Source organism: Nuphar pumila, chromosome 11 (assembly GCF_984573655.1).
Source record: "Nuphar pumila chromosome 11, dmNupPumi1.hap1.1, whole genome shotgun sequence".
NCBI classification, from domain to species: domain Eukaryota; kingdom Viridiplantae; phylum Streptophyta; class Magnoliopsida; order Nymphaeales; family Nymphaeaceae; genus Nuphar; species Nuphar pumila.
The window spans coordinates 90,834,859-90,906,947 of record NC_143259.1 but is presented as its reverse complement, the minus strand read 5'-3'; the positions used below and the strand labels follow the sequence as shown (position 1 = coordinate 90,906,947).

General features: G+C 38.5%; 1 protein-coding gene across 1 annotated transcript; it reads right to left on the bottom strand.

Moving 5' to 3' along the window:
- Positions 1-35,693: 35,693 nt before the first annotated feature.
- LOC149822485 (BolA-like family protein) lies at positions 35,694-71,858 on the bottom strand. The gene is made up of 3 exons (XM_089981569.1): positions 71,511-71,858; positions 54,596-54,663; positions 35,694-36,036 (listed from the first exon to the last, which is right to left on the bottom strand). The coding sequence occupies exons 1-3, from the start codon at positions 71,769-71,771 to the stop codon at positions 35,883-35,885; spliced, it is 483 nt and encodes a 160-aa protein (XP_089837695.1). The 5' UTR covers positions 71,772-71,858; the 3' UTR covers positions 35,694-35,882.
- Positions 71,859-72,089: the final 231 nt, after the last annotated feature.

Sequence of the window (72,089 nt, the reverse complement as noted above, 5' to 3'; positions counted from 1 at the left end):
CAAACACCTAAGACTCATTATATTGGTTGTAGCCCATCTCAAAATGTGACTCTTGAGCTCTTCTGTCCTTTCTGTAAGCACACACTTCTTTGTGTTCTGACTCTCAGACTCTTCTCACCCTTATATTGGCTTGTAACTTCTCTTGTTATATCCTCTCTTGAATCTCTCTCATTTTTCTTTTATCTTCTTCATGTTTTGTCTTGCTTGCGCTAGCACATCCCTTTCTTTGGACTGAGCATTGAAATGTGATGTACTAGAGGTTTGTCTCCTAATGAACTCACCTATGATAGAGTTGTCTGTCTCGTAACCCGCATGGAGATTTTTATGATACTGGTGAGGGTCCATCTCTTTGGGTCAAGCTTTAAAATGTGAGATCTTTGGGATTCGCTTTTTGGTAAGACTACCAATGTGAGTTGGACTTGGGAAACATTGAGACTTCTCCCTTTTTCTGATCATCCATAGACTCTTCAGGAATGTCGATATGAGTCCTTTCTTCTGGATCCTTATCAAATATGATGTTTGGCATCGCATTTGTGGGATTTTTCAGAGGTGGTTCATCTGGGATGGACTGAATTTATAGTTTTTGAGTTTTGGACCAGGTATTCATTATACCCCAAGCAATTGGCTCATACAGGCACAAACAAGTAATGATAGATTTTTCAAAAATAATGGGTACCCTAGTTCTCCTTGAAAAATGTATCTACAGATCTATGAGGTCTCTTCAAGCTCGAGGGTTCAGGGTTCTCTTTCATATCCACATAGATATACCCAAGCTACCAACTTAAGGGTACTGATGTGGATTATCCAGCTCTAATGGTACCACCGATATACCCAAGCAAACAACTTAAAGGTACTAGTGGTAAAATCTGAAGATCCAAATAATAAAATATAAGCTTTTACAAAATTTCTCAATAAAAGAGAGGCGTTTTTCCTAAGGGAGAAAAAAATCAAGAGCACACAAAAGAGATCCAAATAAGGTGTCAAACAAACCCTAACTTGCCAATGGTTGTATTTTTCTATTTTTTATGTAGCACAGAAATCTCTAGTAAGGGTTTCTAAAATATGATAGGCCTAAACCCAATGTTTATGTATGAGACTAATGTAAAATGACCTATATTCAATACAAAAGGAAACTTAAAAAAAATAACTTTAAAAAAATCTATCAAAAAAGAAAATTTGAAGGTTATATAGAGGCAACAACAATAAAGTTACCGGACCAAAAGGCTACCGCACCGAAAAAGCTACTGAACTACATGGCTATCGGACGACAAAAGCTACCAGATGATAATGGTACTGAACAACAAATCCTGAATTAAGGGTTTTTGATAGATGGCATCGTCTGCAAAGGTGGCAGACGACAAAACCCTACAGGCTGGGGTCCGCAGATAACAAAGCCTGTGACGACAATGTTATCAGACAACAAACCCTAAATTAAGGGTTTTCATCAAACGCCAGGGTCTACAAAGGTGGCAGATGCCAAAAGTCTGCATATCAGGATTTGCAGACGACAAAAGTACCGGGTGGCAAAGCCTAAGATGACAATGCTACTAGACAAAAAATCCTCAGATTTTGGGGCTTGCAGACGATAAAAATATTGTTGGATGACAAAAAGGCCAATGGAAAGATACCGAACGACAACTGGTTGGACGACAATCTTTGTCCAATCAAAGGAACAAATGGCAGAGTCTGCAGACAGAGGTCTGCAGACAACAAAAAAGTAGACTGCAGACAACGATGAACAACAAAAAACTATCGGATGGCAAAGAGGGGTTTTGTCATCCAAACACAAAAAGAAATTAGAAAATGGAGGTTTTGTGCTCATTAAAGCTCAAATTCTCTTGAAAATGCAATTCTAACTACAAAAAAAAATGGTGTCCCATCTTGATTGCCAAAAACTGTTGATAAAAATTTATGGAGGGGAATAATTGACTTACCTGAATTTTGCTAAAATCTTTTTTTTAAGATGTGGGGATGTTGTTTACAAGTATTGATTGTCCTTTGCCAGAAGAAAAGGTAAAGCCTAGATAGGTTCTCGGTTTTCGTAGCTTGAATCACATAATTGCGAGTTCATGTATGTAAATAAAGATTAAACATGTATAAGCATCGATTGGAAAATTATATAAAATCAAGATATATCAGCCAAAGATCTGAAAGTACTTTTTCAAATTTGAGGGTTTGTTTAGTCCTTTTAAGCTTCTTTTGGTCTGACAACAATTTTGCATAAGTATAAGGGTTCTTCAATAACTTCGGGATAGATTGCAGGCAAGGTTTGAGTAGGCTTCTTCAACAGGACCAACACTCAGTTTTGTAATTTTCAGATGACCAGACTCTAGGGGTAGGCCCCTATTTTATAATGATCTTGAATGGGATATGGGTCACTAGATTCTCGGATCAGGATCTAACCCAAATGCGTCCAGGTCTATCCCCAAATGAGGATAAGACCTATCTGAAATAGTTTTCTATTCCTGAGAAATGTGCAGGAGAGGGTGGAATGGTTAGGGATAACACTACAAGAAAAATGTTAATTAGCGACAGACATTTACGATGAAAATAATCTGTTGCAATTTTATGATGGATTAGCGAGAGAAAATTAGTCTTCCCTAAAATTAGAATTAGTTGCAAAATTTGTGACAGAAAAATTTTGTCTCAAAATTCATCGCTAATTAGTGACGACTTAGCAACGGAATGTAATTCGGCTCAAACTCTGTCGTAATTTTGTGATGGATGAGCGACATAATTTTTCTGTCACTACTTCATTCTAATTGGTGACAGATTTTGAGACAGAATTTTCCGTTGCTAAGCTATCGCTAATTTCTTCTGTAAAACCCTAATGTGAGCCTCTTTTTTTCCCTTTTTGTTTTATCCCTCGCATGTCGCCCGCCGCCCGTCGCTCGTCACTTGTTCCTTCTTCCCTCACTCCTCTCCCGTTGTCGTGTGCCATCGTCGCCCGTCGTCCATCACCCATCGCCCGCCCCCCATCGCCTGTCACCTCCTTCTTCCCTCACTCCTCTCTCATCGTCGTGTGACACCGCCGACCACCATTGTGTTCCATCATCGCCCGCCGCCCGATTTCTCTCCATCTCTCTCGCTGTCATGTGCCACCGCCGTGTGTCGACCTCCTTCTCTTCCTCCCCCTCTCTGAGTCCTCTCCTCACCTCCTTCCTCCCCTATCCGCAGGTCGCCGAAGCGGCGCCATCGCCGACCTCCTCTTCTTCCTCCCCCTCCCCGAGTCCCGCCCAATCCGTCGCAGGCCAGCCATTGTCGCCGCCATCGTCGACCTCCCATCCCCTTTTTTCTTCCCCTATTTTATTTTGTCCACCCTGCACCACCGCTGTCATCGGGACGCACTTTGTCTCCCTGACGAGTGCCAACCTAGAGGCCCTCCACTGTCGCGGTTCTCATCGGCCGGTACCGGATTCCCCATTGGCCCTTCTTTGTATTTTTTTTCTTCTTCTTTTTCTTTTCTGCTCTTGTTCATGCAGGAATAACGGTGAGCGATTATGTACCAGTCGAGTTTCATCCATCTCGTTGGGCCTCTGACCTGTATCCGCCAATCGTGAAGGTCTATTCGGGTGACAATAAGTTGGTCATTGTGTGTGTGCAGTTGTAGTGTTCTTTCCTTATGAGAGGGATGAGTAGATCGTTCGATATTGTATTATTTTGTATATTTGTGCTTTGTAGGTATATAGCTGAGCTAATTATGTGATGCTTAGTGTTAAGCATCGTATGCGACTAAAAATGCAATGCAAAAAGAAATAAGAAAAAAAATGCAAAGACAAAAGCAATGCAAATCAGGTAAATACCCGTGGTGAATAAGTGATGCAAGTGCATCACATGTTATTTACTTTCTTGGATGCAACACTTTCTTGTTCACACACTCGCTTAGTTGCGGATATCTGGGATTGCTTTGCTGGAGTTTGGAGATCATGTTGAGCATGATTTGAATGTATAAAAACAAAAGTGCTCTTATTTTTTTAATTCGGAGTCCATGCTAGTCATGGTAGTAGTTAGCAGGATATTGGACTGCATTTGTTGTAGGTATATGTTTAATATTATTGTGATATGAATGATTGAATGTATTGCAATGTTTTACGTGACTGTATTCATGCTTGCATGAAGTTATTTTCGAATTAATTATTACCTCCATGTGAAATTGTATTATGAAAACATGTTGAAATTGAATGTATCGTGTTTAGGAATGTGATTTCACCTTTCTAAATATCTTTGTGATATATATATATATATATATATATATATATATATATATAATGATTTGATATATATATATATATAATCATTATATCCACCAACAATACATGATAAATTTGATCATTTCTTCATTGATGCATTATTATGATTCTCTTTTAACTAGTGAAGATAATATATGTAACATTATAGGATAAAATGACTGCAAACCGTGAATAGATGTATTGTAAGATTATTGATAATGAGGTGTCGCTAGAATATATGGATGGTGTTGACAGTTTTATTGAATTTACAACAACAAGTGTCAGTACAGTGGATCACATCGGTCGGATCAGGTGCCCCTGCACGATGTATAAGAACAATCAATTTATAGAACCTCATGGCGTTAGACATCACCTATACAAGAAGGGTTTTGTGAGTAGTTATCAGAATTGGACGCTTCATGATGAAGAATTTTGGAACAATTTTGACGTACAGGTGGATGTGGTGCACAACAATCCATATGTGAATTTGATATTTGATGTCGCAGGACCAAAACTAGGTTCTGCTATGGATCCTAGTGATGTACTAACTAGAGTAGAGGAAGAAGCAGCAAACGATGCAGCTAGTAGATTTTATGACTTACTTAGAGATGTTGATCAGCCACTGTGGAATGGTTGCGAGAGTCACACTATCTTGTCTGCAGTTCTTCAACTACTGAATTTGAAGTTAGAGTATAATTTGAGTCAATCATGTTTTAATCGTCTGTGTTCTATTATGAAGATTGTTGCCCAAAGATGAGAAATTGCCACAAAATTTCTATCGTGTGAAGGTTATGGTCAACGCTCTAGGTATGGAGTATCAAAAGATAGATGCTTGTCCAAATCACTGCATGTTGTATTTCAAAGATCAAGAAAATAACAGATCATGTCTATTATGTGGGCATCCTCGGTTCAAGCCAACGACAAGAGGCAATGCTAGCACGAGGTCAAAAGAAGTGCCATACAAGTCACTCCGCTACTTTTCGCTCACCCCTAGATTGAAATGATTGTATATGTCTTTAAGGACAACTAAACACATGAGATTGCATGCAAATAAAGTTTGACATGATGAAGACAAGATCATGCATCCTGTTGACGCGAAAGCTTGGAAGCACTTTGATCGTACTCATCAGACCTTCGCAACGGAAGTGAGAAATGTTAGGCTAGGTTTATGTACAGATGAATTTAATCCATTTGGGGGTAGATCTACCCCATACTCGTGTTGGCCAGTATTTGTCACCCCATACAACCTTCCTCCAAGCTTGAGTATGAAGCATCAAAATCTTTTCTTGTCTCTATTGATCCCTGGTCCGACCTCTCCGAGACAAAATCTTGATGTATATTTAAGGTCATTTATTGATAAGCTAAAAATACTGTGAGATGGTGGTGTTTTCACGTAGGATGCCCACAAAAAACAAAACTTTAATATGAAGGCTATTGTTCTATCGACAATTAGTGACTTTCCTGTGTATGGTATGTTATCTGGTTGGAGCACACATGGGAGGTTGGCATGTCTGTACTGCATGGAGAATACAAAATCTTTTAGATTGACACATGGAAGAAAGTTGTGCTGGTTTGATTGTCACCGTCAAATTCTACCCAGTGACCATCCGTTTTGACGACAAAGAAATGTATTCTGAGCATGCACAACTGAAATAGAAGGTCCACCTATACGGTTGTCTGGCATAGAGATTTTAAGACGATTGTGATACTTTCCATATGGACTGACAGACGCCCGTAGTCTGCTGCCCTTCCTTGGATTTGAGAAGGATCACAATTGAACAAAGAAATCTATATTTTGAAAACTACCATATTGGTCGACCTTATTGATACAACATAATTTGGATATGATGCATGTGGAGAAAAATGTATTTGATAATGTGTTCAATACGGTAATGAATGTCAAAGGATAAATGAAGGATAATCTGAAAGATCATATGGATTTAAAAGTAATATGTAAAAGACCAGAATTGAAACTTCAAGAGTATAATGGCAAAGTATTAAAACCAAAGACAAGGTACGTGCTTAGACCAGATCAAGTAAAGCAGGTATGTCAGTGGTTGAGACAGTTGAGATTTCCAGATGGATACATCTCTAACATTGCTCGGGCTGTGAAGATAGACGAGGGACAATTATATGGGTTGAAGAGCTATGATTATCATGTCATTATGCAACGGTTGATTCCCCTAGCATTCCATGATATGTTAGACAAACCTATATGGGGGTATTATCTGAGTTGAGTAGATTTTTTATAACATTGTATGCATCAGAAGTTGTACTAACTGAAGTAAAGAATCTCGAGGATTCTGTTGTCACTATTATTTGTCAGCTAGAGAAGATATTTCCGCCAACATTTTTCGATGTTATGGAATATGTGATTATACATTTGCCATATGAACTTAGGGTTGATGGTCTTGTGCAATATCGATGGATGTATCCATTTGAAAGGTATATTTTTATTTATACTTTTCTCTCTAATGCTATTGGGAATTTATTGTATTATGAGATATATATTGTTGACAGATACATGTTTGACCTCAAAAAAATTATTCAGAATAAAGCAAGGGTGGAGTGTTCAATTTATGAGGCGTACACTTTAGAAGAGATTTCAAATTTTTCATTTATGTACTTTGAACCTCATATTCTAACATGTTATACTTGCCCACCTTGCAATGATGATGGAGAACAATTTATTGTGGCTGACAAATTATCGATATTTCAACCACTTAGGCATGCCTTTGGCAGTTGCCAGTCAAGACCCTTGGAAGATTGAGAGCAAGATGCAGTACATACCTATATCATTTTTAATTGCTCAGCGATCGACCCCTACATCGAGTAAGTATACTTAATATGTAACACTAAGTTCTATATGTGCGTACATGGTTCGATAATATAAATATTTGTTAAGTGCAGACGATTTGATCTGGAGTTACGAAGAGAACTTTCACATCTCACTGATTCAGAAGTACAGAAAGAACGTGAAAATAAGTTTGGGGCATGGTTGAAAGAGTTGGTAAGGATGATGACATGCATTTTTTTCATGTAAACAACAATATTTTACTTAATTGGTCGTGATTACAGTCATTGTTTATGCTTGTAGGTCTGCCATGGTGATGTTAATGATCAAGAAATATGTGATTTACAAAATGATCTGACCAAAGTTATGCAATGTTACAATAGGTACATCGTAAATGGTTATCGATTCTATACAAAAGAATATGGTGTAAACAAGTCAATGATGAATAGTGGCGTGTGTGTCAAGGGTAGCAGTTATAGTGAAAATGAACTTGACTACTAGGGTGTTATTGAAGAAATAATGGAGTTGACTTACTTAGGCATAAATAACACAACAACTTTATTCAAGTGTCATTGGTTTGATTTCACTGCAACAAGAGTCGACAAAGCCTTAGGCATTGTGGAGGTGAATCATAAATCAAGGTTTGAAACATATGAACCATTCATATTAGCCTCGCAAGCTCAACAAGTTTACTATACTTCATCTTGTAATACATACCACACCACTTTCTCATGTACTCTTATTTTTGTAGTTCGGAGTCCATGCTAGTTATGGTTGTAGTTAGCGGGATATTGGAGTGTGTTTGTTGCAGGTACATATTTGACATTGTTGTAATATGAATAATTTGAATGTATTATAATGTTTGACGTGACTTTATCCATGCTTGCATAAAGTTATTTTTTATTTAATTATGTATTCATGTTCATGAAATTGCATATCATGTTATATTCCATGCATACTTAGCATGTACATGTACATGCACAGTTATAAAACTGATTCATGCAGGACCTTTAAATCTTTACATTTCATGCATATGTCATGTCCATGTTAAGTTCAAGAGTTAACTAATTGATCTAAATAACATTTTTATTTGTTAGAATATGGTTCGTGGAGGTCACAGTGGTCGAACACCCAGTGGTTGAGGACCAAGTGGAGGTCGTGGGACATCATTAGGTAGATGTCTTTGTGTTATATTTAAATATATAAATTCATTATGTTTTTTCTTATATGTTGATATAATAAATATTACTTGTTAATTGTCTTTATAGGATCCCAGCCGAGTGATAGTCAGTATCGGCCTTCGTCTTCACGTAATCCTTTAATAGGTATATCATTTAAATAAATATACAGTTGATTAGTTTACATGTGCATTGTGTGAATTTCTAACTCTTTTTTTTGTAGATGATGTTTCGCTTGCACATGACCCACCTACACCATCTACTCACACGCATCACGAGACAATGTTGGATGCAGGGTCTTCTCAGTCTGATACACAATGACTCATTCAAATAGTGTATATTGATAGTCGACCATAAGTATTACATTGTCACTTGTCCAATACTTATCTTATAAATAGTGTATATCTATAGTCGATTGTTAATATGTACCAATTCATGTACAACGTGAGGTTCAAGCCACATGAAGTAATATGAGAAATTAGGAAGTCACTACTTTAGCATCTACCAGGACCGGTCGCTCAATGAAAAGAGTACCCGAAGGAGGTGTTGGAAAGATTATGGTCTTCATTCATGGTATACAATTATTTATCATAGTTAATGTGTTTCATATATAATTTTTTGTTATAGTCATGTGCACTAACTTTTTGAAATTATTTGTAGGCTTTGAATCTCTTCTCGACTGCAAAGGAGGAGCAGGACGCGAGGATAGTGTGGCAGAAGGTGGCTGTCAATCGATTTGCTGACATGCTGCACAATATAAAGACTGCAACAATAAAGCAGTTGATGGGATAGATGATCAACTGCAGTGGAAGGGCCATGACCCTTTTACTATCAGGATAGATTATTGGGATGCAATGTGCGACAAGTGGGCAAGCCATGAATTTTGAAACCGCTCAGTAAAGGATGCACAAAACCGAGCGAAAATGCCTGATGCTCATCTACACACAGGTGGTTCTAGTACTTTTGGGAGCCACCAGAAGAAAATGGTAACTCATATATATATATATATATATATATATATATATATATATATATATATATATATATATATATATATATATATATTGTCAATTTTATAAGTATTTTTGCATAATTTTTAATTGATTTTTTTATCATTTAACCTTGCAGAAAGCCGAAAAAGGAGGCATTGTGCCTTACAAAGATGTGTTTGTTGAAATACATAAACTTAAGAGCACGGAAGAGTTCGTATCAGAGAAGGCAAGAGCGACAACGGTATGTATTTATTATATTAATAAACATTGTAATATACAAGTTACCATGATTTACATTATCATAAATATTATAATTCTTAATTATTAATTCTTATTGTAATCATTACTTTGTAGGAGTCATACGAGCAATAAATGGTAGAGCGATATGGCGATGACTCCACTCAGCATCCATCTTTTGATCCTGCAGCATGGGTGTCTGCAACCGGTGAACCCAAAAAGGGTTGTGTGTTTGGGTTTGGGAGTAACATTAACACCACACCATTCGTTGCCTCCTGTAGTCAGGGCTCTCATAGTCCTCCCGCCAGCATCAACTCTCATTGTTCGATTGACCCTATTGTTTCTTGGGATGGTGTCCGCCAGCTTCTTCAAGACACAATGTGTGACGTTTTATATGAAGTCATTCCCAACCTTATCCATAATGAGTTGTGCAACTTTTTTTGGGACAGGGGAACTTCGTCTGCATTCAACATGAGCTCTGGTGCCTGTCAGGTATAAATGATTGAATCACTATGAATTTTTATTGCTAACATTAGAACACATGTATGCATGATTGAATCACTATAAAATTTTTGACAACCGTATAACACATATATGCATGATTGATTCACTATAAAAGTTTTTGACAACCTTAGAACACATATAAGCATGATTTCATCACTATGAAATTTTTTTGACTGCCTTATAACACATATATGTATGATTGAATTACTATAAAAGTTTTTTTACAACCTTAAAACACATATAAGCATGATTTCATCACTATAAAAGTTTTTTGACTGCCTTACAACACATATATGCATGATTGAATTACTATAAAAGTTTTATGACAACCTTAGAACACATATAAGAATGATTTCATCACTATAAAAGTTTTTTTACTGCCTTAAAACACATATATGCATGATTGAATTACTATGAAAGTTTTTTGACAACCTTAGAATACATATAAGCATGATTTCATCACTATGAAAGTTTTTTGACTGCCTTATAGCACATATATGCATGATTGAATCACAATGAAAGTTTTTTTACAACCTTAGAACACATATAAGCATGATTTCATCACTATGAAAGTTTTTTGACTGCCTTAGAACACATATAAGCATGATTTCATCACTATGAAAGTTTTTGACTGCCTTATAACACATATAAGTATGATTTCATCACTATGAAAGCTTTTTTACTACCTTACAACACACATATGCATGATTGAATTACTATAAAAGTATTTTGACAACTTTAGAACACATATAATAATGATTTCATCACTATGAAAGTTTTTTTACTACCTTATAACGCATATATGCATGATTGAATTACTATAAAAGTTTTTTGACAACTTTAGAACACATATAAGCATGATTTCATCACTATAAAAGTTTTTTGACTGCCTTATAACACATATATGCATGATTGAATCACTATGAAAGTTTTTTGACTGCCTTAGAATACATATATGCATGATTGTGATACATAACATATTTATTTGACAACCTTATAAATCATATATGCATGCTTGAATCACTATGACATTTTTTTGACAACCTTAGAACACATATCTGCATGATTGAATCACTATGAATTTTTTTTGTCAGCCTTAAAACACATATCTGAATTATGTTAATGTTCTTCACTTTATTGCTAGTCTATGTGTCATTCAGCCATGTTACTTTGATTTCCTTAGATTACGTGCATTGCATATAATTTATTTCATTATATTTTGTTTATCAATACTAACATTTTGGTTCTCTTGTACAATGCTAGAGATGATCAACATAGAGGAGCTGATGCAGGCATGGATGAAGGGGCAGATCGAGACAATGAAGAGGATGATGCTTCAAATCTTGGCGATGATTAGATTCATGTGTTGAATTTATTGCACATACTTGTTGTTTCAAACAAAACTCTTTGTATATGTTCACTTGTAACTAATTAGTACTTGACGAGGATTATAGTGGGTTGTTAAATTTGTTTCACTTATAGCTTGTGCTAAATTTGTTTCACCTGCTTTGTATATGTCTTTTTTATATGTACTTTATTTTTTATACACAGGTTATATAAATTGTATAACAAGAATTTTTTTCTTGATATTTATGTTTCAAATAATTTTTTTTATTTTAAATTTTGTGATGGATTAGCGATGGATATTTTCCGTTGCTAATATCCAGCGGAAATGTATAGACGGATTAGGGACATATATTAATCTGTCTCAAAAACTGAATCAACCGATATTTTGCGACGGAATATAATCCGTCGCTAAGTCATCGTTAATTGGGCGACATAATTTAGCAACGAAAAGGTATCCATCATGAAATTTTAGCAATGGCTTAGCGACGGATATGTATCTGTCGCAAAACCAAATCAGTCCTTATTTAGCGATGGATCATGACATTCGCTAATCCACCGTGAATTAGCGACATATCAGTTATGTCGCTAATTAGCGACCAGAAAATTATGACGAACACTATCCATCGCTAAGCCATCGCTAAGCCATCGCCAATCCATTGCTAAACGGATTAGCAACAGATTTGCGACAAATTATCGACGGATAGCATCCATCGCTAATCCGCAGATTTCTTGTAGTGTAAGCCAAATGGCTTGTCCATACATTCAAAGTAGTGGACGTTAAAAGGGTTTTATCGTCTGAAAACCGGACGACAAAGCCTTTTGTTGTTCTCAAAGATGAACAGGTTACATGGGCATGGGACAACATTATGTTGTGTCATCCTCTAAGTTAGATGGGTCCAACAGGGATGGAACGACACTATGTTGTGTCGTCCCCTAAGCTAGACAACATTGTGCGTACCATCCACAAAGTTGGACGGCATTTCTGCAATGTCGTCCCTAGGGACAGAAGGAGACAAAACAGGTTGGACAAGATTGGACGGCAGAGACATTTTGTCGTCTCCAATATCGGAGGGCAAAACCTGCTGAACGGCAAACCTATCTGCAAACCCTAGAAATTGAGGATTTTTGTTGTATTTTGGGTGTTTTTAACATTTTAGTGGGATTTTTCTAAAATTACAAGGGTTATATGCGACTTTTTAAGGTTTTTGGTAAACTAGGATAGAAAATGACTTTTCAAGATGAAAATGGTTTTGCGATATGGTCTGGTGATGTATGGCCAAAGAACAATAGGTCATCGGCATACTGGAGGATGTTGAAGTTCAACCCGCAAACTGTGACAGGTTTGGTGAAGCCAATTATGACAGATTCCTAAACAAGGCAGCAAAGCCCTCAGCTGCGAGATTGAACAACAGGGGCAAAAGAGGGCAACCCTGTCACAAACCCAGCTTTGGTGAGGAGAATGGACCCGACTGACCATTAACGAGTACCGCGATCTAAGTCTTAGAGAGCAGCCAAAACCCATATTCTTCATGTAGTCATCCAGAAAGGGCCATAAAACAGAGTCAAATGCTTTACTGAAATCCACTTTTAGGACGAAGAATAGCCGGTTGGATTTGAAGAGACTGTGTATAATCTCAATGGCCACTCTTGTGCATTCGTGAATCCGTCGGCCCGAGATAAATGCATACTGGGAATCCAAGAGCACTTTATGAATGACAAATTTAAGACAAGAAGCCAGCACCTTCGAGAGGAGCTTGTAAATGGAACCCATATGGTACATGGGTCTGAAATCAATAATATTAGCAGCAGCATTGCACTTGGAAAGAAGGACTAGTAGGGATTTATTAAAGGCTGATATTAGCGGCAGCACTGCACTTGGCAAGAAGGACTATAGTAGGGATTTATTAAAGGCACGTAGCAACCTCTCATTACAGTGAATTTAAAAAACAATTGCATAAGGTCCTGGTTGGTCAATTTTCAGAACCATTTCAAGAAGTTGACAGGAAATCCTTCACCATGGGTGCCTTTAATTTGAACAAGCTCCAAACTGCCTCGCGTATCTCCTCAGTGAGAAAGGGAGGAGCTGACAATGGAGTCCTGAAAGTCAATGGCGGAGGTGGTGAAGGCTGCTAGCTTATTGCTCTCCTCTTGTGAAATAATACAATTGAAGTTGCCAAACACAAACCTCAAAAATGTACGAGTGTAGCTACAAGGTGCAGTTCCTGCCATAACTCAAATTTTCTAGCGGTAGATGAAGATTATAATGATTGGTGAATCCCTGATCGACGCTTGAAACAAAAGGAAGAGTGAGTATTTGATGTTGGCGATCACCTTGTAAATACAATGAGACAGAGAGCGTACCTGGATTCGCCATTGATCGTGTAGGAAGTTCGGCGTTCTCCTCAGTCGGTCGACGCCCACAATGAGCCCAAGCCTAATGTCGACGGTGAGCAGGACCCGTTCTGCTACGCCTAAATGCAGAACAATCAATATGGCAGGGAATTGTTACGAAATCTCATCATTTTCGTAACCCCAAACCTCTTTATATAATGGAGAATTGGGCAGTTACGTGAATGTGGTCTTTCCACATTCACGTAACTCACACCCACTACCTCCATTATTCAGTCACTTACGTGACCCACTAACAGGGTGTCAAACCGGGTCAGACTGTGGGTTGGACCCGAAAACCCAAAATGTCCAACATTCTCCCACTTGACCCATTGACACCAAAAGTGTACTAAATCGAGGTGTATACCGTTATCTCGATTTAATTCTTCATGTGGGTTCACATGCCACCCTTTATCACAAGGATGAATCGTATGAGTCAAGGATATGAACACCCCTTTATGAAATGTCATATTTCCTTGTACTACACTACAATTCACCTTCAGTGCTTAGGCATGTAAAGAAATTACCTTTATGAATAGGTTAGTCTCTCACCTATTCTATTGGTCCTTTAATATTGTTATTCTGCTATTCTCTCTAACCCATATGAGAGATCATTTATGCAAAATCAACAATAACTCAAAACCTTAGAGAATCAAAACATAAACACAAATGTGATTACATAATGTATTGTCATACATCAGAAGGAATCAAAAAGACCCATCCCCTTTACATGTTGGGAATACAATCCCGGTGCTAGCCCTTTAGTAAGGGGATCCGCAGTCATTTCCTTTGTCCCAATTGTATCAATACATACCAGATGATTCTCAGTCCTTTCTTTAACAACAAAATATTTTAACTCCATGTGTCGACACGATGTTGAGCTCTTGTTGTTATTTGAAAAAGACACGGCTGCTTCATTATCATAAAAGATCTTTAGTGGTCTCTCAATAGAGTCCACTATACCAAGACCCATAATGAAGTTCCTTATCCAAATGGCTTGTGACGAAGTCTCGTATAGAGCAATAAATTCCGCCTCCATGGTATGCGCAGCAGTGGTAGACTGCTTTCCGCTTCTCCATGAGACAGTACCACCCGCTAGAAGGAAAATGTATCCAGTAGTGGATTTTCTACTGTCAATACATCCCCCTAAGTCCGCATCAGAGTATCCAACGACCTCTAGGTGGTCAGCTTTCCTGTAGGTCAACATATAGTCTTTCGTTTTTTGTAAATAGCGCATGACCTTCTTTGCTGCCTTCCAGTGCGCAATGCCTGGATTTGACTGATATCTACCAAGCATTCCCACAGCAAATGCTATATCAGGTCGAGTGCAGGTCTGCGCATACTGTAAACTCCCAACTGCTGAAGCATATGGGACAACAACCATCTGAGCCTTCGCAATATCATCCTGAGGACAGTCCTTCAAACTCAATTTATCCCCTTTCACTATAGGTGCCGAACTAGGAGAACAATTCTCCATCCCATATCTTTTAAGAACCTTAAGGATATAGGATTTCTGAGATAGGCCAAGGACACCCTTAGTTCTGTTACGAAGGATCTCGATTCCAAGGACATAAGTGGCCTCACCCATGTCTTTCATATCGAAATGAGAGGAAAGAAAGTCTTTTTTTTCATGTAAAAGACTCAAATCATTAGTTGCAAGAAGAATATCGTCAACATATAAAACCAAAATTATGAACTTACTCCCACTAGTCTTAATGTAAATACACTGATCAACAATGTTTTCAGTGAATCCAAAGTTCATTATTACCTGATTGAACTTCTTATACCACTGGTGGGAGGCCTGTTTAAGTCCATAAATTGACTTATTCAATTTGCAAACTAAGTTATTTGAGTCATCTATACTGAAACCAGGAGGTTGCTGCATGTATACCTCCTCATCCAGATCCCCATTCAGGAAGGCGGTTTTCACATCCATCTGATGCAGCTTTAAATCAAAATGAGCTACGAGGGCCATGATTATCCTTAATGAATCTTTAGTTGAGACAGGAGAAAAAGTCTCATTATAATCAATGCCCTCTATCTGTGTGAAACCTTTTGCAACAAGCCTAGCCTTGTACTTCTCCACATGACCTTTAGAGTCTGTTTTGGTTTTGTAAACCCATTTACAACCAACAGGTCTAACTCCATCAGGTCTAGGTACAAGATCCCACACTTGGTTCTTTGCCATAGAGTCAAGCTCTTCTTTCATGGCATTGATCCAATGTGTTGATCTTTCACTTTCAATGGCTTCTGCAAATATGAAGGGATCTTCATCAATGTCTCTGAAATCATTTGACTCTTGTAAATACACCACATAGTCCGGATGGATAGCAGATTTCCTAATTTTGGTGGACGTCCATACAGGTCCTACAGGTGGTTCAAAATGAGCCTCTGCATCCTGTTGTTGTTGTATATTCTCATCAACAACCGGATCTAGTTGGGATTGATGTTCATTGACTGGACTTTCTCTTACATTACTCGAAGGAACAATGATAGAGAAAATCGGGTCATTATCCTCAGCAGGTGTAGAACCTGAATCCTGCATTTCCTTAAAATCAATATTTTGAGATGCATCTATCCCAACAAAACCATTCTCAAGAAATCTTGCTTTATCTGTTTCCACTATCTGTGGTGTATGAGATGGACAATAAAACCTAAAGCCTTTCGATCTTTCTGGATAACCAATGAAGAAACCACTAGTTGTCCTAAGATCAAAAGCTTTTATATGTGGGTTATACAATTTAGCTTCTGCTGGACATCCCCATATGTGCATATATGACAAAGAAGGTTTTCTACCTATCCATAACTCGTAAGGAGTCTTTTGAACAACCTTCGTAGGAACCTTATTCAAAATATGCACTGCAGTCCTAAGAGCTTCACCCCACAAGGTTAAAGGAAGGTTTGAGTGATTCAACATCGCTCGAACCATTTCTTTAAGCGTACGGTTTCTCCTCTCAGCTACACCATTCTGATAAGCACAACCAGGCATGGTATACTGAGGTACAATGCCTTCCTCTTTTAGAAACCGCGCTAATGGACCTTCCTTTTGTCCCATCTCTGTGAAACGACCATAATATTCGCCACCTCTATCTGACCTGACAACCTTAATAACTTCACATGTTTGTTTCTCTACTTCTTTCTTGAAGTCCTTAAAAACTTGAAAGACTTCAGATTTTTCAGATAATAAGTAGAGATACATATACCGTGAGTAATCGTCTATAAAGGTGACAAAATACTTTTCACCCGTATAACACGGTGAAAAAGGGCCGCAGACATCCGTATGCACTATCTCTAACTTTCCATTGTTGCGTTTGGCATCTTTCTTATATGTGTTAGACTGCTTGGCCTTTATGCAGTCAACACATGGCTCTATACTCGTAAAATCAAGGGATCCAAGGATTCCCTCTTTCACGAGTCTTTGGACTCTCTCTTTCGAGATATGTCCTAATCTTTGATGCCAAAGCAAATAGGATTGATCATCCTTTAGACCACGTTTATTGCCAATCATTGTGTTCTCAAAGGAGTGAGATTCCTGAATTTGGAGTTTGGTTCTTAATCGATACAAACCATCACACATATATGCAGAACCTATATTCATTGAATTTTTTTTATAATAATAAGTTCAGATTTTTCAAATTTAAACACAAAATCAAACTTATCAAGTTTTGAAATTGAAATTAGGCTCCAACTATAAGATGGAACATAAAATGTATCGACCAAATCCAACATGAATCCCGACTCCAACACAATTCTGCAGGTCCCAACGCTCTTGACATGTGAACGCATCTTATTTCCTGAGAAGATGCTTCTTTCATGCTCTGTTGGTTCCCTTTTGTTCAGAAATGCCTGCAAAGAGTTGGCAATGTGCACCGTGGCACCAGAATCAATCCACCAACTATGCAATGGAACATGAATTAGATTGCACTCATGAGAAACAAATGACTTATTACCTTTATTTTTGAGCCATTTCTTGAACTTCAAACAGTCCACCTTCTTATGCCCTTTCTTTTTGCAGAAGAAACACTTTATAGAAGGGCCACCAAACTGAGATTTGGCTTTCGCCTGAGAGTTTGAACTCTCCCCAGTGGCTCTCTTCTGATTCTTCTTTTTGAAGGAGCTTTTCTTTGGCCTCGACCTCTGTTTATCCTTATGAGAGGCCATATGTGCACTTGGCACCCTCTCACCCTTCAACCTCTCCTCTTCCTCAACACACTTACTCAAGAGGTCATTAAAAGACCACTCATCATTATGTGTGTTGTAGGAGATTTTAAAGGGTCCATACTCAGTAGGTAATGAGGTTAAGATCAGATGGACTAAAAATGAGTCAGAGATGGCGAACTTCATGTCATTCAGTTGAGTCGCAATATTCCTCATTTCCAAAATGTGTTGTCGGATGTGACTGTCACCAGCATATTTCATAGACACTAATTTGGACATGAGAGTACTCGCCCTTGCCTTATTAGAAGTGACGAACTGAGCCTCAATGGCTCCCAGAAATTTCTTCACAGTCCTACAGTGAGGAATTGCGCTTCAAATGTTCTTAGCCACCCGAGATTGCAAAAGCAACAGGCTAAGTCTCTTCGAGCGCTCCCACTTCTCAGAGGCAGCCTTCTGATCAGCTGTACTCTGCTCTGTAAGAGTGGGAGGTTCGTCAATTCTAAGGGCCAGATTTAAATCCATATAGCCCAAAGTGAATAACACAATTTCTTTCCAATCAGAAAAATTTGATCCGTCTAAGATAGGGATACTACTAGAACCGTCGATATGGAAGGAACCTGATAAATTAAAAGAACGAAAAAACGGAAAGATGTTACTATTATTGCTCAAACGAGACTCGTGTTGAAAAGGTAAAAGTGAGACCCTTTATTTTTCACCTTTTTTGAGACAAGCATAGTTGAGCCATTATCGTTTCACTTTGGTGAAAACGACAATACTCATAATTGCTCCGTCTCTTCAATTCTCAAGGAATTGACTACAGTTGGTGAAACTAGTAGATCATGAATCCAGAGGCAATTCAGCACTGTACCTTTGGGTACGAACATGCTTCATGGGTTGGAATTCACATCTACTATCACACCCAGTATAAATTTGGAACACAATGACCTACCTTTGGGTAGAATTGATGTTTCATAAATTCACACACAATCATAATTACGAATCTTAATACGGTCCAAAGAATCTTTAATTAACACGACTCAGATCACTTTGGTGATTACATGAATCGGTTAATCAAAATCTTTTACCGAAAAACCTATTCGTATTATGGAGCACACCCATGCACACATTTTAATGCATGTATATTCATGACATAATATCAGTTCATACTACAACACAAATGCATAAACTAATTGTCATAAATTTAGTTATAATTCATGCTTAAAATCAGTATGCATAACTTAACCAATGCTAAATACATGAATTAACATGCATAAGTCATGCATTATTCAAAATAAATACTTTATAAAGCATGAAAAATAACAAAAGCATGCTCATATGGGTAAAACCCAGGGTCCACATGTAGGAACCGGTATAAAAACACTCTGAACCGGTCTGAAACCGCCCCGAACCGGTCATCTAAGGGTCCGAACCGGTTCCGAACCTTATAAACCGGTACTTAATATGAACAAAAGTTTCATATAACCCTATAACCGTATGCCAAAATCCCTGTATTTCTTTATATTTATGAAAACAGGGTCTCAGCATCTCGGAACCGGTGAAAAACTGGAAAGAACCGGTCAAAATGGCTCCAAACCGGTTCCGGAAGGGGTCAGATCAGGTTCCTGATCCGATTCAGTCTCAATAGTGTTTGGATCCTGTTTTTATGGATCCAACCCAGTTTTAAATGGGATCTGGGTCTGACCCGACCCATACTTAATACGGATCAGACCTGGCCCGAACAGAACCCGAGTTAGACCCGGTCTTAAACAGGCCCGGGTCGGACCCGGTCCAAAAACAGACCCGGGTCGGGCCCGGTCCAGAACGGATGCCGGGTATGACCCGGTCCTTCATGGACCCGGGTATGACCCGGTCCTACATGGACCCGGGTATGACCTGGTCCTACATGGACCCGGGTATGACCCGGTCCTGACCCGGGTATGACCCGGTCCTGACCCGGGTATGACCCGGTCCAAACCGGATATCGGGTACGACCCAGATTAAACCAGGTCCGGATCCGACCCGGTCCTTAATGGTCCCGGATCGGACCCGATCCAAAATGGGCCTGGATCGGACCCGGACCTTTCCAGATCAGACCCAGACCCGGTACCTGTATGGGTCCGGGTCAGATCCAAAAAGTAAAAGTGCAGACCCGATCCACCCAAAAGGGTTTGGATCGGATCTGTCCACGGGTCGACTCTCCGGACCCGATCCGGTCCAATTTTTAAAACCTAAACAGAAACTCGATGGTTTCTGTTTCAGTTTTAGGGAAACCGAAAAGGGGGTTTTCGGTTTCCCCCTATTTCGGTTTCAAGGCGACCTGCGTCACCCCACGGTGACGCCAATCCGGCGACAACCCCCTCTCCTCGTCAGACGACGTCGCCCCACGGCGACGATGGAGGTGGAGCCGATAGCTGAGGAGCATGGCAGTGCCTGCCAGTCCGGCGGCAGCCCCGGCGACATCAGCAAGAATGTCGTCGGCCAGTGGCTGCCCCTCCACGGCGAAAACCCACCCCCTCCACGGCGACAGGTAAGGGTTTTATTTTTTTTTATTGTTATCGTCGGTTTTGCAGGTTCCTCCGGCGATGGGGTGGGTGATCCGTGGCACCGGCGAGACCGCCGCTGTCACCTGCAGCTTTCCGGCAAAAAGTTCAGACGCCGGCCAACCCGACGGCTCCGGCGATGATCCCGGCGACAGCAAAACCTCCCTGCAGCCCAACGGCCACAGGTATAAAACACAAAAAAAAAAAATTAAGAGTTTTGCCTGAAACCGGGAATGTAATGTCGCCCTTTTCCGGTGACATTTGCCGGTGAAGACAGACTGTCGTCCCACGGTGACAGTCTGCAGCTTAATCGGTGGTTGTCGCGCTACGACGATTCCACCGACGTCAAAACCGCTGAAACAACCTACACGGCCACGTGCAGCGGAAATGCGTGGCAGTGGGCCCATAACCCAATGTTGGCGATCACCCTGTAAATACAATGAGACAGGGAGCGTACCTGGATTCACCATTGATCGTGTAGGAAGTTCGGCGTTCTCCTCAGCCGGTCGACGCCCACAATGAGCCCAGGCCTAATGTCGACGGTGAGCAGGACCCGTTCTGCTACGCCTAAATGCAGAACAATCAATATGGCAGGGAATTGTTATGAAATCTCATCATTTTCGTAACCCCAAACCTCTTTATATAATGGAGAATTGGGCAGTTACGTGATTGTGGTCTTTCCACATTCACGTAACTCCCACCCACTACCTCCATTATTCAGTCACTTACGTGACCCACTAACAGGGTGTCAAACCGGGTCAGACTGTGGGTTGGACCCGAAAACCCAAAATGTCCAACATTTGCCGCATAAGAGGTTGGTTACCAACCAACTGTTTTTTCAAAGCATGAGAATCCCACTCGATCTGCCAACGGTCAGGAGAAACTCAACAAGCATAATCTCCAAACACCGTTGCAGAAAGATTGGTCCACAGTGGACATCTTGGAATTTTTATATCTTCACAGTTGAAGCCCAGATCGATATTCCATGCAGAGATCTTCATGGCGAGAATCAAGAGGCAACCCTAGGTCGTTTAATTTGGTTGATTACAAGCTTGTGATGTATTCATAAGTGGGCGATTAAGGGAGCGAGCGAAGATCTTAATCTTTCTAAGGTTGGAGGAGTCCTTGGAGGCCATCTCAAAGCGCGGAAGATCTTCGCGGAGGTACACACACCGAGGCGAGGTTAGGGTAACACTCAGATGAAGAGTCACCTCGTCGGCTGACATCCCGAGGAGAACGACCATCTGGGAGGGGAAAGCAGTTGACAAAAAAACGCTGGGGAGAATTGGGCAGTGGGGGCAAGGGAATGGGCTTCCGGGTGAACAGGTGGGGGTACAACGAAGGGGAGGAAAGAATAGCCCGAAGGGGGGCCCTGCGTGTAGGGGTGGCAATCGGGTCGGGTTGGCGGGTTGGCGTGTCAGCATACCTCAACCCGAACCCGACCCGTTTATTAAACGGGTCAGCTGTGGCAAACACGAACCCGACCCGTTTAATAAACGGGTAACCCGACACGACCCGCCAACCCATTTAATAAATGGGTTGGGTCGGGTAAACGGGTTTTCAGGTTCACGGGTCAGGTTGGCGGGTCGGGTTGGTGGGTTGACGGGTCGGGCAGACGGGTTGGCGGGTCGGGTTGGCAGGTTGACCCACCCGCCTAACCCGTTTATTAAACGGGTCAGCCGGGTTGGCGGGTTGGCATACCCCCAACCCGAACCCGACCTGTTTAATAAACGGGTTACGCGGGTCGACCCGTTTATTAAACGGGTTGGCTTAAGCCCAACCCGAACCCGCCTAAGAGGCGGGTTGGCGGGTCGTGTTAGAAATTGCCACCCCTACCTACGTGGTTGGTAGGAGCGGTCAGTGCATGTCTCCCTGTGGCGGGACGTTGCAGGTTCAAAACTCCAGTGCTACGTTGAATAATAACTGGTAGGGGTTTGCCTAACCCCAACTTACCTTCTAAAAAAATGCGAAGAAGCAGGTTATATGTCCCCCCCCCCCCCTCGAACAGAGCAGTTAGCTACATCTCATGTTCAGGGTCCCAAAGAGCACCACGTATGTAAGCATGTGTGTCTCGTATCCTCATGTTTGTCAGCATTAATTAGCATTGGTGTTTGATGCGATTGCAAAGACTTAAGTACCCTCTCCTCTATTGGTGCAAAAAAAAATGACGATTCTTTAAAAGGAGTGGTTGTAAAGACTTAAGTGCCCCGAAGATGATTATTTAAGACCCAGTCTCTGCACTGCAGGATTATCTGAGAAAGAAATCTCTCCTGGAGGAGGCCATGAACATCAACCCTCTCACTCTCTCTCTCTCCCTTCTCTTTCTGCTTCTATGCACATCCAACAGAAGATCTTACATTGCTCCATCAAGCATCGGTTGACCTGCACATTGACTGTTGTGGAGCCTGATTCAGAGTTTTTACCCTTACAGGAGGAGGGTTTGGGGGCTCCTCCCAGCGTGGGTAGCATCATTCAACTAAATGAGTTGTAGATCCTGATTTAGAGTTTTTACCCTTACAAGAGGAGGGTTTGGGGGCTCCTCCCAGCGTGGGTAGCATCATTCAACTTGATTCGTTGTGGAGCCTGATAAAGAGTTTTTGCCCTTACAGGAGAAGGGTCTGGGGGCTCCTCCCAACGTGGGTAGCATCATTCAACTTGAAGAGTTGTGGAGTCTGATTCAGAGTTTTTACCCTTACAGAAAGGGGGGTCTGAGGGCTCCTCCCAGCGTGGGTAGCATCATTCAACTTGATGAGTTGTGGAGTCTGATTCAGAGTTTTTTCCCTTGTAGGAGGAGGGTTTGGGGGCTCCTCCCAGCGTGGATAGCATCGTTCAACTTGATTCATTGTGGAGCTTGATTTAGAGTTTTTGCCCTTATAAGAGGAGGGTTTGGGGGCTCCTCCCAGCGTAGGTAGCATCGTTCAACTTGATTCGTTGTGGAGCCTGATTTAGAGTTTTTGCCCTTACAGGAGGGGGGTCCGGGGGCTCCCTCCGGCATGGGTCCCGGGTGTCGTGGTCAAAAAATGCGCAGGGTATCGTGGTGAGAAAAACATATTTTTATTCCAAGCAAGGTTGGAAGAAATCAATGGAAAATCCAACAAGGAGCATGCCATAATCAAGATGTGGATGTCAAGCGAGAATGGTGTTGTGCAACTCAAATAACACAAAATAATAGGGGTCTGATTTTTAGTTAAAATGAGGAATGAAATGACAATAGAAATCACTGAAAATTTACAGAAATAAACTAGACTCAATAACAAAGACACCACTTTTTACGGATTTGGAATATGACCTCCGATTAGGGAGATATGGCCCTGACAAGTTTGTCCTAATTCGGGTAGCGATTTACAGCGATTTGCTTACTGAATAACATTACAAATCGCTATAGTGATTTGCGGAAGACACTACAAATCGCTATAGCGATTTGCGGAAGAATCTTCAAATCGCTATAGCGATTTGCAGAAGACACTAGAAATCGCTATAGCGATTTGCGATTTGCGATTTGTAGTATCTTCCGCAAATCGCTATAGCGATTTGTAGTGTCTTCCGCAAATCACTATAGTGTTTCGTTGGAGACCCGAAAATACTACAAATTGTTGTAGGAAAGCCCGATAATACTACAAATCGTTGTTGGAAGGCCCAAAAAAAAATTGGTCCGGAGGGCGCTGCCCCCCGAGCCCCCCTCCAGGGGCGCCCCCCCCCCCTGGACCCCCGCCCACTGACCGCGCAACGGGATCCGCGCCGGGGGGGAGCCTTCGGACTCCCCTCCTGTAAGGGCAAAAACTCTAAATTAGGCACAGAAGTAGAGAGAGAAGGGAGAGAGAGTGAGAGGGTTGATGTTCATGGCCTTCTCCAGGGGGAACTCTTTACCTCCCTTGATTTCTTCTCTAGAGAGAGAGGGGGTTTTACAGTGTTTTACGGAGAAGGAAGAAGAAGAAGACGGCGATGGAGCAATGTAGGATCGTCTGTTGGATGTGCACAGAAGTAGAAAGATAAGAGAGAGAGAGTGAGAGGGTTGATGTTCATGGCCTTCTCCAGGGAGAACTCTTTGCCTCCCTTGATTTCTTCTCTAGAGAGAGAGAGAGGGTTTTACAGTGTTTTACGGAGAAGGAAGAAGAAGAAGATGGCGATGAAGCAATGTAGGATCGTCTGTTGGATGTGCACAGAAGTAGAGAGAGAAGGGAGAGAGAGCGAGAGAGTTGATGTTCATGGCCTTCTCCAAGGAGAACTCTTTGCCTCCCTTGATTTCTTCTCTAGAGAGAGAGGGGGGGTTTTACAGTGTTTTACGGAGAAGGAAGAAGAAGAAGATGGCGATGAAGCAATGTAGGATCGTTTGTTGGATGTGCACAGAAGTAGAGAGAGAAGTGAGAGTGAGTGAGAGGGTTGATGTTCATGGCCTTCTCTAGGGAGAATTCTTTGCCTCCCTTGATTTCTTCTCTAGAGAGAGAGAGAGGGTTTTACAGTGTTTTACGGAGAAAGAAGAAGAAGACTTTGAAGAGTCAACATCATCCTCGACTTTTTGGATGGAGGACATGTTTGTCCTTTTTTTTGAACGGAGAAAGAAGAAGAAGACTTTGAAGAGTCAACATCATCCTTGACTTTCTGGATGAAGGACATGTTTGTCCTTTTTTTGAACTGTTTGTTTTTTCTTTTTTGAATAAAGGGCATTTTTATCATTTTCCCAAACCATCACTTTATGAGAAGAATAGCAAGAAAGGGTACTTAAGTCTTTGCAACAACACCAGAGTCCGATGCAAAGTTATGTCAACGTACATGGGAATACGAGCCCCATGTGCTTGTATATGTGGTGCTCATTCAAAGCCCCGAACACAGACGTGGGATTCAGTGAATCATTAGGGGCGAACATACACCACCCTCTCAAAAAAATGTGATACCCCAGCCTAGTCGTGCAACACCTGGCTGATTCAAGCTTAGACCCTATAAACGGTAATTAGTTATTGGCTATGTCCCATAGATACTTGGATACAAGGATGATGTGATGCACGTTTGATTCGCAAGTTTGAAAACGGTAATTAGGACTGTTAGGCAACCTGAAAGAAGCACTGACTCGGGTTGGTTACTTTCCTTGGGTTAAAGAAGCAAGAAGCAGGAGCTCTAATGTAATTGTTGCATCAGCTCAGGAAAGAGTTTTAGGGAATATTCAGGCAACAGGTTTTATCTTTTAATTAGTAGCAGGAAACTATATCAATTCTCCATTTGGTTAGACTTGCCCTTAGAGTGATGGTCAACATTTATAAGGTGGGCAGTAAGAATCTTGCTTAGCGTCTTGTTTGGGTCCATCATGTTTTGCCCTATATCACTTCTTGTGCTCGTAAAAATGTTTGTCATTATGCAAATGGTGTGGTGCATTTGGCTTACCACGAGTTGTCATTCTGACGTTCATTCTTGTGATGGTCAATGAGCTGCTTTGCGGCAATGACGGCATATGTCGCATTTTGTGGGCATGCCTTCTGAATTTTTTGTTTTGCTCATGATTGTAAGTCGTGAATGAAGTGGAATAATTTGTCCTTCTCTGGCAATGTCCAATATAAGGCTAGTGAATGCCTTAACGTAGTCGTATATGGTGCCATCAACTTGGAACGGAACTCAAACTCGGTATTGATGGGTAGGAATATGTGTGTGTGTGAGAGAGAGAGAGAGAGAGAGAGAGAACTGAAATATGAGAACCAAAATATGAGAATTGAAAATATGCCCATTTTCAATGCTTTTTTTGTAAATCCAACTATGTGGATGACCTTGCATGATGAATTTGCTAGGAATCAACTATTGGATAGTGTATTTTTTATAAAAAAAAATATGATTTTTGAATGCTTGAATATTTATGAAGAATATGAGCCACTGATTTTAAAGTCTTAAAAAAATCTCATTTATACATCAAAATTGGATAATTCAAGAGTGTGTTCTTATGAAACTAAGCATGTAGATCACATCAGTAAGGTTAGATTCAAGAGAAAAGAATAAAAATCATAAAAAATGTGGTTCACACATTAGTTCTCATATTCTATCGGCTATATATATATATATATATATATATATATATATATATATATATATATATATATATATATATATATATGTGGAGAATGAAAACCTCTTCAAGGAAAACCCTTCTAAACCTCCTCAATAAAAAAAAATTGATGCTTTTTTCAAGATTCTGACCGTATAGATGTGTTCAGCATGATTGATTTACTATAAATCGGCATTTGGATCATGAATTTTGGATAAAAAAATGATATTTGAAGCCTTAAAAAATTATAAAAATTGTAAGCCGTTGATTTTGAAATTTATAAAAACCTATCCATGCATCCGAATCAAATTCTCCACGAACTGATTCATATACAAACAAGCATATAGATCGCATCTGTATGGTTGAAATTTGAAAAAAAACAGCAAAAATCCAATAAAATGCCGTTGGAGAGGTTTGAGAGGGTTTCCCATTGGAGAGGTTTTTATTTCCATATATATATATATATATATATATATAAATTCAGTCTTATGATGTTTGATGACAACGGGTTGTACACAAACCTCTGTGTTGGTCAACAAGCATGGCCCCTAGTGTGTATCCACTTAAAAACTGCCAGTGCACCTCAGTGATGGCAGGTTCCGTCCTTGCACTTCATGGAAATGTGTTGGTTCTTGTTTCCAACAGAGACTCCAATTTGGCGCTCTCACTTCATTTTGATGAGGTATCTCAATTGCCATGATACAGAAATGAGGTGTAATTTGAACTTTTATCATAGTGATACTACTAGCTTCTAACAGTACCCAAAAGTAATCGCTGTTTCAGTATGTAGTAGCTATTAAAAGCATATATATATATATATATATATATATATATATATATATATATATATATATATATATTATTTTTTTAAAAAAAATGTCTTTATGTCTTATTTTTTTATAAAAATCACTTATTCAATGCTTGAATCCATATTATATCTGTTTCTATATCCATATCCATATCCATGTGACAGAGATCAAAATGTCAATTGCAAGCCAATTAAGATTGCAAGTAATCAGGTGCAATCACATTGCACATTGAAAGTGTGCGGCCCTGTCAGCTGTGGGGCCCAGCAGTGAGATCTTACATGTGAAGTGTAACATGTATATTCTCTATATGAAAACCCCATGTCGGGTAGGACTCGCTACCTTTTATCTAGGTCAATGATATGCACAACTTGGCTTTAGCTGCTTCTGCTAGCAGATAGGGGATAATATTTACTCGAGCACGCGCAAAGGCAAGAAAGAAAAAATCGTCATTTTAACTGTGATTAGTGTGAAAATATTAGATCCAATACAGTTTGCTTATCCCAAAAAAAAATATTGAAAATATTGGTTACCAACAATTGTACCTAACTTTTTAATAGAAAATATTTTTTTGTAGATCAAGCCTTATAGGTATGATCTTCTGCATGGTTTATTTAGTTAAAAGCATCAGTTGATTTTTTAGTAGTTTTTTAAAAAATCAATGGTCTATAATGCATTAAAATTTCCCAATGATAAAATCATGTTTACATTGAAACTACTCTATGAAAAGTACACACTTTTTTTTTTGGAGAATCCAAAGCCCATTCCCTGATAAACAGATCGTGCTGAATGCATCCAGGAGATCAGATTGATCAATTAAAGCTCACATCTATGAATTTCAACTAGAGAGTGGTATTCTTATAGTGAAGCCAACATTTTCTCATGTCTAACAAAAAACATATCAACGATGATCAAATTACATGACTGAGCGATGAGTGCAGAAAAAATATGCATACACGCGTGCACACACACATGGCTCACTCGAGCATGCTCTAATGTCCGAGAGGCAAGGAAACATTAACTTATATAACCACATAAACATACTGTACTTGTTGAGTCTAAGGGGAGCGAGGTTGACCTGTATATTTCTGTCGTGCAGAAAGATTAAAGACAGACACCCAGCATTTATTCAACGTACCACTGGGTTTTGAACCTGCAACATCCCACCACAAAGAGACGTGCACTGACATCTCCTACCAACCACGCCGAGCACCTGTTGGTGATGACTGCCGATTACAAGCCAATGAGCATGTATTGCTGCAACTCATGTTCCATCAACACCCACGGGCACATGTTATGCTTTCATTGGTGGTCAGGTCTCAAAAGTACACCATCCAGTCACCTGATCCATTCTTGTTGTAGCTCTACATTTTACATTTATATAATCAAGGATTATGGCAGGCAGACAGGCCTTCCCCGTCATAGAGATGGGTTTTTTTTTTTTTTTTGGACAATCCAAGGAAAAACCCCGCCCCTCGTCACTGGCCGCATAAGGACCCCTCTTCCCACTGAAAAGTACACCCAGCTTCAACCTTGTGACAAGGGATGCCACCCGTGGGTTTCAAACTTGTGACATCCTGTCAACTTGGTGACATTCATAAGTTGCCCTTACCACATACCAAATCCCAAAGGCACCTAGGGTAGGTCAAACCCAACTTGGCATGTGGAAGCACACCAATCCAAGGGGATTTATTTTGGATACAAATTAATTAACAAACTTTTAGAATTGTGTTATTGAGGTTGGACCTTGGTTTGGATCATCCATTAACGGGTCCTAATTGTTAGTTGCTTTGATCAAATTATGTCTATCTAGACATAATCATGTATATGAATGTGTGAATGCACAGAGTCGTATGCATGAGTAGCTTTATGCATGAATGTATAACTTTTTTTATTATTTATTTATAGGTAAATGGGAGTTATATATGGACTTGAGAATTATGTGCTAACTTGCCATTTAAACAATAAGTTGAATCTAGTTCATAAATATAAAGCAATTAATAAGGTGAATTAGAAAAATGGTCTCACAATATGCTATTACATGTATAAGTTATACACCTGGTTAGGCGGGTCAGCCTAAGGCGTTCAAGCTGAAGGATGTCGTGAGTTTGATTACCAGGGTGGTCATCACTTGCCATAAGATCAAAGAGATTGAGAGACTTTGCAGGTAGGGATGCAAATGGACCAGATCCAGTACAGAAGTCTTATGATTTTTTCTGTTCTAACCCGATCTGGATCCAACTTTCTTATGTATTTAGCTGATCCAGATTCAATTCATTTGCTATATTTTCATAAGTTTCGAACATACAAGTAGAGCACCATTTTGTTTGTAAAGTATATAATGAAATGGCTCTTCTTTATCTCCTTTACAACCTGGAAGATTTATTTATCCAAAAGCATGAACCGAGTCAGTTGCCGTAGAATATGCAATGTTGTCAGAATCGTATCGGATCCTGAATCGGTTTTCAAAACAATTCAAGGGGCTGATTCCAATTCTGAACCAAATAGAGCTGAATCAGCCAATTTTTAACCAGAAGATTACACACATCAGGAAAATATTAAAAATAAAAAATTTGAACATTTTTAAAAATAAGCCAACTCAGCTCATCTCGTATCGTTTTTTTGCTGATACTATATGAACCGGCCATTTCTCAGCAGTACTGAGAACATTGAGAATATGTTTAAGAAGTGAATTGTTTGATTTCAAAAGAGCTCTCAATCTGAGTGGAGAACTATTTTGGTTTCTCTGGATCTTAAAAATGTAAAAGTGGTAGGGTATTAAATTAAATTGGAATTCATTTGTTATAAAATTCCTCAATATTTATCAACTTCAAATTTCTCAAGCCTTTTGTTTTTATATTTAACGGGAAAAAAACCTGAGTCAGGTGATGGGGCCAGAGAGAGAGAGAGAGATTGACACGCTGCCATATGGTCCATCCTCCTCAAGCGTTCAAGTCAGAGGAAAGCTTGCTTCAACATTGGCAATTATGACAATGTGAAGCTTTTGTTATTTGTTGAATTGCTTTAATTTTCTTCCTACACCCACCCGGGTCGCTGAGTGGCAGCAAGATTGGGGAGAAGGTTCTGGCCCATTCGTCTCAGGTTCGACTCCCATAGGGTGTATGAGTGTCTTTGACTGGTGGGCTCTATAAGTGTTTGGGTGCCGGTAACCCCCACCCATGGTTGACTGGGTTCTCACCGAGAGCTCCTCAAAAAAAAATCAAGAAAGAAAAGGATTTACTGTTAGTTTCTGGCTTGCAACAAAATCAAGATTTTTCATTAATGATCTTAGTAATGCACAAATGCCTTAAGGTATTAGTAGTTAAGAAACAAGGGCACATCTTTTTTTACTGTCAAAGAACCCTTGCCGAGAACTGAGTCACTTAATGGGCCTGCCCCTCTGCAAGGTAAACCCTGGGTGGGGGTCACCGACACCCGAACCCTTACGAAGCCCACCAATTAAAGGCACTCACTCGCCCCCGGTGGAAATCGAACCTGGGATGAAGGGGTCAGCATCTTACTTTCCAGGCCGGCAGCCACTCGGGCTGCGGAAATTTTGTTGATAGAATTGCACCAGGCATAAAATGTTTTCACAGTAAAAAATGCTTCATATAAACCAAGAGGAAGTTTTTCTTTTTTATAACAGGAAGAAAGAAACCACCGTTATGGTTTGTATTTCCTGCTTGGGGCTGAAAGTTTGCACATTGATCATGTCTCTATTTAGATGACTGCAGTGTAAAACTCTCCTGCTGCTCCCCTTAGGATACCGACCTTCTGTCTTCAACCTTCCAGCAAAGGATGTTCAAACTCAGGATGCTTCAACTTGAACACCTTAAGTTGACTCACTTAGCCAGGTGTGTGGAGCCCTTGTAAGCCATAAATCGTAGTTAAGGCCAAAAATTAATGCAAAAAGATTCAAGCAAGACCCATCATTCCTGGCCTCACCTCCAACTAGGGGTGGCAATTACCGTTTAATAAACGGGTCAACCCGTGTAACCCGTTTATTAAACAGGTCGGGTTCGGGTTGGGGGTATGCCAACCCGCCAACCCGGCTGACCCATTTAATAAACGGGTTAGGCGGGTGGGTCAACCCGCCAACCCGCCAATCCGTCTGCCCGACCCGTCAACCCGCCAACCCGACCCGCCAACCTGCCTACCTGCCAACCCGATCCGTCAACCCGCCAACCTGACCCGCGAACCTGAAAACCCGTTTACCCGACCCAACCCATTTATTAAATGGGTTGGCGGGTCGTGTCGGGTTACCCGTTTATTAAACGGGTCGGGTTCGTGTTTGCCACAGCCGACCCGTTTAATAAACGGGTCGGGTTCGGGTTGAGGTATGCTGACCCGCCAACCCGCCAACCCGACCCGATTGCCACCCCTACCTCCAACTATCCAAAAAAGAAAAAAAAAGTCCAATATTCCATTTATTTTAATTGATTTTGTCTTTTTTTTCTCTAATAGAAGTGATTGATTGTTTTGAAGTGAAACTCACAAGCAACCACAGAGCCGTGTTTTTATGAACTAGACCTTGCTTTTGAAATAATTGCGTTCCTGAAATAATTTGCCTTCCACGTTATTCTAACCTTACATTGGCGAATAGAAAATGGAAAACTTTAGCTTTTGCACTTTCTAAAGTTTCCTCAAAATACCACTTTATGAGAGGAAGAAATATGTAACGAATGTCCAAACAAGGGTCGTGGCCACTCAGCAGGGTGGTCGTGAGGGTGCTAAGATGATCAAACCTTACTGGCCCCACCGGGGGTTTTCCTGGCTTCAGTGAGGGTTCCTCGTCGTAAAAAAATAAATAAATAAATTACAGTATTCTGAAAAATGCAGCTTAAAAAAAAAGACCCATTTTTCTTTGAAGACATTGATAAATAGGGAGCCAAGTTCCACAACTCAAGTTATTATACTTTAACCATGAGTTAAAATAAATTTACAAAAGTAACTTTTAAACATTTAATGCAAGAATAAAAGCATCTTTCAGAAAAAAACGATAGAATAGACATTTCAATAGCATCTTAAAAGGTGGAACTTGTTTTAACTATTTCTTGAAAAAAATGAGTCCATCGACAATTTGGAAGAAAAAAAAAATCACTTTTTTTGGAATACAAGATGAAAGATGGCCCTCGATATGAAAACATGTTCAAGGAAAATGGAATCATTTTCCCAAGCTACTGAGAAATGGATGCCAATCTCATATCGACACGTCCATATTTAATCCCAAGGCCAAACGTGATAATTGGATGATTAGGTCGTGCTATCATTAATGAGGGTCGTACATTCTAATCTCATGGGAGTTATCCTCCAGCTGGCCTATTAAAAAATTATGTAAGTTTGCCTACTCTACATTAGGCATCACTCTTAATCATCACTCACTATTTAATAAAATTCTAAGAGGGCCCACAAGAACTCCGCTCATCTGGTAGAGGTAACTCGTGAACATAGTTGACAGGACACCACAAGTTTGAAATGCACGTCGTTTGTATTGATGCCAAAGCTGAATGTAATCACTCATTGGCAAGGTAGGACTTGGGTTTTACCAAAGGTGGCTCAGCTTTTCTGGCAGGAGCTGTTAGTGCATGTCACCTTGTGTTGGGAGGGTGCAAGTTCGAATCCCAATGGTATAGTTGTATAACTGGCAGCTTTCTCTGTCGTAAAAAAAAAAAAAGTAGGACTTTGGTTTTATGCCAATGAACTCCGAGATCCAGGAGATTGTTTTCCTATTATTTCAAAAAAAAAAAAAACTGAAAAAAAGAATTTTTTTCCCTTATGCTTAAAATACATTATTCTTAATTGAAGCTTATGTAATTTTTTTTTCCAGCAACTTCACTACCATCCTTTGAAAAGTTTGATGAACACTAAGTCCTGTCCCATCATCATCATCGCCATCAATGGTTATCCCAATTACTTTGCTCCTACCATCTAACCAAAATGAAAAGACCAGCATCACTAAAAGGTAAAAATCAAAAAAAAAAAATGTCTTGACTACATCCTAAAGCTCATGGTTATCAATAAACTGCATCCAACGTTATATTGCTGAGAACTGTCATGAGAGACCCTCCCACTTTTTCACGTTGTACTGCAAAGTGATAGTTAATGATTCAATGCCATGTCACATCAACAAAGGTCTTATGAGCCATGACAAGACAATACAGTATGTAGATCTTCCATCTTTGGAATGATACAAATAGACATACATATATGGCTTGTAAACAGAGGTGAGGTTATCAGCAGAGGTATCAATTAGAAGTTTGGTACGCCCACGAGGGCTCTGCACTTCTGACTAAGGGGCAGCTCCGTACATCTCAAGCTAAAGAGACATCACGAGTTTGATACCCTGAAGTAATACTGTCGGTATGCTTATCCGGAACAACTAAATACATGGAGGAGTCTAATCCCAAACAGCCAAAAAATATAAAACCTCCACCCTGGATCCAACCCATTTGCATACTTATTTTTCACTGTAAGGCAGAAGCTGACTGCTCGATTCAGTAGGCAGGGTGTCAAGGTCGTCTGAACTAATAAGACTTGATAGATGATAGAGCAAGAAAATCTACAGTTTTGTCTCCAATTATCTAAATAACTAGAAGTTGGTGCAAAAGAATGGGAAATGATCATGTTGTATGGGTAATTTGACATGTTTTTTGAATTTTTCTACAATTTTCAATATTCTCTTATGAACAAAATGGCAAATAACCAGCTTTAGAGTGTCTTTTTTACTCATTGCATACTTAGAACTCACAAAGTTCGTGCAAAATATTACTATGTTAGTTGAGTGACGCAAAATCCCATTTAAAATGGTATCCGCACATTTTTTTTGGTTAACTTCGCAAAGTTAGCGTAATAATATTTGCAAATATCCTGTTAAACTCAAACAAAATGTCGGCATATTTTTTTATACAAACTTTCTCAAGTCTGTGTATATTTTATGTGGCCTTCCCTCATCATCACTTATATTGTTCATTGTTCGCATGTTTAAGAGGAACAGTCTGTATTTCAGAAGATGTTTCTTCTCAATCACTCATGAGATCAAGATGATATTGGTGGTAGTGAAAAGTCAATGCCCCGATCTTTCTTTTCTTTTTTTTATTCAAAAAATAGCATATAACAGATGAAAATTGTGCAACCAGTCTTTTCATCTCCTATTTTAGAAACTCTATCAGGGTTATATCTCAGTGCTCTTCAGTGTTTTCTAGCAATTAAAAAGATATTTTTATCTAGTTTTTTTATTATTTTTTTAAATCCTTAATTTTTTGAATTGAAACATCCTCTGAAAGATAAATTCTTCGATTGTTTCAGTCTACAGAACATGTTTTTATTCTGGTTTTGAAACTCAAAAATGAAAACCCTAAAACATAATATAAAAGTTATAGGTCTATACCTTAGCTTTTCAATCACTATAAAAATAAAAAAAAAATGACGTCGAATTAGAAAGATACAGATCTGAAAACCAAGACTGTTTTGCAAAAAGTAGTCCTATATTTGAAAGAAATTTTGATCATATATTTGAAAGAAAGCTCGAATATATAAGAGAAAATTCATATGTGAAGGGTAAAAAAGTTTTTTATCAAAAATTATAGGGCATAGCGAATATTAAAAATTGTATGGCATTTCAAAAAGCGTGTCAAATTATCCATTCAGTACAATCATTTTCTCGCAAGAAAATGCCCTTCTGTCTCTATATTGATGAAACTTTTCAGATAAAATCATGTGAAGCAAAAGGAAACAAAAACTTTCATCTTGAGGAATAACATAGCTATCGTGAGCAGGAAACAAAAATTTTCATCTTGAGGAATAACATAGTTATTGTGACCAGTACTTAGGGCATGTTTGGAAGCAAGAAAAAATCTCACATGATAACAAAATTTTGTCTGTTAAATTTTGATATGATAACTTTTAAAATAAAAAAAATTCAGTGTAGCATGAGAAAAACAGAATGAAAAATGTGAGAGAGAGCAGGCGATGATGGCCGCAACGCCTCCTCCGTCTCCCCCATCTTTGTAGGCCGTCTGATCAACAAACGCTTGTACATTTACATAACCCACATAGAACATACAGAATCATAAGAAAAATGAACACCCACAATCCAAAACACTACACCATGCCACATTCTCAAGCAGGGGCACAACCAAGAGATGAAATTCGGTGTAGAGCAGCGTCAAACCCCGGCATGTCTCTTTTCGTCTTCATCGACCCTTGGTCCTTCCCAGAGAGAGAGAGAGAGAGAGAGAGCTCCAAATGCAAAAAAAATCTTTGGTAGGAAACATTCCTCTACCTCCCAAGTGGAGAAATGTCTCTTATAAAAAAATTATACTTTTTAGAAAAACTCTCAGAAAAAAATTCTCATTTGGAATGGTAAAAAAATAGTACATTCTTCTTTCCTACCTTCACTTTTCCTACATCTTTCTCACTTCCAAATGTACCCTTAATGAAATAAGGGGCCTATCTGAGTGGGGAATAAGTTCAACTTAGATTTGGTAAAAGGAGTTGTCAAGCAACGCCAATGAAGTGCTGACTGAAGCTACTCGAGCGAGTTTCACATGATAATTGATTATTTAATTATGCTCAAGTGTGTGACATATTAGAAGGAATACAATACAAACTTGGATATTTGGAAATAAAATGTGATCAAGAAAGAGAGGAGTCTGTTCAAGTCATCCTCTTCCTCACCATGGCAATTACCCACTGGATGCAGCTTCCTCTGGAGTCCGTGTAGTCATCTGATCCACAGCATGAACAGTGCTTTGTAGTTCCTCCCATATGGCTTTGTATACCATCCTCTGCCTGTTAACTGCAGACTGTCCTTCAAATTCTGACGATACAACATCAATGCTGCACAATTATGCAAACAAGCAAAGGTTACAGTATTGAAAACATAAGCAGAGAATGGTCTAAGTACATTTAGACAGAAAAAGATTCATCATGAGCTACATATCTGAACTATGTTCTAACAAAACATTATATATCTGGTGTGCTAAGCACAGTGCACCCTTTGTTTTCAAACTCTGTTATCTTTTTTAATCCTCAAAATACTACTGCTTTTGTATAGTTGGAGGAACTAAATCCATGACTTTGATCTTTAGATTCTGCCAGCATGTGTGTTTGTGTGTGTGCATTATAAATCCCAGTTGTAGAATGCAGAATCTAGATCGTTGAAGTTCCAAAACTTCCATCTTCTCAATGGTTTAGGCCAATTACATAGGGGATGTTCTACATGTGCTTCATATTACGTTTCAAGTCAAACCAATATCAGAAGCTATTGAAATTTGGCAGCATTTACAAAACCAGAAAACTAGGGGCATGTGTCATTCATATCATAGAGTTGCTAAATCTGACCATACTTCAGTGGGCACTCGATGTTGACTTGAGGCAAACCTTGGTATGAAAGCTCACCCCCAGTGTTATAAAAAACGCACCTTGAGGCGCAAAAGGCATGCCTCAAGGCCCAAGCTTGAGGCGCAAAAAAAAAATATTTACAACAAGATTTCTGAGGCATAATCAACAAGATTTTTGTAGGTTAATCTCATATATTTTCTAGTTATTTCAGTTATGTAATCAGTTTCGTAGTATATTACTGTATTTTAACTTTTGTTGGTTAATCTGGTATATTTTTCAGTTTTTTCAGTTATGTAATTAGTTTCTTGATATATTTTAACTTTTGTTGGTTAATCTCATATATTTTCCAGTTATCTAATCAGTTTTTTAGTTACTTTTATATGTTAATCTCATATTTTTTAGAATAATCTCATATATTTTAACTTTTGTAGGTTAATCTCATATATTTTCCAGTTATTTCAGTTATGTAATCAGTTTCTTAGTATATTTTATCTTTTTTTGGTTAAACTCATATATTTTCCAGTTATGTAATCAGTTTTTAGTTACTTTTATATGTTAATCTCATATTTTTTAGAATAATCTCATATATTTTAACTTTTATAGGTTAATCTCATATATTTTCCAGTTATTTCAGTTATGTAATCAGTTTCTTAGTATATTTTAACTTTTGTTGGTTAATCTCATATATTTTCCGGTTATGTAATCAGTTTTTTAGTTATTTTTATATGTTAATCTCATATATTTTAACTTTTGTTGGTTAATCTCATATATTTTCCAGTTATGTAATCGGTTTCTTAGTATATTTTATCTTTTGTTGGTTAATCTCATATATTTTCCAGTTATGTAATCATTTTTTTAGTTACTTTTATATGTTAATCTCATATTTTTTAGAATAATCTCATATATTTTAACTTTTGTAGGTTAATCTCATATATTTTCCAGTTATTTCAGCTATGTAATCAGTTTCTTAGTATATTTTAACTTTTTTTGGTTAATCTCATATATTTTTCAGTTATGTAATCAATTTTTAGTTACTTTTATATGTTAATCTCATATTTTTTAGTACTTATTTGAGATTTTCTATTTCTTATTGGTTGTTATTTCATCAATAAAGCATTTCTTTATTTATTTGTATTTTTAGATATTTTTTTAAAGTTTTCAAAAAAAAAATTGAGGCTTATGCTTTACGCCTCGCCTCGGTTTTTGGTGGAGCGCGTCGCTACGCCTCAACGCTTTTCACAACACTGCTCACCCCCAACCATAGTCACTGCTCACTAGGAAGCGAAACGGATACAGGAAGCAATGTGTGAAGCAAAAGCAGAGAAGCGAGTATCAAAAAGTAGTATGAAGCAGTAAATGGGATTCGTTTTAGAAGCAAGTGTCAAAAAGTAATATGAAGCCGTAAATGGGATTCGTTTTAGAAGCAAGTGTCAAAAAGTAATATGAAGCCGTAAATGGGATTCGTTTTGGAAGCGATTGTGGAAGTGTGTAAGAAACGAAAAAAGAAACATGAAGGAAACGAGTGGGAAGTGTTAAGATATACATATACGCATATGTATATACATATATGTATATACATATCATATATGTATTTATATTCTATGTAAACCGAAATACCCATCAGGGTATTTCGGTCTTTTCTTGTAATAGGCGTCAGCCCATTAGGGGCTGACTATTCTCCTTTTTTATTTTCTTTGGTTTTTGTATTTATTTTTTTTGCTGTTGTCAGCTTTTTCAGACTGAGGGGACAGCTCCATATAGCTGTTGGAGCTGCCCCCTCTCTTGCTCATGTATAAATAGGCCATTAAGGCCTTGCATTTGTTATCTCTTTTGGAGAGTTCCTCCACACAATAATATATATATATATATATATATATATATATATATATATATATATATATATTTTTGACCCTTGTGAGGGTGGTTTGGATGATTCAATCAATCTTGGATTTAGTCCATCTCATTACATGGTATCAAAGCTTGATAAGCATCAAAAGGAGGAGGATTGTGAGCTTGAAGAAAACAATGAATCGTTGCATCGGGAAGCGCATCACCTCTCAAGCAAACCTTGTATTTCTTTTCCACTCATTCTTTCTCACTTTCCTCTCTCTACCTCTCTTTTTTTTGTTGTAAAAGAATGGAGAATGAAAGGGAAGTAATCGTCTTCATTCCCGTACGCCTAAATGATACAAACTATGTGATGTGGGCATCCATAATAAAGCACAAAATATGGGAAAAAGGCTCATGGGGTTTGGACGGTACCAAAAAAGAACCCAAAATCATTCTAACCAAAATTGAGAATGGAAAAGAAGTGGCTCTTCAAGGAGAGGAAATGTCTTAAGTCGTTTTCGATTATGAGAGAAAATAGAAAGAATGAAGGATGGGTCATTCCAAGATAATTGGATGGCTCATCAATAGCGTGGATATTCATAAATGTTCCAGTTTAGTGAAATTTGATTTCGCTAATGACGCATGGAAATATCTTAAAGACATGTATAGTCTTTAAGGATATTGCCACATATGTAATATTCAAAATAAGGTGAGAACTATGACTCAAGAAGAGATGAGTATTAGAGAATATTACAATGCACTCTCTCTCCTTTAGGATGAATTGACTCTTCTCGAGCAAAAATGACATTGCCCTCAAGATGTAGAACTCCGTGAAAATCAAATCAAAACGGAACATTTTTACCAATTTGTGAATGGGCTTAGGCCAGAATTTGAGGGAACTAAGTCTGCTCTCCTTTATAGAGGAGGTGTGCCATCAATAGTCGAAACTCTTGAAGAATTGACTATGGAAGAAAATAGATTAAAGAAGTCATCCGCCTCAAAGAATGAAGAAACCGTGCTTGTTATGCCAAAGCCCGGTAATCATACTAGGAGTTACAAACCTCCTCATTTTATAAAGAATGAAAATGGAAGAATCCCCAACAACTATGAAAGAAGTGACAAAAGAGGTGATCATGAGTACAAAAAGGGTGGCCAAATCATATGCTATCATTGTTATGAACCGGGACACATCAAGCCTTTTTGTCCCAAAAGTAAGAAAGAGGATCATCGAGATGATAAGAGAGTTGCTTCGGTTGAAAGGAATGATGTAGATGACTCCAAATGCATCGGATCACTATCCTTGGCTCAACTAATGGAGGCGCTACAACCAATGTTCAAAACTCAAGTCTCTTCCTTCTCGAGAGCGGTCGTATCCACAAATGGTGACCTCTTTTCATATGACTTCAAATGAGTTCATATTATCCGAATGTTATTCTAACCCAAATAATTCTTAGCTTTCAACCGCCGATAGAACGTCTTTAAAAATCAAAAGTTTTAGGATTTTTCAAAAACAATCAAAGTTTCACATACCAAATATTAGAGTAGTGCCAAAATTAAATTTAAATCTTTTATCTTTTTTACATATTACGGATCATGGTTGCAAAGTATTATTTTCATTTAATGATTGTTTAATACAGGATCTTCAGTCCGAAAAGCCGATTGGGCAAGGCCATAGAAGAGGAGATCTCTATGTAATGGACAATCTTGAGTTATCAAAACAATATTTTTATAATTTTGTGGAAAAGAAAGATATAGAAAATTTACACAAAAGACTAGGGCATCCTATAAATTTCTACAGTAATGGACTGTTGGAAAGACATCATCAAAGGCATCTTCATAAATTCATAACACTATTAGAATATATGTATCCTATATATATAGAGAGAGAGAGAGTGATTGGTAGCTGCTCACATGTTAGGTGCTAAATGAGCATGCTAAATGGGTTTTTCAATCTTCTTTTATTTTATTTATCAATTCTAACCATACAGATGTGATCTATGTACTTGATTTTATAGGGATCAGCTCTTGAAGCGTTCGATTCCAATACATGGGTGGGTTTTCATAAGGTTCAAAAAATCAATGGTCCAAAATTTTTGTAAATTTTTGAGGCTCCAAATATCATTTTTTTCATCGAAAACACATGATCTAGGTGTGGATTCCTCATAAATCGACCATGCCCAACACATTTAATGGGTCAGAACTGCAAAAAAAACACCAGAAGGGTAGAAAAGCCCATTTAGAACTTATCACTTAGCACCTAACGTGTGAGCAGGTCTCTCTCTCTCTCTCTCTCTCTCTCTCTCTCTCTCTCTCTATATATATATATATATATATATATATATATAGATGAATATATATATTTCTTATTTATATATATATGTATATATGTATTCATATGTACATATATATGTATTTTTCATTATTGTAATAGGAATACCCTCGAGGTATTTTTGTAATTTCATCTTGTAACAGGAATCTATTAATTAGGGACAGAACTGTCCTTTAGTGTTTTATTTCTTTTCATTTTTCCTTTTCTTATTTACTTAGGGGATTTTAGGTTTAGGCCAAGGGCATTATTGTAATTGGACTTGTAGCTGTTGGGAGCTTCCCAACATCTACAAAGCTCTCTCTCTCTCTCTCTCTCTCTCTCTCTCTCTCTCTCTCTCTCTATATATATATATATATATATATATATATATATATATATATATATATATATATATATATATATATGCGTGTGTGTGTGTGTGTGTGTGTGTGTGTGTGTGTACTCTATAAACAGGGACTCCTTATCCCTTGTATTGTTATGCATGTTTTGTGCATTTTGTTCTAATAAAGAATGTTTTTTTACGTGATTGAGTGTTCTTCTCTTGAGCCCTTAGTGGCTCTTGTGCTTAGACCTATTGTCAGTTGTTTTAGCCTCTTGTTTGAGGTATGTGGGAACTTCTTAATCTCATTACAAACACATGCAACAACTGCAACTACTTCTTGGAAAAAAGATCACTGGTTTTAAAAAAGTAAAACATGCTAAATTCATTTTGCTTTTGCATTTTTGTTATAGAAATGCCCCATTATTAGCGTCACCCAAAATAAAGCACTACCAAGTAACACTAAGGGTAATATGAGTTGGTTACTTGTTAACATCCAAAGTCTATCTCACCCTCATACACAGGGCCATACCTAGTCTGTTATCATATCATAAAAGTCCTAGGTGGCATATTGGTATCAGTCCCATAGTTGGCAAACTCAGCAAGTCAACTTGTGACTCGGCCAAGTTGGCTGAGCGTTTTTAGTCTTGGCTGAGTCAGCCAAGTCTCATCTACCTTTTTTGTTTTTCACTAATGAATTAACCTTTTTTAATAAGTTAATGCACCGCCTCTTCACCCAATTAAACATAACTTCTTTAGTGACTTCACTTATTCGGTTGCATGTAACTCACATTTTTTAAGAAAGTTTTATTTTCTATTTAAGGTTAATGAAGTCCATCGCCTTTTAAAATGTTAGGCACTGCACCCAATTAAGTATGCCTTTTAACCTTCTTTAATGGATTTACTTTTATGGTTGCATGTAGTTCACGATTTTTTAGGTAGTTTACGATTTTTTAGGTAGTTTTCATTTTGTTTGCCTCTTTTTGCCAATCACAAGCCTAAATAACGATTTAGGTAGTCCGCTCCACCCAATTGGGCATGACCTTTTTTTTGCTTCTTTAACTATCCACCACTCCATTTGCCAATCACAAGCCTAAATATTACTCTTTTTCTTTTTTCCCAATAATGATTTTTCTCTTTTTTATCATATTTATTACATATAAATATAGGGTGCTCTTTTCTATAATTGATTAACATTGAAAGTTTGAACTTATACATGCTTGTCCTATTTTAATATACTTAGCTTTTGTAGTCATAAAAATATATATTTACATAAATAACATATATATATATATACCATACACATAAATGCATACATAATTTTTTCAAGTTATATGTAATATTATTATATAATAAAAACACATTTATATGTTAATTTTAACAATAATACATATAAGTTCATATTACAAATTGCATATTCATCATTTATTTTAATAAATTAAATAAAAACCATGACTCACTGGAGTCACCAAGTTGACTCCCCCCGAGTCACCGAGTTGCATGTGACCGATCCGATATCGAGTCCCAAGAATGCCAACCATGATAGTGTTAAAATGTATCTCTCTTATGTAAATATTTACACATATATATAAAGAGAGATACATATACATATATACATGATGTATATATGTATATGTATCTATCTTTATATATATGTAAATATATATGTTTCCTTTTTTCTTGTAAAACCCGCAAGGGTATTTTAGTCATTTCCCTTCTTTTTGCGCATATTCATAATTATGAATATGTTGTAATATTTTTTGTATTTTTACTTTTTTTCTTTTCATTTTTTATTTCTTTCTTTTGTTGACTCAAAGTCAACTTGGAGGGGGCTCAACACTAGCTGTTGAGCCTCTCCAACGGTTAGAATTCTAACCGTTGGAGGGGCTCCAACAGCTAGTGGAGCCCCTCCAAGGCTCCTTTTCCTCTTATAAATAGGAGAGTTCCCCCTTTGTAAAACTCACTTCTTGGAGCTTTTGTTCTCCATTCTTCTCAATAAAATTCTTTATATTTTGTATGCCTTTGTGCATTTGAGTTTCTTTATTATACCTTCGTGTACATTTGTTCTAAGTGTTCTTGTGCATTTGTGCACATTGGTGGTGGTGTGCTTATCGCACACCTTATCTCTTTTTTGAGATATTTTCACATGGTATCAGAGCTAGGCTTAAAGGAAAAGAAGATTGTGCTTTTTTTCTCTCTTCGTTGGAGTACCTCGTAAAGCGTGCCATTAAGTTATGGTGGTTGGAGTGAAGACTCGGTCCTTCATTCTATATTTTAGAAGCTTCCTACATCAAGAAGGGACTCATTCGCATTGTGGTACGCATTTATTCCTCTTTGTATCCTCTCTAATGGGCGAAAAGGATTCACACTTCTCTCTTGGCTTCAAATTAAATGGAACGAATTATCATGTATGGGCCGGGAATATGGAGGCCCATATAAAAGGAAAGGGTCTTTGAGGATATGTTCAAGGAACTATTCCCGAACCCGAACCTAAAATTACTATCCTTGAGAGAGGGGAGATCAAGGTTCTTGAGGGAGAAGAAAGAGAAAAGGCTTTTGAAGATTACAATAAGAAGCATGAAGAGTGGGAAATGAAAAATTACAAAATACTCTCATGGTTCTTCTCTTCGGTTGAGACCAAAATTAATGCCAACATTCTAAAGTTCAAAAAGGCATATCAAGTATGAGAATATCTTGAAAGAATGTATACTTCAAGAGATTTGTCCCATAAATACTATCAACAAAAGAAGGCTTTAACCCTTCAACAAGGAGAAATGTCCGTTAGAGAGTATTTCGCCGAGTTATCCACTATTTGGGATGAGCTTGCTCTCCAAGAACCTAAATGGAGTGGTGAGGCTATTAAATTGAGGGCCAAACAATTAGAAGAGGATCATTTCTTTAACTTTTTAAATGGGCTTAGACCCGAGTTTGAACAAACTAGATCCTCTCTCTTGTCTTCTTTCTCTTCTCCTCCATTGGAAGATGTGCTTACCAAATTAAGTGGAGAAGAAACTAGATTGGGAATGAATAAAACCAATCTAAGTGTGTTGGTCGTTCCCTCTAAAGATGAGGATGAGGGTGCTTATGCCGTCTCAAGACCGGGGAATAATGTTAAAACCTATAAACCCCCTCATTTTAACAAAAATCAAGGAGGAACAGAAAATGGTGGGCATTATGGAAGAAGAGATTATAGTGAGATCATATGCCATTTTTGCAAAGAACCGGGTCACATTAAACCGGTATGCCCTAAATGGAAGAAGATGGTGGCTATGTCTACTACTTTCCAATCAACCAAGGAGGAAGGTCCATCAACTTCCAACCATGCTACTTTGTCTCTCAATCAAATCATGGAAGCTCTTCAACCACTCCTCAAGGGATCCGTTTCCGGAGCCGCCATGACCACCTTCTCTCCTCCCGGTAAGACTCTTTGGCTCTTAGACTCGGGTGCATCCTTTCATATGACTCCAAATGTTTTTGCACTTTCTAAATACACAAAAAATTTGTCACCCTCTTTTGTCTCCACCGCGGATGGGGCTTCTCTTGAAATAAAAGGAATTGGTGATTTTGAAAGACAAGGTTTTTCTATTCCTAAAGTTAGATTTATACCAAAACTAAATTTAAATTTGCTTTTCATCTCTCAACTATCGGATCATGAGTGTGATATCAAATTCTCATCAAATAAATGTTGGATACAAGATCACCGGTCCGGGAAGTTGATTGGGGAAGGCTCTAGGAAGGGAGATCTTTATCTCATGGAATTTCTTCAAATTCCAAAAACCTTTTTTTGTGATGTTGCCCAACATAAAGATATAAATGTTTGGCATAAACGCCTTGGGCATCCAAATATTGTCAAGCTTTCTTATTTACATTTTGCTAAAACTTTATGTAAAGACAATTTCAATTGTAATGATTGTATTCTTGATAAAATGAGAAGCTTACCTTTTGGACAAAGAACTATGTTTTCAACTAAGCCTTTTGAAATTGTGCATTCGGATGTTTGGGGACCGTCACCCGTTGTGTCTAAGGGAGGTTTTTCGTATTATGTTATTTATGTGGATGATTTCTCAAGGTATAGTTGGATATACTTCCTCAAACATAAACATGAGGTTTTCTCTACTTTTAAGGTTTTTCACATGTTAATACAAAATCAATTCAATAGTAAATTACAAATTCTTAGAACCGATTCCGGGGGAGAATATCTCTCAAATGATTTCAAAAGTTATATTGAAAATAATGGGATTGTTCATCAAAGGTCTTGTCCCAAAACTCCTCAACAAAATGGGTTGGCCGAACGAAAACATAGACACATAATTGAAACTACAAGAACTTTGTTCATTTCTCAAAAAATTCCAAAAGATTTTGGGCCGAAGCGACTCTTGCATCGGTTTATCTCATAAACCGACTTTCATCCAAAAACTTGAATCAAATATCTCCATATGAAATCTTGTATAAAAAAGAACCCGATTACAATAGGTTAAGAATTTTTTGTTGTAAATGTTTTGTTCTCACCGATAAGAATGATAAATTATCTCCCAAAGCTATTCCTTGTGCGTTTTTGGGATATTCGGAAACACAAAAAGGTTTTAGGTGTTATGATATTAAAAATGATAAACTATATGTTTCAAGAAATATAACATTTTTAGAAAACATAAGTGGTTTTGAAGAACACAAAACTCATGAAGATAATGCCGATTACTCTTTTTTATTTGAACTATTATCTAGAAATGAAGATTTTTTAGCGATGATGAATTGAATGAGAATGAGGATATAAGTGAAAGTATTCCTCAAACCATTCATGATGAAGAAGAAATGATAAATGAACCAATTACTTATACACATAGAGATAAAAGCACTTTTAGAAGTGCAATAGAGAAATATAGTGACCTTAGTGAATCTTCCAACCACTCTCGAAGAACTGAAAGATCTAGGAAAAATCCTTCTAGATTTATATCCTATGAGTCTTTTTCTCCAAAGCATAGGGCATGTCTTAGTGCCATTCACTCATATCAAGAACCTAAAAATTTTAAAGAAGCTAAGGAAATGATAGAGTGGAGGGATGCCATGGACAACGAACTTAGAGCCCTCAATAAAGCCAAAACGTGGGTTTTTCAATGTCTTCCAAAAGGAAAGAAAACAATAGGATGTAGATGGGTTTTTAAAGTCAAAACCAAGACTGATGGCACTCTCGAAAGATATAAAGCCCGTCTTGTCGCAAAAGGATATAGTCAAGAATACGGCATCGATTACGAAGAAACCTTTGCTCCTGTTGCACGAATGGTTACTGTAAGGTGTTTGATCACCATTGCATCTATTAAAAAATGAAATATTTACCAAATGGATGTTAAAAATGTCTTTCTAAATGGGGACCTTAATGAAGAAGTCTACATGGATGCTCCTCCTGGTATGAACATACCAAAGGGGAAAGTCCTTCGTTTGCAAAAAGCGCTTTATGGTTTAAAACAAGCCCCTAAGGCTTGGTATGATCGATTTAATGATGTGATGGTTCAAAATGGTTTTACCTCATGCTACACTGACACTGCTCTGTTCGTCAAAAAGTCTGATGCAGGAATTGTGATTTTACTGTTGTATGTTGATGATATGTTGATAACAGGTAGTGACATAAAGGGCATCAGAAACATTAAAACCACTTTAAAAAAAAAGGTTTGAAATGTCATACTTGGGGTATCTGACTTACTTTCTTGGTATCGAGGTAGCCTACTCTCATAGAGGCTATTTTTTGTCTCAAACTAAACTTGCTTGTGAGATTCTTGACAGATCAGGTATTATTGATGATAAAATCTGTGAGACCCCTGAAATTGTGGGATCAAAAATGAAGATCGATGATGGGAAACCTTTGGAGGATCCTACCCCCTACCGGCAACTTGTGGGATCTCTAATGTATCTTAGCATCACAAGGCCGGACATCTCTCATGCCGTGCATACTGCAAGCCAATTTCAGCATGCTCCTACATCCGTTCATATGAGTGTCGTTCTCTGAGTTGTCAGATACATAAAGGGAACTTTAAACAAGGGAGTTTTTCTTTCCTCATCTTCTGAGTTAAATTTAATTGCATATACTGACTCTGATTGGAGAGGTGATCAAAATAATCGTCACTCCACTACAGGCTTTTGCATTTTTTTAGGTGAATCCCTGATCTCATGGAGATGTAAGAAACAACATAAGGTGTCTCTATCGTCCACCGAAGCAGAATATCGAGCCATGGCTTCTACAACTATGGAGATTGTCTTGATTCATCAGTTGCTGCAAGACATGGGAATTCCAATTCAAGAACCCACAAAGTTGTGTTGTGATAATAAGAGTGCAATCTATATTGCTAAGAATCACACTTTTCATGAGCGGACAAAGCATATTGAGATGGACTGTCATTATGTCAGAGAGGCATATCTACAAAAAGTCATCGATCTTCCTTATGTGACTTCAGAATATCAGTTGGCAGATTTCTTCACCAAGGCGCTTTGCTCTCCAAGATTCAAATTTCTCCTTAGCAAACTTTCGGTCATTGTGCCCTAAGTTTGAGGGAGGGTGTTAAAATGTATCTCTCTTATGTAAATATTTACATATATATATATATAAAGAGAGATACATATACATATATACATTATGTATATATTATATGTATCTATCTTTATATATATATGTAAATATATATGTTTCCTTTTTTCTTGTAAAATCTGCAAGGGTATTTTAGTCATTTCCCTTTCTTTTGCGTTTCATAATTATGAATATGTTGTAATATTTTTTTTATTTTTACTTTTTTTTCTTTTCATTTTTTATTTCTTTCTTTTGTTGACTCAAAGTCAACTTGAAGGGGCTCCAACAGCTAGTGGAGCCCCTCCAAGGCTCCTTTTCCTCTTATAAATAGGGGAGTTCCCCCTTTGTAAAACTCACTTCTTGGAGCTTTTGTTCTCCATTCTTCTCAATAAAATTATTTATATTTTGTATGCCTTTGTGCATTTGAGTTTCTTTATTGTACCTTCGTGTACATTTGTTCTAAGTGTTCTTGTGCATTTGTGCACATTGGTGGTGTTGTGCTTATCGCACACCTTATCTCTTTTTTTGAGATATTTTCACAAATAGTCCTAACCTCTGTTTTCTTGCAAGAAGCACTTTGCAATAGCACAAAGCTGGCCCTCATGCATGTGTGTGTGTGTGTGTGTAAAAACCAAAAAAAAAATTTGTTGGATCGGGTCGGATCCATTTTTGGACCCGACCCGGATCCAAAGGGGGGACAGGCGGTCGGGCACCCCGACCGTCTCTCCCGTGCCTTTTAAGGTCGAGGCAAGGGAGGTGAGGGAGGTTCACGAAACCCCTCCCTCGCTGTCTCTCTCCCTCACCGCCTCTCGATCTCTCTCGCTCCTCTGCGTTGCCGACCCGCCGCCACCTGCGACCTCCCTCCGACGTCGATGTTGCCGCCGTCGGCGACCACCAGGTACGCCCCTATTTCCCATTATTTCTCCCGTCTCTTTCTCCCTCACTTCTTTGTTGCGCAGGGAGGGGCTGAGCCGCCTCCCTCAATCGCAAGGGAGGGGCAAAGCCCCCTCCTTGCTACCTTAAAACCCCAGGGGCGGGGCAGAGCCCCCTCCCTGCAATGGGTTTTGCAAGGGAGGGGCCCAGTCCCCTCCCGATGCCTCTGTTAGCAGGGGAGGGGTCGAGCCCCTCCCTATGTGCTGTTACGGAGGAGGGGGTCGAGTTCCCCTCCCTGCTCCCTGCGTCTCACTCCGGCAGGGGAGGGTCGAGCCCCTCCTCCCTACCCCTTTTTACCAGCCTCTTTTGGCTGTTCTGGCCCCTGCCCCTTTTAGTTGTGCCAACAGGGGCCATCGGCCCCTGCCTTTTAGTGTGCCAGCAGGGGCCATCGGCCCCTGCCTTTTAGTTTGCTAGCAGGGGCCGAAGGTCCCTGCCCCTTTTTCTGTTCTAGCAGGGACCATCGGCCCCTGCCCCCTTTTTTCAGTTCCCCCATTTCGGTGCGTAGGGGAGGGTCTGACCCTCCCTGCCTCTGTATATCGTAGGGAGGGGCTCGAGCCCTCCCTGCCTTCGATCTTCGCAGGGGAGGGCTCGACCCTCCCTGCCTTCGCAGTATGCAGGAGGGGCCGAGCCCCTCCCTGCTTACTAGTACGGTAAGGGAGGGGGCCGACCCCCTCCCTGCTACCTGTTACGGCAGGGGAGGGGGTCGAGCCTCTCCCTGCTCCCTCTTCTCGAGCGTCAGGCAAGGGCTTTCCCCCCTGCTTGTTTACGTGCTTGACCGGCAGGGGCGAAGCCTCCTGCCTCCTCCTTTGTACTAACGAGTGGGGGCTTGGTCCCCTGTCTCTTTGCTCTTCTGGCAAGCAGGGCGACGCCTCGGCCTTCCTCGTGCCTTCATAAGGCAGAGGCGCAACCCTGCCTCCCCGTTGTTGGCTGACAGCATGTCGGCAGGGGCTCGTGGCCTTGCCCCTGCTCTTTGCGCTTATAGCAAGAGCGCATGTGCACGATGCCTCTGCCTCTGCTTCCCTTACGTCAGGACGGCGATAGTGCCCCTGACTTTCTATTTTGGTATTAGCTTGCTAAGATCGTTACTTTTGCAGCTCGTACGACAGATCCTGCTCGCGCTTCGCGACCCGCGCTGTCAATCGCGTACATCCGCGGACGACAGCAAGTTTGCAACTCTCAAAGGTAGGGGGAGATTGCACAGAAGACTTGGACGATTGAATTAAGTTCAATTAACTAAAAAGAGACCATTAAATAAATATATATATATATTTATACGAGTACGCATTTAACTCAAGGATGCAGTTTCGTGATCCTTGTCCTTTACTTTGCCGTTGCGCATCGCGCACAGGTTTGCGTTGCACTTCTGCTTACCGCCTTTACTTTGCCGTCGCGCTTTGCGCCTAGGCTCTTGCCTTTGCATATGTGTTGGTATTGCCCTGCTATTGCAGATGACGTGCAGGTTCTTGCTCTTTGCGTATGCCTTAAAGGCATCCTCGTGGAGGATGCAAGGGGCCCCTCTCCCTCTTGCAACAAGAGTTCAGTCGGGAGCGAGCGGCACATCTTCGTCTAAGGAGAAGAATACCTCGCAAGGATCCTGGCTCTTCGTGTGTGCAGTCCTGCAGAGTCGACTTGAGGTTTCAGGGAGCTGCGCAAAAGCATCAAAGACTGCTCCAAATCGAAGCATTTGGAAGGATGTGACTGGCTGGTTCTGCTCGCCTTTTTGGCATATCTTGGGTGATCCCGATTTGGGGGTTCGAGCGAACTTCTTAGCGGGTGTCCTGTTGAGAAACCCGTATCCCGTCTATCGAGGTCGGTGTCGAGTCATGCGAGGCATGTAGATACCCCGATAGTGGATGTGATTTGAGATAATCACGTGCATAATGTTGGCACAAGGTACTGTTGTTTCAAAAGATAAAGTAAAGTTGATAAACTTTACATCTTTGTGAAACACTCCTGTTGAGGCTTCTATTGAGGAGCTATACCCCTTTCATCCTAGAGTACTTATAGTCGTGCACGACACGTCTAGTACTGCGATGATCGGATGAGACGGTCGTGCGACCTCGAACAACGCTAAATGCAAAATGTTGTAATCACATAAATGGCCTCACATTCGCCTTCACGGGCAAGATGCTCGAGTGGTTTAAATACCACAGCATAGAATGGGTCGTTAGTTAAGCAACCCCTAACGTACCTATTCGTTTCTGGTTGTCTGTCAAGGGAGAGGACAGAGCGGTACAAACTCCAATGGACAGGTTGTTAACAACCACCCTACGGGCAACGATCTGGCCTCCCCAGTCATTGGAGTTAGGGGAAACGGGCTACATTAGTTAGCTCAACACTTCTGCAGAAGTTGGATGCGTCCGTGGCACAGCCTCCTTTGGGGAATCCTCTCTCGGCTAAAGTCGTCCCTTTGGAGCGAACTCAACTAGCTATTCGGGTTATTGAAAATACATAGAATAACAGACGCCCGAACTAGTTTCAGTTGATTCTACGTTTTGCCTGCGCGTACCCGCAGGTTCGTAATTATCGAAACATAAGGTCTGTTCACACTGGTCATTGAGTCGTGAGATTCGCTTGCACTACTGCTTCGCTTTCACTACTGCTTCTCTTGCACTACTGATTCGCTTGCTTGCTCGATAGTTCAGTATGCTACTCGTTGAGCTGTGCACGCCTGTCAAGGCGTTACTCTAGTTGGTTAAACTGCTTACGCAGTTTTTTGCAGAGTAATAAGGAGCTTCTCATACTGGTTAAATACTTATAATAATAGCATTATGTCAGTTGCTACATATTAGCATGTGACTTGCTTTATCCCTTGGTCGAACTGTTTGGTGCTTATTGTAGCGTAGCACTTGTTGGCTTGCATCTCTTATGATTGATGTGATTGCATACATCTCGTAATCTACAAACTGGTGGCAACTAGGATTGATGTGGCCGCTTGTCTTATAAGTTGCTTACATATTGTGATATAACTGTTGTCGTATGATTGCTTATGAATGGCTTATGATGTAATGGTTTATGCCTTACGATTAATTTAATTATTTGTCGATGGACTGAGCCATTTTATGGTAATTATATGTTTTACGAGCATTGTTATGAGTGCTTGTCTTATTCAGTTGTTTTGTTTGGCTGACGGGTAGAGTTAGTTACCCTTCGCCCATAGAATCAACTGGATTGCCATATCTGCGCGTTCTCATGTGTCGTTTACACATGCTTTGAGGGCCCATTTGAGGATTGCAATATTCTTTGTGGCAATAACACGATGCGTAGGATATTATGCTTATATGTGAAGTGATATGATGCACATTGCTGATATGCATGTTTGTGCCCATATTGTGGCTACCGACCCCGAGGCGGTCAATGGTTTAGAGCAGTCGATTATTGATGCATGTATCACTGAGTGGGGGTGTCTGTCGAGCACCTGATCTCCAAAGGATTATCTGCGAGGGCGTGTATGATCAAGACCAGGTACCCGGCTAGAGTGGTAGATTCTCTGTGAGGATGTACACTGTCCACGAACGGGTAGCCGCAAAGACGATGAACTCCTGTGAGGAAGTGTATGGTCCAAGACCAGGTATACCATCTAGGGCGGAATTCCTTGTGAGGTTATACATGTCCCAGACCAGGTGATCCGGGCATTGATCTTGTTGTTTGTATTAGTGGCTATCGACCCTGAGAGCGGTCATTTGTGTGGATGCGTGTATCGCAATGATTTTCATTGGATATGGCATTTGTTAGGGACTGATCTCCCAAAGGTTTCGCTGTGAGGTTATACTTTTCCCAGATCAGGTGACCCGGCTAGAGTGGGAGATCTCTGTGAGGATGTACACTGTCCACGAACGGGTAGCCGCAAAGACGGTGAACTCCTGTGAGGAAGTGTATGGTTCAAGACCGAGTATACCCTCTAGAGCGGTAATTCCTTGTCAGGTCGTATATCTCCCGGACCGAGCGATCCGATGTGGATCTTGTGTTTTTGCTTACCACAAAAAGTTATGGTGAGCTGTGACGATCTTCTGAGATTGTTTGTGATAACCAACTATGAATTCATAGTTTCGGCTTTCTGTTTTAGCATGATTATATGCTTGACTCAGGTGTGAGAATCAGATCGTTAGCGATTTGAGTTAGTGATCATGTTTTGGACCTTCTACGGAAGGGTGGGCTTTTCTGAGAAGGTATGACGCCTTAGTGCGTCATAACCGGTGACGGTTAGCCGCGTAAGACTTTGAGAGATGAGGATAGATTAAGGTCGTTCAGGACAAAGCGTTGGTTAGAAGTAGTGAGTGACAAGCTATGTCCTGGTGGTGATTAGATGCAGAGACCTCGTTCTAGGAACGAGGACAAGCTTGTTACGTAGTAGTTCACAGCTTACGATCAAATTGATCGTATGCGTTGGTCAGTTGCACTGCTTACTTGCTTTGAACTGCTTACTTGCTTTGAACTGCTGACTCGTTTGCACGCCTTACTCGCTTGCACTACTTATTCGCTTGTACTACTTACGCGTTTGCACTATTCACCTGCTTGCATTGCTTACCTGTTTAACTGCATATCTGCTTTAAACTGCGTAGCCTACTGAATTAAATGTACTTAATTCAGTTTCCTATTAGTCTCTATTGTGCACCTACTAGTTTTTCGCGAAACTAACCCATTCTATGGGTACAGGTGATGATTTGGTACTCTACGGGCGATGGCGCGATGGTAAGATGGCTTCAAGACTTCTTCTTCCTGCTCTTAGCTCGCGTCCTGGACGTTATGGGTTTGTATCGGATTTTCCTTGGGATATCTGAATCTTGTGAGTTTTGGTTCTTTTAGCTATCGTGCCCAAAGTTGTCAGCTTGCCTTATGATTTATCAAAAGAAAAATCTTCCGCTGATTTCATAAAACAACTCTGAAGAAAAGAGATATTTCTAGTCTCTTGCCTGTTTTTCTGAAAAGGTTCGCAAGTTTGAAATTTGGGGCGTTACAGTGAGAGAGAGAGAGAGAGAGAGAGACTTCACGAATGTTAACAAGTTCGTGATAAACTTACACCTAATAAAAACAGAAGTGACATGGTAGTTTCATGCATTAATTACCTCTACTGTTGACATTTTAGTACTTTTATAAAGAACAAATGACACATTTATTAGTTTTACTGGGGAAAAGACCCATATCTTTTAATGTGTTTGTTTATAAAATTGTTAGATGCCCATGATTGATTGGTTGTGAGAAAAATTTGAGACAAAGATCAACCACTGTTTAGGATAAGTTTATGGCTGTCAACAGCTGGAATTTGAGTCAGCAACAAGCTGATCTGTGTCCATGCATGCTGGACATAATGGGAAAAGTCTCAATAAAAAATTGTTCAAGTTCAGATATCTGAATTACAATCAAGATTGGTTCTGGACACATACATGATGCCACATTAGATGAAAAGCATTCCGGTAGCCTATAGAGCAGATGAGCTAAAATCCGGACTTGATGTCTAGAATTAGCATAAGCTGGTCTTGCTGTTGGAGTGAACTAAGTTCTCATTTCTTACTGTGCAGCTTCTTTATGCATATTACATGGTTGAAGTTTGGATTTAACGTAGAGATCCACTTGAAACAATACTGAACCCAACTCCAACCTGCTGATATCCTAATAAATCTCATCCCAATAAGAAAGATTTTTGGCAATCATTTTCCCAAAAAATCATGATACAAAGCAATAAAGGCAAGATAACTCAGAGTCATATTCTAATGTCACACTAAAACTCTTTCAAACTAGCCCATAAACAATTGGTTTTTGGAAAGTGCCATCACTTGGTTATCAAGCATAATACGGGATAATCCTCACTCTGGTAAATGGTCCTCGTACCTTCAAGCAATCTTAGTTCTCAACCTAACTATTGGAATAGGACAGATATACAATGGGAAGGGACCAACATAAAGCTTATGCATGTTATCAGGACCAGGAATTTGCATTAGATATGTTTCAAGATAGAAGACAGTCAACCATGCCAGAAAACAAACTTTTATTATTTAGTTAACTAAACATGAAATCAGTAAGTAACAAAAATGCCTAGTTAATAACTCATCAGTACACTTGCATAATGTGAGAAAGCAACAGAGAAGCATACCTAACATGCCGACCATCTCCATAAGCATCTCTGACAATGACTTGATCTGCATTTAGTTGCTCCTTAATCTGTTGAAATATGTTGAAATAGATGATAAGCTACAAACCCACTAAATATAATTGGGTTAACTATGTGCAGCAAAAAGGGTAAAAAAAACAGGTGCCAGACCATTTTTATTGTGAAACTTGAGACTCAAACATATAACATATTAAGCATGGCTTGGATGCAGAAAAAAGGTACATGACATGAAGTACCCATCTATCCTTCAGCACCTGCAGCAGTGGGGAGATAAGAATTCTGTAGGGGGTCTTGCTCATATTTGCTTTGATACTGCAGCCATTCATGTGATTGTGAAGCATGCTTGCTACTATTCATGCTTACATGCATGAAAATACAGATAATCAACCATTTCATGTTATTCTGCAGACCCAACCCAATTGGTTAATTCATGAGAAGGAATTTAACTTGTTGCATAATATTTGCTGCCAGACCTACTATTTTTTCCCCTATAAGAACATTTTTGGTTTGTGCTCATTATTGGACATTTTTGGTCATTTTTTCATTTTCACATAGCATGCTTTGTATAACAAGGAAACTTAAGTTACATGTCTACCTGGCATCAGAGGAAAAGGTTTCAGAATTTATGTGACTTATTTAGGCCATCGTCTACTTTTCATTTATAATTAATTTCACAAGTACTGCAATTTTCACAAAGATCTAGGTCTGAGCTTATATAAATGTTACTTTGTTGAATTGTCTTATAGGTTGTGTTCCTCCATAAAAGAATAAATAGGCAGTTTAAGCATCCCTTCCCTGTTAAAATATATATATATACATGTATTGTAACTGAAATACCCAGCAAGGGTATTTCAGTCTTTTCACTGTAATAGGCGTCAGCCCATTAGGGGCTGACAACCCTTTTTCACCTTTTTATTTTTTGTTTTTTATAATTTTTTGTTTTTGACTGTTGGGCCAGCTCCAATATAGCTGTTGGAGCTGCTCCCAAGAGTCTCCCAACAGCCATATTGGCTGCCCCCTTTAGCCTCTTGTATTATAAATAGGCCTCATGGCCTTTGTATTATTTCTCTTTTTCAAAAGAGTTTTGTATGTAATATACTTTCTCATTTGACCCTTGTGTGGGTGGTGTGATTATTCGAACACTTGATTGAGGTGTGTGTTCTTGCATATTCTTCAGATTCGATCCACTTCATTACATGATATCAAAGCTTGGGTGTTCCAATTTCCAAAAGCCGTTTTTAGAGAAGATCGTGACAATATCAAGAGGAGGATCGTGAGCTTGGCAAAATACAACAAATCACGAATTGTTGCATCGGGAAGCGAACCACTTCGGAAAAAAAGTCTTGTATTTTCTTCCTCGTTCTCTCTTTCTTTTTCTTTCTCTCTCTATCCACTTGTTGTAAATGGAGAATGAGAGGGAGGTAATAGTCTCCATTCCCCTACGCCTAAATGACACAAACTATGTGATATGGGCATCCATAGTAAAACATAAAATATGGGAAAAAGGACTTTGGGGATTGGTTGATGGCACCGAAAAGGAGCCTAAACTCATTCTTACAAAAATCGAGAATGAAAAAGAAGTTACGTTTCAAGGAGAGGAAATGGCTAAAGCGGTTTTCGACTATGAGCAAAGATGAAAGGAATGGAGGATGGGTCATTCCAAAATTATTGGATGGCTCATCAATAGTATGGACATCCACAAGTGTTCTAGTTTAGCGAAGTTTGATTTCGCTAGTGATGCATGAAAATACCTTAAAGACATGTATAGTCTTAAGGATATCGCACATATATGTAACGTCCAAAACAAAGTAAGGATCATGACTTAAGAAGAGAAGAGCATAAGGGAATACTATAATGCTCGCTCTCTCTCCTTTGAGATGAATTGGCTCTTCTTGAACCAAAGTGGTATTGCCCACAAGATGTTGAACTACGCGAAAATCAAATCAAAGCGGAGCATTTCTATCAATTCATAAATGGGCTTAGGCCCGAATTTGAAGAAACTAAATCTGCTCTTCTTCATAGAGGATGGGTCCCTTCCATAGTTGAAACTCTTGAAAATTTAACGATGGAAGAAAATAGATTGAAAAAGTCATCCACTTCTAAAGATGAAGAATCTGTGTTTGCTATGTCAAAGCCCGGAAATCATACCAAGAGCTATAAACCACCTCATTTTTTAAGAAATGAGAATGGTAGAAATCCCAACAACTATGAAAAGAGAGGTGATCATGATTTTAAAAGGAGTGAAAAAATTATTTGTTATCATTGTTATGAACCGGGAGACATCAAACATTTTTTGTCCCAAAAGAAAGAAGGAGGATCATAAAGAAGACAAAAAATTGGCTTTGGTTGAAAGAGTGAAATGGACGACTCCAAATGCATCGGCTCGCTCTCTTTAGCTCAACTAATGGAGGCACTACCACCTATGCTTAAAGCTCAAGCTACTTCTTATTCGAGAGCGGCCATATCTACAAGTGACAACCATGGTAAGACCTCTTGGATCCTTGACTCTGGTACTTTATTTCATATGACCCTTAATGAGTCTATATTGACCGAATGCAAGTTTAATCCAAATGATTTTTGTGTTTCAACTGCCGATAGCACATCTTTGAAAATTAAAAGTTTTGGTATTTATCAAAAAACACTTATCTTTCACATACCAAAGTAGTACCAAAATTAAATTTAAATCTTTTATCGGTTTCTCAAATTGCGGATTATGGTTACAAAATAGTTTTTTCATCTAATGGTTGTCTAATACAGGATTTCCAGTCCGAAAAGCCGATTGGGTGAGGCCATAGAAGAGGAGATCTCTATGTCATGGACAATCTTGAATTACCAAAATAATTTTTTTGTAATTTTGTGGAAAAAAAAAAAGATATAAAAATTTGGCACAAAAGACTAGGACACCCTAGTGTGACCAAATTATAATTGTTTTCATTTCTTTCAAATTGTAAATAAAAAAATTTTGTATGTGAAGATTGCATTCATGGCAAAATGAAGTCTTTACATTTTGGACCAAGACACGTTATAACTAAGAATTCATTTGAATTAGTGCATTCAAATGTATGAGGATCGGCTCTGGTCGTGTACAAAAGAGGTGTTTCCTATTATGTTGTGTTTGTAGACGATTATAGTAGACACTTTTGGATATTCTTTCTAAAACACAAATCAGAAGTATTTGATTGTTTTAAAAAATTTCATAGTTATATAAAGAATCAATTTAAAACCAATATTCAAATCTTTAGAACTGATTCCGGGGAAGAATTTGTGTCAAAAGAGTTTGAAAATTATCTTGACCTAAATGAGATTGTTCAGCAAAAATCGTGTTCATACACTCCTCAACAAAATGGACTTGCCGAAAGAAAGCATAGACACATTATTGAGACCACCAGAACACTTCTAGTATCTAGAAATGTTCCAAAAGATTTTTGGGTCGAAGCCGCCCTTATGGCGGTCTATTTAATAAATAGAATGCCTTCAAAAAATATTAAAAATGTCTCCCCTATTGAAAAACTTTATAAAATGTATCCTGATTACAAAAAGTTGAGGGTCTTCAGGTGCAAGTGTTTTGTTCTTACCAACAAGAATGATAAACTCTCTCATAAAGCAATTCCTTGTGTGTTTTTAAGTTATGCCGAAAACCAAAAAGGATATAGGTGTTATGACATTGAAAGAAACAAATTGTATGTTTCTCGAAATGTAACATTCCTTGAAAATAAAAACGGTTTTAGCAAAGAAAAAATCCAAAAGAGTTGTGATTATTCGTTCCTCTTTAACCTAGTCAATGATAAGTGTGAAAATATTCATGAAAGTGAAGATATGCATGAGGCAAATGAGAATGCGAGAAGGAATCTTGATGATATAGACCTATCTCACAATAATTTACAAACCTATGCTCGACGTACCAAAGGTCGGCCACCATGTACCCTAAAAAGATACTCTCAAAACCAAGAAGAAAATTATTTTAGCCTTAAAAATCTATAAGAATTTTAAAAGCTCCTAGTAGATTTGTATCATATAATTCTTTTGAACCAAGGTATAGATCGTGTCTAATGGCCATTCACTCGTATTTTGAACCTCAATCATACCTTGAGGCTAAACATCATCAAGAATGGGTTAAGTCCATGAACGATGAATTAGAAGCATTAGAAAGAGCAAAAACTTGAGAAATTCAAACATTACCTAAAGGAAGAAAAACTATAGGATGCAGATAAGTATACAAAGTAAAAACCAAGTACGATGGAACATTAGAAATATATAAAGCTAGGTTAGTGGTCAAAGGATACAATCAAGAATATGGGATAGACTATGATGAGACATTTGCCCCAGTCGCTCGAATGACCGTTGTTAGAACTCTCATTATCAGTGTTGTGAAAAGCGTTGAGGCGTAGCGAGGGGCTCCACCAAAATCTAAGGCGAGGCGTAAGCCTCGAGGCGCAAAGCGTAAGCCTCCAAAAAAAATTTATTAAAACTTAAAAAAAACTATAAAAATTATCTAAAATTATAAATAAATAAGAAATGCTTTATTGATGAAGCAACAACCAACAAAAAATAAAAAATCTCAAATAAATATGGAAAAAATATGATCTATGTAAGTATCTAAGAAATAAAATCTGAGCATTCATTCAATAAAAAATTAACATTAACAACAAAATGCATATTAGCAATAACAACATGTGTGGCTCGAAGCAGAAGAAGTAAAGGGTGGAGCCAAGGCTGATCCAATTGAATACCTAGGTACCTTTTATGCTCACAATTACAATATCCTAGGAAATAATGAGATCATATATGGGTCAGGAGACTGGGGACAAGGCTGATCCACATCCAAAATAAATTTTAAATGGTAATTTTAAATCCAAATCCGAACTAGATCTATTGTAAGAAACTTTTAGTCAGAATTAAATTTTATAAGGCAATACTTGATTTGGTGAAAGAAGAGGTTGAAACATGTCTACGTGTAAAAGTCACAAACTAATTAAAATTGATCCGCATTTGAATACAGATCATATAGAATTTGTGTTCTATCAGGAAAGATTATGTTTTATATTGAAACAGATAGGATTGCGTTGGATGGACTAGCAACGAGCTGATATGATTTCCAGCTTGGGATGCAAATGGATCTATTAAATTGGATTATTTTTTTATCCAGATAAATATTGTAAGATAGATCAAAATCCAATCCATTTGCATTTTCTACATGCAAATAACATGCTTTTCACTTTATTTTTTTATGGGATCCAGTATTACCACATATAGTTTCGATTCAGATCCAACTTAACCGCATTAAATCTGATTCGGGTCTAAATGATCAGAACTGAATCCCAGTCAACCTGATAAATCATTTTTGCATTCATTTCTAAAGCAATAAAATTAGACCCAATAGAATAGAAATCCATCATAATCCTACTTTTAACAGCATCTATGTATTACAAAAATATATGAATGAACATGGAAAAATTGGTTGCATCATGCTGTCCCCATTAATTTATGCACAAAGCTACCTTGAGGAAGACGTGTAAATGGGCTGAGAATGAGAAGAGATAAGAAGAAGAAGAGGAGAACGAGAGAGAGAAAAAACTAGAAACGAGAGAGAGAACCTATTTTGGGGCTTCACCACAAGAGAGCGAGAGAATGCTGTGAGAGCCGAGAGAGAGACTACTGTGAGAGTTTCTGTGAGAGTCTGCTGTGAAAAAAAAAGAGGGGCTTAAACATAAAGGCCCCCGACCCCTTTATGTTTAAGCCCTAAATTTTGGTCAAATGAGGGTTTTGACCCTCATTTGACCAAAATTATTGAGGCATATGCGCCTCATCCTGAGGCGCGCCTCGCCTCGAGGCGTGCGCCTCAAGGCGTATGAGGCGCACGCCTCAGGCCTTTTACGCTTTACCCATACGCCTCAAGGCATAAAGCCCCTCGCCTTAAGGCGAGGCGCGCTTTTTGCGCCTTGAGGCGCGTTTTTAATAACACTGCTCATTACTATAGCATCGATTAGAAAATAGTCTATATTTCAAATGGATGTTAAAAATGCATTTTTAAATGGTAATTTGGATGAAGAGGTGTACATGAATCCTCCACCGGGCTTGGCTTTAGCACATGAAAAAACTATTCGATTACGTAAGGCCTTATATAGCTTGAAACAAGCCCCCAAAGCTTGGTATGATAGATTTAGTAATGTGATGGCACAACTTCATTTTAAATCTTGTTTTACTGACACTGCATTGTTTGTTAAGTCTTCTAATACAGGAATGGTGATCCTACTTCTTTACGTAAATGACATGATAATCACAGGAGATGATAAGTAGGGAGTTAACCATATCAAAGATGTACAGATCTTGGTTTTTTACGATACTTTCATAGAATAGAAGTTGTTTACTCACATCGTGGTTATTTTTTGTCACAGACTAAATACGCAGCGGAGTTCATTGAAAGATCAAGACTCTCAGATGAAAAATTGGTCGATACTCCGAAAGTCATAAATGTCAAAATGAAGAAAGATGATGGAGAGCCCTTGCAAGATCCAACACCCTAGAGACAAACGATTGGGGCTTTATCTTATCTTTCTATTACTCGTCCTGATATATCTCATGCTATTCATTCTACTAGTCAATTTCAGCATGCTCCCACTACAGTGTATACGAGTGTTATAATGAGAATTGTTAGATATATTAAAAAATCTATTAATCTTGGATTGTTTTTATCATTCGCCTCCTCACTAGAAGTCATTGGATATTCTGATTCTGATTGGGGAGGGGATGTCAATGATAGACGCTCAACCACTGGTTTATGTGTATCAGAAGGTGTCACTCTCCACTGAAGTTGAGTATCGTGCCATGGCGATAATTACGTCAGAGTTAGTGTGGCTAAGACAACTTTTCGATGACTTGAGGGTTCATATTGCAGAACCTTCAAGATTATGCTTTGACAACAAGAGCATTGTATACATTGCAAACAATCATACATTTCATGAGAAGACGAAACACATTGAGATGGATTGCCACTACGTTCGTGAAGAATTTCTGAGAAAGACCATCACATTGCCCTATGTTCCGTCTGAATATCAATTAGCAGACTTCTTCACCAAAGCACTTCCGTCTCCAAGATTTCACTTCTTACTTGGCAAACTCTCGATTGTTCCACCATGAGTTTGAGGGGGGTGTTAATATATATATATATATTGTAATTGAAATACCCAACAAGGGTATTTCAGTCTTTTCACTGTAATAGGCGTCAGCCCATTAGGGGTTGACAACCCTTTTTCACCTTTTTATCTTTTGTTTTTTATAATTTTTTTGTTTTTTACTGTTGGGCCAGCTCCAATATAGTTGTTGGAGCTGCTCCCAACAGTCATAAATATGACCGTTGGGAGCAGCCCAACAGCCATATTGGCTGCCCCCTTTAGTCTTTTGTATTATAAATAGGCCTCATGGCCTTTGTATTATTCATCTCTTTTTCAAAAGAGTTTTGTATGCAATATACTTTCTCATTTGACTCTTGTGTGGGTGGTGTGATTGTTTAATCAAGTGTTCCCACTTGATTGAGGTGTGTGTTCTTGCATATTCTTCGGATTCGATCCACTTCATTACATTCTCCTCCCTCCAATCCACTCTTCTCTTTTTGGGCAACTGATATCATAGGAGACCTAGTTGCTAGAAAATAATGCATGTATCAAAGTTGTCAGATTAGGAAGCGAAAGTGGAAGCAGAAAATGATACGAGAAGCAAAAGGAAGAAGCAATGCATTTTAAAATGTATAGGAAGCGGGAAGAGAAGAATAAAGAAAACAATATAAGAATTGAATGGGAATCAAAATGGAGAAATTGATGGAGATGTAAATCATAGGATAATGGTTGGGTGGATGAAATGGAAAAGTGCAACTGGAGTATTGTGCGATCGTAGAATGCCATTGCGGTTGAAAGGAAAGTTTTATAGGACGACAATTAGGCTCGTTTTACTATATGGTACGGAATGTTGGGCTGCCAAGAGACATCATATTCAAAAAATGAGTGTGGCTGAGATGCGTATGCTTAGATGGATGTGTGGAAATACAATAAAAGATAAGATTTGAAACAAGGAGATACGTAAGAAGGTAGGTGTTGCATCCATTGAAAATAAGATGAGAGAAAATCGGTTACGATAGTTTGGACATATTCGGCGAAGGCCTAATGATGCTCCAGTTAGAAGGATGGAGAAATGGGAAAATATATTAGTTAAAAGAGGTCAGGGTAGGCCTAAGAAGACTTGGATGGAGATGATAGGAAAGGATATGAATGCTTTGAACCTCACCGAGGACATGGCATTGGATAGAAATGATAGGAGGAGAAGGATTCATGTGGAAGACCCAGAATGATTTTCTTTTTTGGTTCATATCGCCGACCCCAATTGTTTTGGGATGAAGGCGTAGTTGTTGTAGTTGTTGTTGTTGTTGTTATATTAAATTTCATGATTTTTTAGTGTAAGAATTAAATTTTTAACAAATCTAAAAATGATATTGTCAATTTAGAGAAAGCACATGGGAGTGAGAAGCGTGAGAGAAAACACATAAAAAACATGAAAAGTAGAGTGAGACAACATATAAGAAGAATAGATGAAGCACGTGGAAAGCATAGGAGAAACATGGGAGAATTGAGATTCTCATCAAATTTCGAAAGCGATGAGTATCATGCTTGCGAAGTGAGTTTCAGGAAAGCGGGATTCCCACCTATCTAAGAAGCTTCCGGTAACTCTGGTCTGTATGGTTATTTTTGGTACTGTAGCTTTCCGATATTATATCTGGGACTGGTTCCAGGAGAAGGCTACATATCTTATATAGCAGATAACCTAAAGGGGCCTTTGTGTCATAGAATAAGGCCCTATTGAGGATCATCATGCAGGAGATTAAACCAGCAGAAAACCAGTCCACTCAAATATCAGAAAACACAAATTACAAAGGGTAATCCGAGCCATTTTCCTTACAGAAACAGACTCCTATGCTCTTCCTGCCCTTGAGTGGCCAAGGTGGCACCACAGAGAATGGTCTTTCTGTGGAAGACTGCAACAGATAAGTTTGATATGCCTGGAGGGTGCTGGTCTGGATGCATTTGCTGCATGGATCACCCAATTCTATTAACTTTCACTTTCACTTAATTTTTGGCATTTCACACAAGGCCTTTGACACAAACTAAGATTTAATGTCAATTTTGTTGGTTATGGCCCATCATGTTCAATCAAGAAATGATGCATTAAGGTTATCCAAAACCAAACAGGAAGCATGCAGAACAATGTACAAGCTGCTCGTTTTTATTTTGGGGACACTACCCTGGGCTCTCGTGACAAGGAAATGTGGATTTGCTAATTGACTAGGTCAGTAGGCTCAAGTTATTTATGGCATGTTTACAAGTACTTTGAGAGAGAGAGAGAGAACCTTTCCCCCTGGAAAAGGAGTTACCAGGTCAACCGAGTGACCCCCTTTCTCTCAAAATTAAAGAATCTTTTTTTTTTGTCCCATTTTCTCACATGAGGTTTTGATTCTCCTGAGAATCATTATCTCTAAAACTGGAAAAAGTGATCCTCAGAGGTTAGGTATACTCCTAGCAATTACACATTCCTTTTTTTCAATAGGCAGGCACACCTTCAATCTAGACATTACACATCTATTTTAAGATTTTTCATCTGCCATGTTCCTATTTTTTTTTATAGGCAAGCTGAGGTTAGGTATACTCCTAGCAATTATAAATGATCTCAATTGAATCTGGAAACCAATCAGGCAGTTTTATCTTTTCAGATTCTTTCACTATTAACCATTGCCATTCTAGCCAACATGCAGGCCATGTACTTAGAATGATCAATCAACCTACATGTTACATGGCCAATTTTAAAAGACTGCCTAAGAGCTTTGGATCGACAATGTCTGAGCATGCTCTTCCTTCTAACAATAGATTCTGTTTGAGAGCATACTTTGAGAAAATTCCATGATAACTTTGCTAGAGTGTGGAAGCGCTCTAAGATATCTCTTCATACATTCCATTCACATATACCTGGCTCATGGTCTCAGATCTGCCATCCCAAGGATAAATACTTGCCTTGATCGTCCTCACCCATGCTTCACCCAATCCTTCAATGTTCCCATCTTTCTTTCTTTAGACTAGCCTTTACTAGGTGGAGTGGATTTAGATCAATCAATAAGAATGGGTTGGTTCTCCATCATGGTTCAAAAACCAAGCAACTCGGGAATCGGCTCATCCAATAGTGACTCGTGCGCGTCAACTCAGTGACTCGTTTGGGTTTTGTTAACTTTTGATTTTATATAAAAATAATGTATATTAATTAAAATAAATACAAAAAGGCTACAAAAGGCCATGATTACTTCTAAAATCACTAAATAAAAAAAACATCATGCTAAGTTACAACTAAGCCACAACTAGTCATTTACCAACAAGAAACTGAATTGAACTTCAAAATCTTCAATAATTTTGCTCTAGACGAGTCAATTGAGTCTGGATGAGTTTTTGCTCCAGATGAATCTATAATATCTCGTAATTTTTTCATAATTTTTAAGCTTAAAAAAATATAATTTTAATTAAATGTTTATATTTAATATGACAAAATTGTGAAAAATAATTAAATATGGGCTGACATTAACATGGGTCTGGACATGGTCCAGGGCCCATTGACAAGATCCATATATGGTAAGAAAAATCTGCGAATTTATTTATTTTTAACCCTTAAATTTGAGCAAAATTCAGGTTAAATTTAGGCAAAATTCGAGAGTAAAATGGATCGAGGACCATAGTTAGATCTGTTTCGGAGCGTAGATCTCATAGGAGATCTGTTTTATCGAATTCGGATATCGGTTGGTTTAGAAAATGTGTTTTTCTGATTTAACCGGCCTTTATTTTTGGTTTTTTTCGATTTGGATCGGACTTGACTCGCTCCATTTATAATTTGATGGATGTTAGTATGGATCTGAACTCAGTCCAGGATCCATATTGACTAGTACCCGGTCTAGGTTGAGATCCAATTGGAATTGGATATGTATTTGGATCATGAGTCCAACTCGGACCCATAATCCATCTATACCTTTTAAAATTAAAATGAATTTAAACTTTAAAAACATAAATATGAATTTAAAGATGAAAGGATGAGGTAGAATTCTACCTCGGGTAGAACTCTACCCCACTTAATGCATCTAGAAGGGGGCGTCCCTCCTAGTGTGGAATATTCCACAGGATAAAGATAATATAAAATAAAACAAAAAAAATAAAGAAGATAATGAAAGTTAAAGGTTGGTTAGAGGTAGAGTTCTACCTTGGGTAGAACTCTACCCCTAATCATCTAGAAGGGGGTGTCACCCCCCTCTAGAGAGCCTCTCTAGTTATAAAAAGAAGAAAGAGAGACCCTCTAGAAACCGTAACTTAGAGAGAGAGAGAGAGAGAAAATGTCCATAGAGGGAGAGAGAAAGAGAGAGAGAGAGAGAGATAAGACAAAAGAGAAGAAGCTCTTCCAAAGTCTCCTTCCTTTAGACTTTTACGAATCTTCGAATCAAGGTACAGGTTCTTTCTAATCCGATGCATGGGAAGAGTAGCATGGATTCAATCAAGCATGGAATTGAAGGGAAATCAAATTTGTATATTTTTATACAGATTTATGAATCTTTACAAATTTAGAATGTATTTTTTTGATTGGGTCAATTTTCCCTTCCTGCATATATATATATATATATATATATATATATATATATATATATATATATATATATATATATATATGTTACTAGCTGCCAATCTTTTCTTTTCATAGCATAGGCACAATTTTATTAGGGGTTTGCGTCTTCTTTCCTTTTGAATCAGACCCACAATTTACAAAGTTTGAATCTGAAGTTGTTTTGGTAGTTATTTTGGTATATTATTGTTGCAGTTTATATATTTATATATATATATATGTCAGTACAGTAACGTTGTCACTGTGCTGATTATGCTTGTGTTGTATCAGCAATCATGTTGTCGGCATGATGTTGTTCACACTTGTGTTGTGACAGCAACCATGCCATCAACATGTTGTTCACGTGTGTGCAGCGACAGCAAACATGTTGTCGGCATGGTGTTGTTCACACTTGTTTACTAATAGCAACATGCTGTCATCATGTTGCTAATCATACACGTGTTGTTCATTATATGCTATAGTTCATACATATTGTTGTTCATTACATGTTGTGGTTCATACATATTGTTGTTCATTTCATGTTGCAGTTCATACATATTGCTGTTCATTACATGCTGAGGTTCATACATGAAGCTGATCATGCATATTGTTGTTTATACATATTGCTATTCATGCATATTGTTGTTTATACATGTACTTGATCATGCCTATTGTTGTACATACATGTTGTCAATCATACATGTTCATACATGTGACCGTCCATGCATGTAGCTGATCATGCCTATTGTTGTGCATACATGTTGATCATACATGTAGTTTAAAAGTATGAATGTCCATACATGTAGCTGATCAAGACTATTGTTGTGCATACATGCAGTTGTTCATACGTGTGACTGTCCAAACATGTTGTTGATCATGCATATTGTTGTGAATACTTGTTGCTGAATATACATGTGGCTGATTCATACGTGTGTGATCCATATATGTTGTTGTTTACACTTGTGTTGTGACAGCAAGCACGTTGTCAGCATGTTGTCCACACTTGTGCAGTGGACAGCAAACACGATGCCAGCATGTTGTTGTCCACGTGTGTGTAGTGACAGCAAGTTGGCAGTAAGTATTATTGTTGCACATATGTATGCAGCGACAGCATATGGTACGCATGTTGCTCATATATGTATATGCAACAACAGCAGGTATGGTATATTGCTATATTGTTGGGCACGTATATATATTATTGTTGCATATTGTTGCATTCATCCTTATGTTGTGATTGTGCATTGGGGTTGCAGTCAATATCAATTTTGGATATTCATCTAAATCTGAGATGAATAGATGCTGAAACTGGTCGATTTTAAAAGTTGAGTTTTGGCTAATGTGATGAATTTGATAAAATTGCATTCATTCATTGGACATAAATATGCATTAATGATTGTACATTGTGAACATAAGTTTGTATATCTGTGTGATGTATGTTCACTTAAATTTTGCAATGACATGAATTATTTATGAGATTGATTTATGGTTGTGTGTGAACCACTGATGGGCCTATGAGGATAGGAGCATGTATTGCTCATGTGTTACTGAAACTGTTTATGCATTGCAAAATGATTTTTGAAAATTTTGTTTTTCTAAATTAATTATATTGTTAAATTGATAGGGCAAATGTCTGAATTTGTTATTGCATGTATTTACATAATTGTTCTTGTGTAAATGACTCTTAATTAATTAAGATGATAAAAGAGACCAAACAGTGTAATAATGTTTTTCCTTGATGTCCCTTTGATAGTGTGGGAATCTTGGATGACGGTCGTGGGGGACCATAAGGATACTAAAATACCGTATGCAATTATTGTCCCCAAGAACCCAATATGAGGTATATGTTTCGGCCATTATTGTAAGGAACTTTCACCCACTTTGCCTGGGGGTGGTGTTGTTGACTCAGTTGCAGTTATTGGTGTACTATCGTATATTTTTTTCATGATTTTTAAATTCAAAAAAAATAATTTTTAAATTAAGTATTTAATGAAATTAATAAAAATTATGAAAAATATATTTAAATATAGGTGATGTCAGCCAGGTCTGGGCATGGCCCAGAGCCCACTGACAAAACCAAAATAAGTTAAATATTATTTGAGAAAAATTTTGTTTTTAACCTTTAAATTTGGGCAAAAATCAAGAGAAAATTCAAGCGAAATTCAGAGGCAAAAATTAAGTATGTGTACCATTAGATGTGTCTCGTAATCATGAGCATGTTGGTGTCCTATTTTTCTGAAATCGTGTTACGGTTGGCTCAAAAATCGCACTTTTTCAAAAATGACCTGCCTCTATTTTTGCCTTTTCTGGATTGGATGAGACTGGATCTACTCTGTTTGATCCAAGCTAATATGAATCTGGACCCATATTAACTAGGATCTAGTCCAGGTAGGATCAATATGAATTTTGGATATGGATTTTGATCTTGGGTCTAGATCAGAATCTAAAATCCATACATGGCCAATTTAAAACTTTAAATTCAACTTTAAATTTAAATTAGATGAACTCTACCCCATGAAGGTCTTCCAGAGGGGGGCAACACCCTCTGGAATCTTCTATAAATAATTAAATAATTAATTAAATAAATTTTGAATTTATCTAGTGGATAATGTGAAGTGGAACTCTACCTAGTTGAGTACTCTAGAGTGAATGTCACCCTCTAGAGAAATCTTAGTTAAAAGAATAAAAATAAAAATAAAAATAAGATAAAATTCTAGAAAACATATAAAGAGGGTAGATCTCTCCCTCTCTCTAGAAATCGTGATTCTAGAGAGAGAGGGAGAGAATTAGAAAGAGAGAGAGAATCCCAAACTCAGGGGGGGAGAGAGAGAGAAGGAAAAAGAGAAAAGAAAAAAAAGAAAAAAAAAAAGAGGAAAGAAAAGAGAGAAGGAAGAGAGAAATGGAAGAAAAGAAGAAAAATCATTTATCACCATACATCCATCGATTTTTCCGATCTTTCTATGATATGATTAAGGTACGGATTTCTCTTTAAGTTCATATGAGAAGAAATACATGTAAACTAATTTTATGTGTAAGTTTAGATGAAAAAAGGAAATCTTATTTAAAAATATATATATATGTACATATATAAAGTGATGTTTTCATGCATATATGTGATTTTTTTTTTAGGTTTTGATTTCCCTAGAATATTAAGTTATGAAATATCATGGTTTTTGGTTCTCATAGATATCGATTTTTCTTGAGTTGATTTTTGGTTCATGTTCTGAAAAAAAAATTATTGGATCAAATTTGATTTGATTTGATTTTTCAATTTCAGCATACTAGCAATCTGATCATATCTGCCAATATGTTTTTATGAGCAGTCTGATCAGATCTGCTAATATATTTGTGTGAGCAGTCTGATTAGACTTGCCAATTTGTAATATGTGTGCAGTTCAATTAGACTTGCCTATAGACTATGTGTGTGCAGTCTGATCAGACTTGCCTGTATGTTATTTGGATGTTGCCTATCTGCTATTTGGATGTTCTGATCCGACTTGCTTATATGTTATTTGATGTTGTGATCAGATCTGCACTATGTTGAATGTGTGCAATCTGATCAGATCTGCACTATATTGCGTGTGTAAAGTCTGATCAGATCTACCACTGGGTTCCGTGTGTGCAATTTGATCAGATTTGCACTATGCATATGCATGTGCAATCAGATTGCCGATGTGTGTAATTGTTCAATCTGATCAGACTCTCGATGTGTGTACATGTGCAATCTAATCAGACTCTCGATGTGTGTATACATATGCAATCTGATCAAATTGTCGATGTGTGTGTTCATGTGCAATCTGATCAGACTGACGATATGTGTGGGACTGAGCAATCTGATTAGACTGTTGATATATAATGTGCGAGCAATCTGATCAGATTGGCAGATGTGTTGTGTATATAATCTGATTGATTTGTCACTATATTGTATATGAGCAATTGATCTGATTTGTCATTGTATTGTGTGTGAGCAATCTGATTCATATAAACAGTTAAAACAATCACCATTATCAATCTAAATAAAAAAATAATGTGTGGAATTATAATCCAATATGCAGTTAAGGAAAAGTATCCTACTTAGATTGAAATTATACCAAAGTTATTAAGAAAAAAAAACTATCACTTATATGTATACTAGTAAGAGTCCAACATTAAAATTTTCATAGATATCCATGAACATTTTTAAAACCAAAAATTCATAGTTCTCTGAGATCCTACTGTTAATCTATAACCTACCCACAAGTACAAGTGAACATGGATTCTCTTATTTGAGACACAACTCACAAGAAGAACCAAATTACAACATAGGCATTATGATGGTATAACTTTTTATACCCTAGAACATTTTCACAAAAGCCACTGGTCCACTTGGAATTGGACCTGGACAGAGTATATGACCTGTCTTTGCTTACAACCTACCTTTGAAATTTAACCAGATACACTAAATTTATGATTTAATAACAATATATCTAGTTTGGGTTTTGATCCCCTATTGGGTACTTGCATTATATATGAACTAATGTATATGTCACATAAGAGCATAATTTCTAAGTATCAATGAGGGAGAACTACATTGGAACTTTTCCACTGAAGAGGGTCAACAACATTGAATCTTCTTCATCAGTGTTACTAAGACGTGAATGCAGAACCTACATATATGCTTGCAACGTCCATTGCTAGGCTTATTAAGCGCCTTGCAAAGTATCTTATTACTTCAAAGTCTTTCAAAATGCTGCCATAAAATTCAAATATCCGGCAATAAATTCAGAATCTCAGAAGTATTCCTTAGGTCTTTTTTTTTAAGCTTGTCGCCAATAAACCCAAGAAAATTTCAAAACATGGAAGATACAGGACGATGGTGCACACACCAAACACTCACGAGAAAGAGAGAGTGGGTTATTGAAAAAAAGGGCACTTCCTAATGTCGGAAGCTAATTTTCCTATGAATTTGCAAGTTGCTAACTACCAGAGAAGGGCACTTCCTACTCTGGGCAGAGAATTCTCCTAGGATTCTGCAAGTTGCTAACTAACAGAGAAGGGCACTTCCTGCTCTGGTCAGCTAATTCTCCTACGGTTTTGCAAGTTGGTAACTAACACAGAATTCCGCAATTAATAGACCAACAAATGTTTTCTTCAGTAACCCACAACCAATCGATAAAAGAGAAAACAAACAGAAAAAGAGTACCACCGTCATCATCGTCACCAGACAAATCACGGAGAGAGAGAAAGAGACCTTGTTCTCCATGGACTTCATCATGGGGGAATCGATGGAGCCAGGACCCGATACTTGGGTTGCTTTGACGCTGTAACTCCGCCGGACGCACCCATCGACAGCGCTGGAGCAACGGCGGCGACTCTGCTTCGACAGAGGACGGTTGGAGACGGGGAGGAGAACGAGGAACGATGACGGAGGAGGAGGGTGGTTGGGGAAGGAAAAGCGGCGGAGGAGAGGCCTCCCGAGAGCGACCGACCGCACAAGCAGAGTAGCTGCCATTGCCTTCGGACCACCACACAAAGTCAGCCGGTGAAGCCGATTCTCCACTTATTTGGGAGTTCTTGCTGCTGCACAATCGGCGCTCTCTCCTGCTGGTCCTTCTGCTGCCATCTGTTCACTATTGGAGCGTGAAATGTCGGATATCACCTCGATTTTTTGATTAATTACATCACTAAAACACCGGTTATTAATAAGTCCAGCATAGTTAGGGTTTGTAGCCTTTTCTCCTACGTGTGATATGCAACACGAGCCGAGTTCGAGTTCGAGTAGAGCATGAGCTGTTCAAACTCGGCCCACTTCAAAATGACCCTAGCCAAG

Excerpts from the sequence above, each read along its gene's own strand:
- LOC149822485 (XM_089981569.1), bottom strand. The coding sequence starts at position 71,771 with ATGGCAGCTACTCTGCTTGTGCGGTCGGTCGCTCTCGGGAGGCCTCTC. Across the intron at positions 54,664-71,510 it reads TGAAGTCCATGGAGAACAAG|ATTAAGGAGCAACTAAATGC; the intron begins GTCTCTTTCTCT and ends ATATTTCAACAG. Across the intron at positions 36,037-54,595 it reads GGAGATGGTCGGCATGTTAG|CATTGATGTTGTATCGTCAG; the intron begins GTATGCTTCTCT and ends ATAATTGTGCAG.